This window comes from Leopardus geoffroyi, chromosome E1 (assembly GCF_018350155.1).
Source record: "Leopardus geoffroyi isolate Oge1 chromosome E1, O.geoffroyi_Oge1_pat1.0, whole genome shotgun sequence".
Taxonomy (NCBI): domain Eukaryota; kingdom Metazoa; phylum Chordata; class Mammalia; order Carnivora; family Felidae; genus Leopardus; species Leopardus geoffroyi.
In genome coordinates this window covers 38579596-38638704 of record NC_059330.1, presented here as the reverse complement: position 1 = coordinate 38638704, position 59109 = coordinate 38579596, and the positions used below count along the sequence as shown (strand labels likewise).

The window sequence follows — 59109 nt, the reverse complement described above, 5'->3', positions numbered from 1 at the left end:
CTGGTGTTAAGAGGGTTTGTCCAGCCAAGAAAGCTGCTGTGCAACCGTCCTTTACTGGGCGCTTCCTCCATGTCCCTGTCTGTCCTAGAGCCACATCCCTCATCTCGCAGAGTCCTGGGTTGTCAGAAGGCAGATGTTATCTTTCCCCATTTTGCAGAAGAGGAACACTGAAACTCCAAGGGAACGAAGGGAAACAGCCAGGAGTCTTTGGCTTCATGTGCTCTGCTCCAGGACCGGGAATCAAGGGTACCATGAACTCTCCCTCCCCCAGGGTGTAGTGGAGCCAGAATGGCTCTCCAAGATATCTGAGTAACTACCAGTCATTCTCCTACAAAGATCCCATGTCCCCCCACTGCCTCACTCCCACCCAGTCAACAAGTGCACCCTCTCGGCATCCCAGATTCCAGGGGGAAAAAAACCCAGACTGGAGACAATGCTCAGTCCCAGTGGGCTGCCCAGAGAAGGCGGGGCCAGAGGGAGTGGACCGGGAGTAGGGTTGGGGGAGGAGCGGGGTCAGAACTCACGCCTGGGGAGGAGGCTCGAGAGGGGCCAGTCTTCCAAAGAGAATGAGCCCATTCAGAGCTGGGAAGGAAGGGGAAAAAACCTTGTCTGGTGTTTGACAAGAGGAGAGGAAGGGGGGCAGGGGTGGGCGCTGCTGATTCGCTTCTCCCCTCAATTGCCTCTCCAGCAGGGCCTGGCAGGAGAGCCAAGGAAAGAGGATGTCTAAGGGACAGAGGTTGAAGGGGGGCCTGGGGTTGGTGGGGGGGGAGGGGGGGGTGCTGCTGGAGGAGCCTGAGAGTTTGCCAGCAGGATCCAGTGAGGGGCCTGGGGAGAGGGAGACAGCTTCAGGGGAGAGGGGTGACTGCAGGGCAGAGGAGAGCCAAGAGAAGGGCAGAGGGCAGATATATGAGATCTGCCAGAGGAGGTGCTGGCCTGCGGGCAGTGGAGGTATCCACTGGCACTGAGGTGGCACGATGGGGCTCTGGCTTAGAGAGGTGGCCTCTAAGGATCAACAGGCTGGGGTCTGGACCCAGCAGCCTGTGAAATGCCAGTCAATCATTGACCAGCCACTGAGACTGGGGAACACAGGAGGCCATGTGTGTGTGTGTGTGTGTGTGTGTGTGTGTGTGTGTGTGTCTGTTTGTTGGCACCAGAGTCTCCTCCCTTCTGCCTACCTCACCAGCCAGCCTGGGGTCAGAGGACTGAAAATAAACAGAAAAAGGGAGGAGACGGTCCACAGTCCGAGGTTCAGGCCACAAACTGGTGCCTACCCCATAGGGCCTTGAGTCTGGGGCATGAGTTGCTGGGGAAGTGTCTGTGAATTAGTTATTTGGAAGGAGTCCCCCAAGAGTGGGCACAAAGCCTCCCTGGGGCCATAGGAAAGTAATTTGAAAGCTTCTGATGAGAAAATCTTCCCTTCTAAAGTGGCCCTTTAAGAACACTTGCTACCTAGCCACTGGGAGCCCAGGGTTAGGCCTAGGCCCTAGGTAGCAAAGAGCAGAGCCTAAATTGACATACCAGACACGCTACCCCTGGGCCTGCTGATCACCTCCCTCAACCCTTGTCACCCCATGTCAGGAATGCAGGCCCAAGGCCCGAGGAATCTGCCTTTCTCTCTAGGTTGCTTTGCTAAGACAGAATGCATTCTTGCGCCCTCAGCCTTCCCTGGCTTTAATGCCTATAGGAGAAGTACACGTGGTTTCCATCTTGGCCCATGGATTGTGCTCCCGTATGCTGTGCTGTGTGTTTGTGCTGGCCATCTAACGTGCGTCTCGGTTTATCTAGGGATCCTTTCTCAGATAGTAGCTGGGCTGTGTGGGCTTGAATAAGGCTTTCATTTTGCTGTGTGAAATATGAGAGTTGGACTGAAGAGTTCCTGGTTGCAGTGTTTTAGACCTCGTGTGGGGGCAGCGACTCCTTCAACCCCATGCTTATTCCCTGAAAGCCCCACTGAGCCGCCCCTCTGCCAGATTCCAGGTTCCAGATTCTTTGTTTCGCAAACACTGAGTTTTCCTGCTCTACTCAACCCTTCAGAACTCAGAACTCACCTGGCTTGCTGCTAGAGATCCAGACTACTGGCATGTGAATGAGGACATTTTTGCCTCTGGCTTTTGGTTTGGGGAAGAGTCGGCTAGGAAGCTTCCAGAAGCACAAAACTGTGGCAATCATGAAGTCCTGATTTGGTGAGGCAGTTTCAGTTTCAGATGATTTCATTCACTGGACCCACGTTGTTGATTCTTCTTTTGTTGTTATTTTTCTGTTTTTGTTTTCATTTTGTTTTGGGGTTTTTTTGCCCTTTACGTCCAGTAGCTCTTTGAGATCTATCGATTCCTCTGTGCTTTTCCCACCTAGACTAAACCTCTATCAGGTGAAAGCACTAGCCTTTGATCTCCCCGAATGCTGCTCTTGCCCTCTTTTAATCCTACCCTCTGCCCTTTTCACAGAATAAATGTTTTACTTTTTAACTTAATTTTTTTTTATTTTAAGTAACCTCTACACCCAACATGGGGCTCAAACTCACAACCCCAAGATCAAGAGCTGCATGCTCTACCAACTGAGCCCTCCAGGCACCCCTAAAGTAAATGTTTTCAACATAAATTTCATTTGTTCCAGCGCTAAAACATCTCCCAATGGCTTTCCATTGCCTAAGCTCTTCACTGTGACCCAAGACCTGACAGAATCTGGTCTCTGGCCTTCCAGCCACATCGGCTTCCTTTCTGTTTTTCAAAGATGCCAAAATTAGTTCCTGCCTTAGGGCCTTTGCACTGACTATTCCCTCAGCCTAGAACAATCTGCCCCCAGGTGTTAACAGGGCTGGCTCCTTCTGGTCACCTAGGTTTCAGCTCAAACGTCACATTTTCAAAAAGGCCTTCTCTGATCACCCAATCCAAAGTAGCTTTCTCCTCCCTCCCCATTCCCTTACAACTTTTCCCGATTTATATTATCCAATTCTATAACTCCACACATGTCACTACATGAAGCTGTTTGTTTTGTTTTGTTTTGTTAACATTTTCCCTTTGTTTTTAACGGTTCATGTAATATAGGATGAGGCCTCCAAAATCGGAAGTGTAAAGGTTTTAAAAGAGCCCTATCTCTAGCTCGGATTACTCTCAAAGGGAGAATCCTGCTTTGTTAGGATTTCATCCTCTTTTCTAAATTTCCTATCTTATTTTTTTTAAGACTTTATTTTTAAGTAATCGCTACACCCAACAGGGGCTCAAACTTACAACTCCGATATCAAGAGTTGCGGGGCGCCTGGTTGGCTCAGTCGTTACAGTGTACCACTCTTGATCTAGGAGTTGTGAGTTCGAACCCTAGCCCAACGTTGGGTGTAGAGATTACTTAAAAATAAAATCTTAGGGGCACCTGGGTGGCTCAGTCAGTTAAGCGTCCGACTTGGTTTCAGCTCAGGTTATGATCTCACGGTTTTGTGAGTTTGAGTCCCTTGTCAGGCTCCGTGCTGATTGTGCAGCGCCTGCTAGGGATTCTATGTCTGTCTCTCTCTGCCCCTCCCCTGCTCTCTCTCTCTCTCTCAAAAATAAATAAACATTAAAAAAAATTAAGACTTAAAAAAATAAAATAAAATCTTAAAAAAAAAAAAGAGAGTCGCGTGCGCCACCAACTGAGCCAGCCACGCAACTTAAAATTTCCTCGTCTTTAAATGGACGTGCTCATTAAGAGATTCATCCCAGAATCATATTAAGGACAAAATGAAATAATGTAGTAGGAAAGGACTGGTCTATCAGACGCAAAGTAGTATTAGTACTAGATTGTTTCCCTGTCAGCTCCTGGAGGGCTGAGTAGTTGTTTTGTTCTTTTCAGCTTCCCAATCCGTATCAATTGGGTGCTCAACTCCAGGGGGCACTATTCATGTTGTACTTAACTTGAAGAGGCACTAATCACAGAAAATACAATGTGAATGGTGCACCCCTGAGCGCCATTCACAGTAAATACAATGTGAATGGTGCCTCCTGGAGTTGTGCCTTGCCTAGCCTGGTGCTAGAGCTAAGAACTCAGGAAATGTTTACTAAATGAATAAGTGAATGGAATACAATTTTACTTCATGTTCATCTCACTTCTCAATCAATATAAAAAGGAAAAGTTGACCCGGGGTGGAGAGTGGGAGAGGAGGAAAGGCTGTCATTAATCTACACACACTAATTACGCATCTAGGCTACAAGGCTTCCATGCTTCAATGAGATGGGCATATTTGTGTGTGCTGTGGTGGTGTAGGCAGGAGGAGTGGATGTTAAAGCAAGTATCCTATTCCCAAAAGTCCTTCTCTTGATTTTCCTTGAAATGTTACACCTCTTGGATCTCAGCCTCATCTAAATCACGCTGATGGATTTAGCACCCAATTTTTTAACGTTGAATTATATTGTTCATTCATTTAAAAAGGAAGGAAGGAAGGAAGGAAGGAAGGAAGGAAGGGAAGAAAGAAGAGATGCGTTCTTAGCGCCTAACATGATACAAACTGTGTACTAGTGCTGGAAGTAGAGTGGTAAACAAGACAGCAGAGGTCCCCACCCTGCCTAGGGAAAACATACCACTGTATTTTATATCATCCTCCAGGTGTTACCGCCCTCGGAAGTGGTGTTTAAACTGAGCCTAGAAGGGGTGTCTGGGTGGCTCAGTCGGTTAAGCGTCCGATTTCGGATCAGGTCATGATCTCGTGGCCCGTGAGTTCGAGCCCGGCGTTGGGCTCTGTGCTGACAGCTCAGAGCCTGGAGCCTGTTTCAGATTCTGTGTCCCCCTCTCTCTGACCCTCCCCTGTTCATGCTCTGTCTCTCCCTGTCTCAAAAATAAATAAAACGTTAAAAAAAAAAAATTTTTTTTTTAACTGAGCCTAGAAGAATAAGCACGCCTGAGACTACAAATGATACAGATAAGGCAAGGCCAGGACGGTTGAGAAACATGGCCCCTTGGCTCTGGAGCAGGGGCCAGATCGTACAGGGTTTGTGGAGTCATGATTTTATCCTGAGGTACTTGGGAGCCAGTAAAGAATTTTAAGAACAAAAGTGACAGGGTCAAATTTGAATTTGGAAACGGAACGCGGACTGGAGAGGACAAAGGTAGGAGGAGACAAAAGTCTCCCTTCCGGGAGACTCGGAAAGGGACTACTGCGGCAGTCTCGGCGACAGATGATGGTGATGTCTTTAACCAGGATGGTGCCAGGGGAGATGGGGAAAGACATGGGCAGTTCCAGGTGCACTAGGAAGCGAAACCCGACGGGGGGGGCTGGTGAAAGAATAACCGTACTTCAAATACAGAGACCATGGAGAAGAAACAAGACGTATATTGATAGAAAAAAGAAAAAAAAACCCAACAATTTATTTTGCTCCTTAAGCCACCTGGCGTCCCCCTTCTCTTATCCCTGCCGCCTCGATATATGCAGATGACAGTAAGACGAGGGGCGGGGCAGGCGGCCACAGCAATCCGGGAACTTTTATTTAAAGTGCGTGGACGTCACCGGAGAGCAGAATAAAGAACACAAGGCACTTCCTGTTACTCCGGAAGTGAAGGCTCTTAAGCTGCTCCGCCGGCGGAGGGCCAGATTGAAGGGATGGCCGGGCGGACCGCGCGACTGGTGCTGCTGGCTGGGGCAGCCGCACTAGCAAGCGGCTCCCAGGGCGACCGCGAGCCGGTGTACCGCGACTGCGTGCACCGGTGCGAGGAGCGGAACTGCTCAGGGGGCGCACTGAGGCACTTCCGCTCCCGCCAGCCAATCTACATGAGTCTAGCAGGTAAGCCCCTCCCCGCATCAAGCCCCGCCCCTCGCCTTGGCTCCGCCCCTTGCGCCCCCAAACAACCTTTGAGCCTTACCTTCTTCCCCCGGGGTCCGTTGTTGTGTGTGTGAATGGAGCCCCAGGGTGGTTAGAGCATCATCAGACGGTCTTACTTTCCCAGAAGCTTTCATGTTTCACTTTATTTATTCAGTCAAATGGGAAGTTACTTAATACTCCTGGGTACAGGCCCTAGAATGACACTGAAATCAGACCAGCATCCTGCCGTTCGGGGTCACAGTCTGCACAGGGACATTAGCCTTCTCCAGTGCAAGGTAAAGGATGATTTGAGCACTAGAGGACCCTAGGGCAAGCAGTAGGAGCATATGGCAGGAAGGAATCGTTTCTTGCTTTGGGAGGGTAGGGACCGTGATCATCTTGGAATGTTCTGTGATAGAAGGGCTTCAAGATGGATACATTAAATTTGGACCTGTGGCCATAGTGGTCACCTGTCGTGTGACAGGTGTCACAATAGGTCAGTTAATTTTCACAGCCCTATAAGGTAGTTTCTCTTAACCCAGTTTTACAATGGGGAAATTCGGAGAGGTTAAGTGCCCTGCCCAAAGTCACACAGCCAGTAAGTGGTAAAGTGGAATTTCCAGTTGCGGCCTGTCCGACTACAAGTTTGTTCTCTTTACTATCCCTTTGCGTTCCAGAGCGAACGGAGAGAGTGGAGGCCCTGGGCAGATGTGGGCATATCCAGTAGCTTGGTTTACTCAGGGAGCAGGGTGCGGGGTGCCTGAAAAGGAGTATAGAAAATAAAGCTGGGAAAGGAATTTTCTGACTCAAAAGTCAGAGTGAAGAATTTGGGCTTCATTTTCATAGGACGGGGGTAAGATGGCAAGAGTTCTTCCCTGGCAAGTGAGAGCAAAGCCTGAATTCAGGAAGAGCAAACATAAACCCACCTATCCACTAATGAGTCCACCAGATGCCGAAGTTCCCATCTTGGTGAGAGGAGAAGAGAAAAACATCTCTGTTTGCTCATTGCACATCCCCATCCCCTAAAACACATGCACACAAACACATACTTTTCCCTCATGTGTATGTTCTACTATCTCTCGTACATCCTAGCGGGAAGCCAGCATTTTGAGATTTCTTCTGGTCCTCTCCACCCTGCAGGCCCTCTTAGCCTGCATTTGAGCTTGAGTCCCATCTGCACTCTCTGTGCCTCCCATGATAAGGAGTTCACCAGGTCACATTTCTCTGTTTCAGGCTGGACCTGTCAGGACGACTGTAAGTATGAGTGTATGTGGGTCACTGTTGGCCTCTACCTCAAGGAAGGTCACAAAGTGCCTCAGTTCCATGGCAAGGTGAGTTGGAGGGTCAGGATAAGTGTATGGTGGCAGTGTGGTAGGAGTAAGACACCCCCCAGTTAGACCACACCATCCAAGCAGTCTGAGCTGTGGGGTGATGGGCGTGTGTTTGGGGCGGGTACCTGTTCTCAAAATCTGCTGGTTTTCATATAATCAGATGGAACCAATGTATCCTGCCTCTAGATTTGGAATAACAAGATCTGGGAAGCTTTGTGGTCTCAGCCATGCTGGAGTTCTTAGGGTGGTTGAATGTCCTTGCTACGAGGACAAATTTTCTGACCCTCCACAGCATGCTTTCTTTTGCTTTTTCAGTAGAAGTTCAGATTAAAACAGTAATACCCCCTCAGATTGCCCAGTGAGTCATGGTTTGCTAGTGCTTTTTCATCCACTATGATTTTGTTCTGGACTATTGAGGTTGGCAAGAATTATTTTCCCCAATTTGTCAGAGTAAGCGGAGGCTCAGAGGCCTGTGGTCAGTGGTAGAGAAGGAGGATATTAGGATCTCTGTCTTCCTGATGGCAAGTCTAAGCTGTTTCTACCAGACCATACTGAGCCGTCTACACTGGCCCATCTGTTCTTCCCAGAGACCAGGCTTATAGTGCTGTGAGTGCTGGCCAAGATAGAGGGATGACCTTCAGCTAAGGACTGGAGGAGAGCTCATTGACCCAAAGAGGGACTATATGTGAGGCTTTGGCCGAGGACCAGAGCTAAGGAGCCAACTGAGGACCTGTTGATGTGGCATGTCAAGGAAAAGCATGTTGGGCTAGCTGGGGGTTGCTTGCTGCTCAGGCCCCCTCCATGTGCTCCCTTTTCAGTGGCCCTTCTCCCGGTTCCTGTTCTTCCAAGAGCCAGCTTCTGCCATGGCCTCTTTCCTCAACGGCTTAGCCAGCCTGGTGATGCTCTGCCGCTACCATACCTCCGTGCCAGCCTCCTCCCCCATGTATCCCACCTGCGTGGCCTTCGCCTGGGTAGGTAACTTGGCAGTATTCCTGCTGTACGCCATCATCTAGGAAGGAGGAACTCTTAGATCCCCATTCTCATGCAACAGGAGCTTCCCTTCACCTACCTTCCCCTCTGATTTCCAGGTCTAAAATTGCAGCTGTGGGGTGGTCAGGCCTAGGGAGAACACAGGGAAGGTGCTGAATCAGACTTTACCTTTCTAGCAGAGTCCTAGGCCAGGATATTCAGAAGGGAGGGAGGAGGCCACTAAGAGACCCCATAGGGCAATTTACAAGCCCAGAAGGGAGATGGGTGCTAGGGAGCATGCTGGGACCACAGGTCTTTCCGGGGCCCCCCCACCCCCCCCCTCCCCCGCCCCGAAGACTCAAAGCAATCTCAATCCTAGTCCAGGTCTGGAGGTACGGCAGTCACAGTACTCTATGTAGAGCTCAGCCTGGTCTTAGACCATCCCTGAGAAGTCGAAATATGTTCCATGTGAGTATCCAGAGAGGGCTCTGAGCTTTACAGGTGACTGGTCAGAGAAGCCTGGAATTGTGTGAGAAACATGGGCTAGGGTACACATATGAACTGTGACAACCTTGGGGGGGGGGGTATGAGAGTAAGAGGTTGCAATCAGAGACCCCACTGTAAGCCTTAGGGAAACAGTCTGCTCATTCACCTTCCTGCCACCAAAGCAGCCATTAATTCATGTATTGAGCCTACTATGTGCCCGGCACTTTGCTGGGTGCTGGAGATCCAAAAGTATATAAAAACAGACAGGGGGCACCTGGCTGGCTCAGTCATAGAGTGTGTAACTTTTTTTTTTTTTTTTAAGTTTATTTATTTTGAGAGACACAGAGAGCAGAGGAGGGGCAGAGAGAGAGGGAGAGACAGAATCCCAGGCAGGCTCCGTACTGTCAGCACAGAGCCCGGTGTGGGGCTTGAACTCATGAACCATGAGATCATGACCTGAGCCGAAACCAAGAGTCGGATGCTTAACCAACTGAGCCACCCAGGTGCCCCTTTTTTTTTTAAATAGGCTTCACACCCAGCATGGAACCCAGTGAGGGGCTTGAACTCACAACCCTGAGATCAAGACCTGAGCTGAAATCAAGAGTCAGATGCTTAACCGACTGAGCTACCCAGGCGCCCTATAGAACATGCAACTCTTGATATCAGGGTCGTGAGTTCAAGTTCCACATTGGAGGTGGAGCTTACTTGAACAAAACAAAACAAAACAAAGACAAAAACAAAAAAAGTCAGGTTCCTCCGGTAGTAACCACACAAGCACACAATTGAACGTAAAAGTACAGTTCTGGGGAAAGTGCAGTGGAGATGTGTTGTAGGGTTGTGTGATGGGGGACCAGTACAGGGCAATCAGGGAAGGCTTCCCTGAGGAAGGGGCCTCTGAGGTAAGATTGGAATGATGAATGAATGTTAGCTAGGTGAATTCAGGGAGAGTAGGAGGAGTCATCTACATAGAAGACATAGAATGTGGACAGGCAGAAGAGAGTGAGAACCTGAAAGGCTAGGGGGTCGGCCATACAGGAAGCCAGGGAGTAGGTACGACAGGTAAGCAGGTAGGCAGTGAATGGGGCTAGCCCATGGAGAGCCTGGGGGGCACATTAACACTTTAGATCTGGACTTTCAAAGCATCAGGAAGCAATGAGGGTCAGAGAGAAGAGGTTTCATGAATAGATTTGCTTGGAAAACTCATTCTGGCTACTGTGTAGCAAACAGATTAGAGGGGTAAGAGTGGATGCAGGCAGCTAGTTAGTTTTAGCATAGGGCACAAGTAGCTAGACTGGTGGGGAGGAAGGGGGGTTATTGAAGAGAACTATGTTTGAGCTATGTTTTGAGTTGACTTTAAAATTTTTCATTTATTTTATTGATTTAACAAACCCATGCATAGCTCTTACTGTATGTCAGGCACCATTCTAAGCATTTTATAAATATTAACCTTGTTAATCGCATAAATAGCTTATGAGATAGGTAGTATTATTATCCCGAGTTTACAGATGGAAACCAAGGGCTGAAAAGGTTAAATAACCTGCCCTAGGAGCCAGAGTTTGAACCCAGGCATCTGGTTCCAGAGTCTGCACTTTTTTTTTTTTTTTTTTTAAGTAGACACCATGCCCAGCGTGGGGCTTGGACTCACTCATATCCCTGAGATCAAGGGTCACATGCTCTACTGACTGAGCCAGCCAGGTGACCCCAGAGTCTGCACTCTTACTATCTTAGCTGTGTTGACAAGCCTCAGTCGTAGGTTAGATGAGGAAAGAGGAATCAGGAATAACCCGGTGTTCCCACTTATGAGAGAGTGATAGAAGCCATGAGTGTGCATGAGATCACCAAGGGGAGCTTAGCAAGAAGAGAAGGGATCTAGGATGGAACCCTGAGGAGCCCCAAACATAATGATTAGATCAAGAAGGATGGGCCAGCGACAGAGTCAGGAGTGGCTGGAGGGGTAGGTGGGAAACTAGGATACCGTGTGGTTGGGAAGCCCTGGGACAAGAACAGGGAGGAGAGGGTAGGCCGTCCTCTTGAATTCTGCTGGACAATCAAGAGAACTTTAGGACGCCCTGGATCTGGCCACCCTGAGGTCTCTGAGGACCTTAGGAAAACTGGTAGTGTGGGAGTGCTAAGAAGTCCAGGCCAAGCCTCAGACTTAGGAGCTGGGGATTGGAAGGAGGGCAGGGGCGGGGAGGCTGTTAAGCCTCTGGGAAATGTTGATCCTTCGTAATCTTTTCTATTTAACAAATATTAATAATAAGTGTTATATGAATTGCATAACAGGCATTGTCCTAAGTACTTTACATATATTTTTCTCATTCAGTCCTCATAATACCACCGTGAGCTCTGAGTAAGGCTCAGAGAGGGAAAACCTTGTCAAAGTCACCAGCTCACAAGTTGGTGACTGGTGGAGACAGGACTGACTCCAGGGCTGTCAGAGCACTTAGCCCCTCTCCTGGGCTGTCTCCATGATAAATGTCTGTTGAGCATTTGCTGTGGGTAGAGGCAGGAGTTAGCACTTGTGGGAACTGAGGCACCTGCCTCAAGAAGCTAAGCCTGGTGGGAAGCGCTGGTCCAGCTGGCCCAGGAGGCATAAGGCAGGCAGAGCTGAGGAGGGCTCTGGTAGAGAGCCCTCGAAATAGTAAGGTGGGGAGACGTGTCCTCTAAGTGGAGAAGTCTTCCGGGGAAGCCCAGAGAGGGAGAGAGCCTCCATCGGGGACCCACAGGCCTGATAAGGCCTAGACACATACAGATGAGGGGAGAAGAGGTTGGATCTCTGCATTCCAGGCTGGTGGCCCAGCAGCAGCAATGGGATGGAAGCTGGAGGATGTGGGACCGGGATAGGCAGCCTTGGAAAGGTCAGCCTGGCTGCGGTGTGGCTGAGTGCAAGGCGGTGGAGGGAGGTGAGGTGGCACAGAGAGGGCCCTGAGTGCTGAGGGGCAGGAGCTCTCGCATAGGCAGGGGGCTGGCATCCGCATGCCCTGTCACCGGCCCGGGAGGGATAGAACCACCACTTCCTGTTTAGGCCTCTCTCAGAGGAAAGAATTTGGTCCTGGCCAAGAAAGCAGGAAGGGCAGAGAAGCTGAGGAGAGTACACCTGTCCCTTGGGGTTCTTCCAGGGGTCGCTGCTTTCTGGGCCCACAGCCTGTACCGCCCGCCCCCAGCCCTGCCTGAGAGCACTGGACAGCCCTGCCTGCCTGAACTCCCTGAACAAAGCTTAGAGCCTCCTTGGAGAGATGCACAGGTCTGAGGGACCTCAGAGGGTCCCAGCCCTTGCCAGTGGTCACGTCACAACGCTCGTCTTGATCTCCCTGATTCGTGGGTCTTTCATTTCACTGGCATGTGCCACTCAGCTTCCTTCTTGGTGAGGGTCACGCCTCCCAGTACCCTTGTAGTCCAGTGTGACCGAGGACCCTGAGGGACAGAGCAGGAGATGTTAGATTGAGAGAGGGCAGATACCTGGGGCCCGTGTCTTAGGACATCCTACGGAATATGGGGCTCTGGGACATAGAGCCTCCTCATGCTATCACTAGGTCCTTGAGGGACAGAGTCTCAGTGTCCACACTCCCTCTGATGACCCAGTCTGGATTGTACACTTGGTCTTTAGTCCTGTGCGCCTGTGTTTATAGGAGGGAGGGATCCTGAGCTGAATGGAGGGTGTGGCAGTGGACTTTGTCTTGGGCTGGGTCTTCTGGAGCGAGTGGGGCTCCTGATTTCTGTTGGGATAGGACGGGAAGGCCTTTTCCAGGTTCAGTCTTGGGCAGTGGGGTGGGCAGGGGGTTCTCTCAGTCTGTTTTCCTGGGAAACGAGGAGACCCTGCCCCAGCAGGGCTGATGAAGCTGGCACCAGAAGGGAGCCTCTGCCTTGACATTTGGCTCTGGGCTTGGGCTGGGAAGCTGCCAAAGCTCTGCACATCACAGACCTTTGACTTCAGGGAGCTGGGGGCCCCTGCTGTCTGTAGAGCCAGGAGGCCAAACCAGTTCCCCTCCCCTTTGCCCAGTGCAGAAAGGTCCTGAGAAGTAGAGGTGAGAGGATGAGAGTGCCAGCAAAGCCCAAACCGTCTCTGCAGGATGCTTGATGGAGGTGGGGACTGACTGTGCTCTACCTCTGCTGAGGAAACTACAAGAAGAGACAGGTTGAGTCTGCAGCAGAAGGATGGTTAGACTTCAGGAAGGACTTCCCATTGGTCAGAGAACGGCAGGAAATCAAGGAATCTTTTTTGATGGTGGAAGAAGCCATCTTTCCCCCAGCTCCATCTGCCTCTTCCCCTCTTCTCTCTCAGGAGTGAAGCGGAGCAGGGTTGCCCTGACTGAGGCAGGGGATGAGACACTGTGGCCTCTGGGAGGGGGGCAGGGTGGCAGCAGGCGTCATATTTAACATTCTGCCTCCCCCACTTCTGAGACACTGAGCTATTTAAAGACCCACATGTCCCCACCACCACGGTGTCAATGACAGCCCCGAGCACTGGGGCTTAGCACTGGGGTCGAATTCCTGACAGATCTGGCTCATTTGGCATCCAACCAGTTTCACGGCTGTGATATTTTTGTCTCAATTTTCTTATTTTCCAACAGACTGAAACAGCCTCCCGCTCTCCCTCACCCAGCCTTCCCTGTCCCCTTCCATTTCCACCCTGTTGGCACCCTGCCCCTGGCCTCCCCCTTTCCTCAGTGTTTACACAAAGCTCCTGGGGCCCTGCTGGGCAGCCCAGCACCCTCCTGGCCTGTCTGATTGGCCAGCTACCATCTACCTCCCCCCATTCTGCTCAAGCTTGGCTGAGGAGTCTGGGAGCAGCCATACACTTGAGGCTTGGAACCTTTCCCTTCCTTCCCCGTCTGTCTGTCCCCTTTGCTTGAGTCTTGATTACAAACTCTGAGTGAAGAGAAACAGTATCTCTTCTGTGACTCCTGGGGGGAGACTGACATTTATGGGAATACCTACTATGTGCCAGGCAGCCGTAACAGCAGCTGTTTATTGAGTGGCTTCTTTGTGCCAGACATTCTACAGACATCATCTTCAGGACCCTCTTATGCAGTGGGTATTATTATTAACCCCATTTGCTAGATGAGACAACTGAGACTCAGAGATGTTATTGGTTCAAGATCATACAGCTATTTAGGGGCTGAGGCAGAACTTGAATCCAGGGTCCGTCTTATTATGGAGGCTCTGGAAATTCTGCCTCTAGCACGAACAGTGGGGTGGGCCGAGGCAGCCGTGGGGAGACCACCTCTTCTCCCCCTGGACTCCTTTGGCCTTCAGGGAGAGTGGGAGGCAGACTTGGCCTCTTTAGCTTCAGGTCTGTGGAGAGATGCGAGAGTCCCATTCTGCTCAACAAACTGGGAACAAATAACACCTAATGGTTTACCCTGTCCTGGGCACTGTGCTATACATTGTGTTTGTATTGCTCATTAAATCCTTGTCAATACGATGATTATTCCCATTTTACAGAGGAGAATACCAAGGCACAGCAAGGCTAAATAACTTGCCCAAGGACACACGGGAAATGCAGAGCTAGGATTTGAACCCTGGTAGTCTGACCCTTGGCCTTGCATTCTTAATGACACTATCTCCCAAGTCTGAGGAGAGGGCCAGAAGAGGAGTCCCTCATAATGGGACACTTCCCAGGGGAGAGGGGACATTTCAGGGGTGCAGAGTCCAGGCTTCAGGTGGGTCTCTATAAGTGGGAGGCACCCTGGGGAGGCAGTTGGACAGGGGACCAAGCAGTTCCCATTCCATCCTGTAGAGCTAAGCCCTGACCCTGTGCTCCCTCTCCCCCGCTTCCAGTGTTCCAGCCACCACTTAGCTCAGTCCTCTTGTCACCTCTCCCTTCCTGGTGTGGGTGACAAGGAGGCCTGGTTGGCTGCCAGTCCCTGCTGCCTTCCCCTCCACCTCCCTCTCATACTGGTTCTGGGGCCATTCTCCTCCCCAAGAGTGTCCCTGTTCCTGGCCTTCTCTGGGGACCTGGCCCATGTGATCTCCTGGGCTCTGTCTCCAGCCCCAAGTCTGCTCCTCTCTCCATGCTGACCCTGAGTGTCACAGACCTCGTGGGAGCAGTGTCTGAGAAGCCACCCTGTTCTGTCCCATTTTCCAGCCTCCAGACCATACCTCATATACCATCTCTGGGGAAGAGGCAGACCCAGGGATGGGACTGGATGGCCATCTTCAAAAGAGCAAGCAACCAGACTTAGAATAATCACCTGATGTCAGGGCTGGAAAGGGACAAAGGATCACTTAGGCTAGCTCCTGACTAGTCACAGGGGAAAGCTCAGGCCCAGAGGGCAGGGCCTTTGTCCAGGTCATGAGGAACATAAGCCGAGAGATTCAGCCCAGGACCCAGGCCAGACAGGCTTGCATGGGGCTACCTGAGCTTCCAGAGACCTCTAGTGCTGACTGGCTTTGCACAGAGTCTTGCCTGCCTCCACCCCTTTGCTCTTCCCATTCTCTCATAAGCCCCTTCAGGCCTGCGATAGGGAACCCATCCCACTGTCTGACCCTGCTGCAGGACTGGATAGAGAGGCCTCTTCCCTGCTTCTTCTGTCCTGTGCCTGGCCAGTCTTCCTGCTGTCCTGGACCCAAGTGAGCAGCTCCTGGCCTTTACCTGTCTTTGGCAGGCCTGTCCCACCCTAGGGCATCCCTCTCTATCTCTAGGGCATTCTAGGGCGGACCTCAGGCTGCCGGTTTTTTTCCTCTGACCAGTTGTCACTAGTTTTCCAGCCCAACGTAGGAAACCTCCACCTTAGCCCGCCCTTCTTTCAGTGATTTGGGCCTCTACCATGGATACAGCGCTGACTCCCACAAGGTCTAGGACTCATTTGCAAGATGTTTTGTACTGTCTCCTTGCAGTTAATTTCCAGGGAAAAGGCCTCAAATGGTCTCCTGGGCCCTTGCCCACCACAGCCCCTTGAACCTTCTGTTCCTCCCAGAGCCTCAGAGCAGCAGCCACTGGTCTGGCAGGTTGGGCTGGGCCACCCAGGAGGAAGCTGGGCTCAGTTGGCCAGCCTCCTCCATAGAGACTTGGCCCCAGTGGGATCTGCTTGATCTCCCTCCCTTGCTTGCTTTCCTCGGGACACACCCCAAGCTGGCTCGGGCCCCTCCACCCCACCCACTTCATTCCCGCCCCCAGAGGCTGAGGTCACTGGCTCCCCTGGCCAGGGTGGGGCTGTCATCACCTGCCAGTTGGGGGAGGAGGCAAGGTCCCCCCAGGGGCTGTTGTCTTAGCGATTGAGTAAGCAGGGAACTTGGATGTGCCGGAACTGGGAACTGGTTCCCAGGCCAGGCCGGAACCTGTGGAGGCTGCAGCCCCCATGGCCCAGGGGGTTCAGGGTTCTGGGAAGCCGAGGGCACGGGTTTGTTCTGTGGGCTTCAGGGGCAAGGGAAAGCATGCTTCTCTGCTCCAAAGAGCCCCTTCCCCAAAGAGAGACTCCTGTGAATGCTCTAGGGGTCCTCCCTACGTCGAGACACCATGCTTACCAGCCCCTCCCTACAGGTCTCACTCAATGCTTGGTTCTGGTCCACAGTCTTCCACACCAAGGACACCGACCTCACAGAGGTGAGCACCCCTTCGGCCCCTCTCCTGCTTGGGACAGTCCCACAGGAGCCCAGAAGAGGTGGGGGTCAGCTCTTCGGTTTCATAGGGACTCCATTTACAGAGCACTCGCTATGTGTTAGGCATTTTTAACCTATTCGTGCCCTTGAGCGTCACTTGACCCTGGTGAGGTAGGTGTGATTATTGGCTCTTCTTAACTGATGAGGCAGCTGAACCTTGGAAAGGCAGAACTACTCACCCCCCCAAGGGTGCAGCCGGTTCTTGGGCGCAGGGCTGTGGGACTCAAGGCTGCGCTCCAGATTCTGTGGTGTGCTCATGTATTTTGGAGTCTTGGCAGGCACCTCCACCGATGCCTCCAAAGCCTCGCTGCTGAATGCATTTTAAAAAGTTGTAGAATATGAATACAAGGGTCCGACTGTTAAATTCAGGAGTGAACCAGCAACAGGCAGAAGGGGCACGAGACATGGACCCCCATGTTAGAGTACGGCTGCGCCTCTGCCCCCCCCCTTTGCCCCCACCCCTGGTGGATCCTCTGGGGGCCCTGCCCATACAAAACCTTTTCCGCCTCCCCTTCCCTCACACTGGCCCCTCACCCAGCTCTCCCCATCCTCAGAAAATGGATTACTTCTGTGCGTCCACCGTCATCCTACACTCTGTCTATCTGTGCTGCGTCAGGTGAGCCCATCTTGGCCTCTGTGGGGGCAAAATCAGGCACTGGGGGCAGAAAGGGGTCACCTTACCCACCCTTGGGGGTGCTGTCCCCCGGGTCTTGCACCCCAACACACACACACACCCTCCAGGCTGTTCTGAATGGGGACTCGGGGGGTAGAATTGGCTCTTTCCAAGGAGCAGAGGCACTTGATCAGAGGCACTTGAGGAGCAGGGGCAGACCCCTGGAGGTGGATTGGAGGCCTGCCCAGCTGGCTTGTTTTGGTGGGGGGAGGAGGGCAGTGGCTTCCACATACTGATGTCGGGGTGAAGGGATGTTTAGGAAATGCTGCCCTGGGCATGGGCCGCCCTCCACCTGAGCAGCTCTGGATGGTGGGGCAGGACCGTGGGGCTGCAGCACCCGGCTGTGGCCAGTGCCTTTCGGGCCCTCCTGCTGCTAATGCTGACCGCGCATGTCTCCTACCTGAGCCTCGTCCATTTCGACTATGGCTACAACCTGGCGGCCAATGTGGCTATTGGTGAGGCACGGGGAGGGACCTGAGGCTCCTGGGGTTATGGGGGAGTGGGGGACCCAGCCCATCTGTAGAACTGCTGGCCTGGGGTGGAGGTACGGATTTGGTGCTGTTCCTGAAGAAGGTTCTAGAGAGCCCCTTAGGGTGGGGGAAGGGGAAAGAATTTGGGGTGGGAGAGAGGGGAGGCTGGCAGGAGAGTCTGAAGGTGGTCCTGGGGTCAAAGTGCATGAGGATGGTGGAGGTTTTGTTGGGGGGAGAAGGAGGTCCAGGGAGTGAGCCTCTCCCCACCCCCCGCCCGCACCCAGGCCTGGTGAACGTGGTGTGGTGGCTGGCCTGGTGCCTGCGGAACCAGCGGCGGCTGCCTCACGTGCGCAAGTGCATGGTGGTGGTCCTGCTGCTACAGGGGCTGTCCCTGCTTGAGCTGCTCGACTTCCCACCTTTCTTCTGGGTCCTGGACGCCCACGCCATCTGGCACATCAGCACCATCCCGGTCCATGTCCTGTTCTTCAGGTGGGTGCTGCCCCCTGCCCAGTGTGCACCTTCTTTGTGCCCATCCTCACCCGCTCCTTTGAGGAGACTGAGGCCTCTGTGCACACTGGCCCCCCTGCCTATACTCACCCCCACGGGGTGCTCTCAAAGCCATACCTCAGTGGGCTCCTCCCTCTGCCCACAGCTTTTTGGAAGATGACAGCCTGTATCTGCTGAAGGAATCAGAAGCCAAGTTCAAGCTGGACTGAAGGCCCTGGGAGCGTGTCTGCCCCACTGGGGGTCCTGCCCTCTCCCCGCTGCTCCCTTTCTCCTCATAATCCTTGAGATGATTAATTTTTTTTTTTTTTCCTTTTAGCATCTTGAACTTGGACATGAAGGGTGTGGGCCCAGAATCATGTAACTGCCCATCCCCTTGCTTGCCCCCACATGGCCCTCCTAGGCCTTGGAGTCTGTTCAGGCTTGGCCTCTCAGCATCTGGGGTTAGAGAATGGGCAGCCTCTCTGGTTCCTGGAGCAGAACTGGAGTAGAACTGTGTTCTTAGCTCCACCAAGAGGAGAGCTGCCTCTGCCTCCCCATCAGCCTCTTCCCCACATCCCCTCAGTGCCTGGTTGGTTCCCACAGCTGTTTGTCTATCTGGGAAACCAGGTACCACAGGCCTTTGGGGACAGTGGGGTCCCCTCCTGTTACCCCCCTGCCCTCCTCCAGGGCACCACTAGGTGGCACTAGACTCTTGCTCTTTGGCTACCCAAGTTCCAAGGTTGGTCCCATTCTCCCCATGGGATCTTGAGGGACTAAGCCCCTGGGACTGGGGAGTGGTCTTACCCTGACTGTTGCTTCAGCCAGACCCCCCAGAGGCCTCACTATGTTCCTTCCCCCTTCAAGGCCAGAACCCCACAGAGCCCAGGACGGGAATCCCTCTGGCTCCTCTGCTGCTGTTCTGGTTGAGAGCCTGCACATGAATGTGTACGGGAGTGTGAACCAGACTGAGTGCATAGGTGACAGAGTGGTGGGCACTCTGAGGTGTGTGGGATGCTGGGTGGGACAGTGTGTATGAGCGTGGGTGGAGAGTGGGGTGGGGTGTGAGTGGTTTTAAAGTGTGTGCTGCAGGACAGGTGGGTGAATGTGAGTGCCATGAGTGTACCACACAGTGGGGGTAGGTTGGAGAAATGTGGGGTATCGAGTTACCACCAACAAGTACCTATTGAGTGCTAGCTCTGCACAAGGCCCCAGGCCAGGCAGAGAGCCAGGATATCCTCAAAGTCTGGCTGGGGGTACGAGTGTCCAGGCTGCATGTGTGTGTTTCTGTCCATTGCCCCCACTTTACAGCCCTCCAAATCTCGGAGGGCCCACACACAACTCAAGATCACCCTCCAGAACCAGCCTCTTGGGAGTCAGAGGGAGGTGGGGAAATGGAGATCCTCTGCGCCTCTCCAGCCTTCTGTCTCCTTGCCTAGGCTTGGTTGGCCTTCCCTTCCCGGAGTAACCTACCTGCTAAGCCCCTTTGTCACAGCCTGGACCTTGGGAAGGGGGGCAATCTGAGGGAGTAGGGGAGGAGGATTGTGGCTGGGTCTGGTTTCTGGCCTTCCCAGAGACAGGCAGGGGCCACGCTCTACCTGCACCCCAGTAAAGGTGACCCCTGCTAGTTGCCAGCAGCCCTGGCACATTCGTGCTCCGCAAGGATAGAACGTGAAGCTCCAGAAACTTTCCATCCAAAGGCAGTCTGTGTGATTGGAGCAGGGAGTCTGGATTCTTGTTCTTTCCCTGCCCTCTTGCCCTCCCTGGAGTCAGGGCACTGTACTAGGACTCCAACCTTAGACTTGGGTGACCTGTGGTTTTTTGTTTTTGTTTTTTGTTTTTTTTATATTGAGAACTATTTTAGGGTGAGAGAGAGGGTAGCAAGGAACATTCTTAATAAACGAATTCTCAGCCTCACCTACCCTTGTTCAGCTCATTTGTGTGAGTAGTGTGGGCTTGGAGGGAAGGAGAAGACACCTGGCTGGAGGCAATAGGCAGGTGGGGGTCTCTACCTAGGCACTGGGGGTGGGGATGGCAGGGACCAGATGCAGAGCGGCAGCAGAGCTGGGCGGAGCTCCAGTCCAGGGGGAGTGGGCTCTGGGAGAGGGAACTGGTGCCTGCATTGTAACTCCTTCCCCCTGCACTATCCACTTCAGTCTCCTGATTATCTCCCCACTCCTCCCCTTCTGGCCTGAACTAGGCTCTACTACTGTTTGTTACTTAACCTTCCTGAGTTTCACCTGCAAACAGGACAACCGGACCTGCTGAATGTGAGGACTGAACGGACCTAATAGGTGCCTGGCACATAGCAGATGCTGAATGAATACCCGCTGACCTTGGCTTTCCTTAGTTTGGGAAGAATGAGTGGTAAAGAAACCTACCTTCATGGAAGCTTCTGGAAAAAAAAAAAAAAAAAGGGCTAGGGTTGGTGGCTTTCACACCCCCACAACCCTAGAGAGAGCTCTGGGCCCTTGTTTCCCAGAAGAGCCACACACAGCTGACACTGAGCAGGAGGAACTGATTTCTTTATTAGGTGCCACCACAGATGACAGGGAATCTGGGTATATGAGAGCCATCAGCACAGGGTGCACTGGGCCATCACACCCCCACCTTCTTCTGGGCCCAGGCGAAGAAGATGCCCTTGACATCGTCTACACCTGTCTGAAGGTAGGCAGGCATGACATAAGTGCGCAGGTCCCGTACCTCATAGCCGCTACGAACCAAGGCCTCCACCACCTTCTCCTTACACATGGGTACCACCACCAGCCGGGCCTCCCCAGCCAGGTACCATGACTCCTCTAGGGCCCCGATGAGGAGGAGGTGCCCCCCAGGCCTCAGCAGAGTGGTGATGTGGTCCAGGGCCCTCTGGAAGCTGGCAAGGTCTGGGCTTACAGCCTCCAGGCAGAAGGCAGAGACCAGGGCATCGGCAGGCAGGGGCGCCAGGCTCCCAGCACCCAGGGGCTGGGGCTGGTGCACATCGATGTGCAAGACCCGCTTCACCCTGGCTCGCAGCTGGCGCTCCTTTTCCTGCCAGGGCTCGCTGTGCAGGGGCAGAAGGCAGGGTCAGGACCAGGGCTCAGGGCCGCCCCACGTTCAGTCCTCTGTTGCCCCCCTGCCAGCCACTCCATGGGAAGCTCCCTTACCCCTTGCCCTCAATGAGGCAGACGTGCTGGCTGTACATGCTCCAGTCGAAGGCCCCGGGCTCCTCCCGAAGCCAGAGCCCCAGCTCCCGGCGGTTCACCTCCAGAAAATCTGTCATGGTGATGTCCTCAAAGTGGGTGCAGGCGCTGAGCAGCTGGTATATGGTGGGGCCTGAACCAATGTCGATGAGGGTGTGTCCAGACACCTCACCTGGGAGGGCGCAGGGGAAGAGGGTCCTGGTGCCAGCCCTGTCCAAGCATCCCCCGCCTCGGTCACTCTCTCCCTTACCTGCTTCTCCCTCCCTCATTCCCTTCCTCCTCTGTAAAGTGTATCTCCATCTGGCAGACACATTAGCTAACCTTGATCTGAGTCCCCCCACCCCGTCCAACACAGACTGACTTACCTTGGGAAAGGAACTTAGACAATCTGAGATTCAAGTCCCACATCTGCGGAACTGTCCTTACAGTGAGACTTAAGCGGAGAAATCCTACAGTGACGGGCAGTCACCCGCCAGTTGCCTCTTCCCTCCCCAATCTCTGCTTCCATCTCTTTTCTTGGCGTCTCTCTTCATCTGGGGCCCTTTCCTGCACCCCCCCACTTCACCTCTCAATTGTGAACGATCTGCTCCCCCCCCATGCCCTCCTCACAGGTCTCTCTATGCGCCCCCCCCCCCGCCCCCGCAAAGGGATATTGCTTCTCTTCCTCTTCTATTTTCACTCCTAACTACCTATCTGTGCTCCTTGGCCCCCCTCGGGCTCTGGCGTATGCCCCTTTAGCTCCCTGATGACTTCTTGTCCTCTCGGCCTCAGTTTCCCCCGCGCTCACCGGTGGCGAAGGTCTGTGCCAAGCAGCTCAGCTTCCAAGGCCCGACGCCGTCCGGGCTGCTCAGGTCGCCCCGAGGGGGCGCGTAGTTGTTGCGGAGGTAGGCCCGGGGCTCGAAGCGCTGGTAGGCGGAGGCGACCGCCGCCCGGCCCGGGTCCGGGTCCGAGTCGGGGACTGCGCCCGCAGCGGGATTCGGGTCTGCCGTGCTCATGCTGCCGCCGCCGCCCGCCCGGTCTTCGCGCTTCGCGGCCGCTTTATGTGCCGCCCAAGTCCCGGCCCGACCTTCCGCTGCGGGGGCGGCGGCTGCGCCAGGAACCGCCCGGGGCCCCGCGTTGCAATTTCCCCCACCCCATCCATCTCCCTTAGTGTCCGAGCGGCAGACACTCGGGGCGCGTGTGGGGCGGCCCGGGCACGTGTGACCCCCACCCCCACCCCGCTCCTCCGCTGCGCCCGCGCCCCGCCACTCTGCCTCACCGGGCCTGGCCCCAGGCAGCCAGCTTCGTGCCCCCAAGACCCTTAGATCCCCGCCCCGCCAGCCCCCAGCTCTTCCCCTCGCTCTCCTCCAGCTCCCTGGCCATTCACCCCCTTCGCCCGGCACCCCATTCCTTCTCTTTGGCCCAGGGTCCAGTCGGCGCTGTCCCACTGCCCACCTCCCAGCGCTCTCGTCCCAACCCCGGGCCCGGCCCCCTGCGGGCTCTCCTTCCTCCGAGACACCCCGTCCCACATCCACCCCTTTCCTTGGTTTGGTCACCCCAGCTCCCCCCTCCCTCCAGCCCTCTTTCGTCCTTTCCTCCCAACCCTCGTTCCCCAGCGCCCCCCACACCCACTCCGGAAAGGACAGTCCGTTCTGGCCTCCGCCACCGTCGCGGTCGCCCCGGGGCCCTAGAGCGGAGCTCCGGCCCCGCCCGTCCGATGGCAGCAGCGATAGGGGATGTGAGCGGGGCTAATGCACTTAGCCTTCCGAACAGCGGGGCCTCCCTGCGGGCCCTGCAGGCTCTGAGCCGCTTATCTGGGGGCTTCTGAAGGCAGAAGGTCGGAACATCCTAGCCATGTCGGGCACGCGGGTCCCTGGTGAGGGCGGAAGGACGCAGGTGTTCCCCGGACTGCCGCGGTCGCCAGGGGGCGCGGGCTGGGCCTTCGGTGCCAAGGGATTTGGGGTTGCACCAGTCTGGGGTCTCTGACCCCTCTCCTTCCCCAGCCCACACTGCATTCCCCTTTCTTGGGGAGGGGGTCAGGCCAGGCCTGTAGGTCCTGCTTGGCACTCCAGGTCAAGATGCCAGGGTCTCCCCTCCTATCTCCCCAAAATGGGAAGTGGATTCCATGGAGCTATCTCCATGGTCTTCCTGGAGTGGACCCCTTTGGGCCAGTCCAGTGCACCTCTGCCCTAGGTAGGCTACGAGCCCCTGTCCAGATGGGCCCCTAGCTTCCTCTGTGCCCTCACCTCTGTGCCCTCACCGGTCCCCACCTTGTCCCAAGAGGAACATGTCTCCTTGTTGGGCCAGGCAATCAGGTTGGGACATGAGTCACAACAGCTGCAGGGGTCACAGACAAGAACCCGACCCTCCACTCCCCACAACCCACCCTGGGCTCCCTGGGCAGGGTGGGTAGAGCGGCTGACCAGAGCCAAGGACTGATCCTGTCTGGATTCAGAACTGAGAGGTAGGTCAGCCTCGGGGTCAGTGACCCCATCCACACCCTTAGGTACAGCCAAGGACAATCCTGGTGCCAGCCCCCTCCCTATTCTCCATGAGATCATTTAAACACACCCTGGATGCCAGCTGGCCTGCTGGGCACTGCTCAGTGCCAGGGGACTGGACACAGTCCAGGAACTGCACAGCAGAGCCAGGGCATGGAAGGGGGCCTGGACAGACAGCCACCCTGTTTACAGCTCTGTTCCTGTCTCCTCTGCCCCCACCACCAAGCATGGAGTGTACCAACTAGCTCTGCCATATTTAGCTCAGATGCAAGGCCTATTACCAGAAGTGAGCATAGGGGGACACCAATGGGCTGGCCCCCCACAAGGAAAGAGACGAAAACTCTGGAACACAATTGAGCATTTATTGCAGCACTAACAGAGGATGCTGGGGGCCCCACTCTGCCTCTGCCTTCTTCACGTCCCCCTCACGCCAGTCTTCTCCAAGCCTCTTCTCAGAGCATTCCAGATCCCCTTAACACTTTTCCTCATCTTTCTCTGAAGCTGAAGCCTGGACCAGGGTCATTCCTCTCAGGGACCTCTTGTCCTCACCAGCATCTTTTGTCCCTTCTCCTGGGGCTGGGGGTACTCGGCTGTGCTGGCCCCCAGCTCTCTACCCTTAGTGTCCACTGTCTTTGCCCCCCCTCCCTTTGGGAACTCAGGGGACCCAGGCATCCTGGCCTCTGTCTCCCTCCTCCCCTAGCCCCCAACTCTGGGCAAACTACAAAGCATCCATGGCCAGCAGCTGCCCTCCATGGTCCTAGCCAGGAAGGGCCCAGCCCACAGTGGGCACAGTGGAGCCTGAGTCACCGTCCCTCTCAGCCTCTCTGTGCTTCCTGGGACATGGAGCGGGACAGGGAGCGACGAAGGGCACCGGGCTTGCTGACAGGCACCACAGGGGGCAGCTGCTTGGTGATCTCGGCCACGTCCTGGCGCTCCACACACTGGCCCCCCAGGGCTGTCTCCAGTGCCAGCAGCTCCCGCAGCTGGAGGGGGGTGTCCTCGCGCTCCTCCTTGGCGGCACCCATCTTGGCGGGGGTGAAGATGGGCAGTGGCAGCACCCGCTGGTAGGGCAGCTGGTACTCCTGCAGCCCGCGGCCGAGGATGCCCATACGCATCACCAACCAGGGGGAACGCTGCACCAGCGCCTGGCACTGTCCCTGCCGGTGGTAGGTCTCATGCCGCTGGGTGTCCTCCTCGTGCAGAGAGCAACTGGGGAGGAGAGGGGAGGGGGGTACCCAGCTCCTGAAATCTGCTACCCTCCAGTCACGAGCTGGGTAGGGGGCTCCCTGGGGCTGCCAGGACTTGGGGTGCAGAAGGGGTGACTCCACTCTCCCCAGTGGGCCCTCTCCTTGTCCCTACCCCCAGAAACTTCTGCAGGGCTTTGTGCTCTGGCCTCCTGAGCCTCAGGAGGGGTGTTGTAGGGGAGAGGAGGAACTCCCAGCTGGCTGGCACTCACCCCTCCTCAGGCCGTGTGGACAGCGTCAGATCCTTCCATTCAGCCCAGAAGGCTTCTCGCCGCTCACAGTCCTCCTCGGACACCTGGCAGCTCAGCTCTGCAGTCGCCATGATCAGTGCTCACTCCCTCTCAGCTCTGCTCCTCCCAGGCCCTTTAAATAGCCCCCTCCTCCACCTCCTCCAGGGGCTATTTTCAGCCCCTCTGGCGTCAGATGCTATAAGCAGAGCCAAGGCTCACTGATGGGGGACTCTGGGCCCAGGGTGGGGGTTGGGGTACCTGGATTCCAGCTGCCCCCGCCGGGTCAGCAGTCAGCTTCCAAAGAGATCAAGATGCTCCAGAGGAGGGCAGAAGTCCTCAGAGTGACACCTCCAGGTGTCTGACACTCCTTTGACACTGTCTGAGACCAGGCACGTGCCCAGCCTCGTGCCACCTTGGCACTTGCCCTCTGCCCCACCCCTTTCCTCTTGCCCAGGGAAGACAGCAGCCTGTCTGTAAACAGAGCAGGAAATGGCAGGAATCGAGGCCCATTCTGGGCTCTGTACCAGGCCATCAGGTCCTACCCCCACTCCTCTCCTCTGCCTGGGATCAAGGGCATAGCCCCTGGCCATGCCCCTTGACAGGGACAGTGCAACCACATCCTCAGGTGTCTGCACCCAGAGCCCTGGTCCCCAACTGCCACCACCACACTGGCAGGAAATTACTTGGTTAATTCCATACCTGGGACCCTGGGCATGAACCTTTGCCAGAGGTTTTCCTTTCTCGTGGCCAGTGGTCAGAGAAGTGGTTTCCCAAGTCAGGCCAGTCAGGTCGTAAAGAGCAGATGTGGGTGGCCGCCCCTATCACCAACACCCCCAAGCAGGTGAGATGGGAATTCAGGGGCTCTGATGAGTGGTACAATCAGATCTGGCTCTAACTCCAACTCGGCCATAAACAGGCTGAGCATGGGGCAGTCCCTGCCCCTCTCTGGGCCTCGTTCTCTGGTCTCAACAGCCTGACCAGTTCTATGCCATCTGGGAGGGGCCTGGCTCTCCTTCAAGGGGAGCTGGATGGCTGCTGGGGAAGCCGAGCACCCAAGGGGAGCAACTCACGGTGCAGGAATACACGTTGCACGGAGTGGGAGCGAGGAATGAGGGCATCACTGAGTGGACACAGCAAAGGGCACGGGAAGAGGCCACACAGGAGCAGAGGGCCTTGCCGGAACAGCACAGCGCCCAGCAGCTGGAGAGGCCCATGGGCACCCACCTGGGGCAGAACTGCGCACTCCTGATTACCAAAGCAGCAGGCCTGATTCTCGTTTTCTTCTGATGACAGCCCCATGATCTAACGAGTCTCATTTTTACAAAGCAGGAAATGGAGGCTCAGAGAGGTAGGTTTACCCAGGGTCACACACCTAACAAGGCCCAAGATAGTACCCTTCTGGCCGTATGCTAGTTGCCCCATGGGAAGCCTGCGGGCAGGGAGGGAAGAAGGAGGGCAGGTGTGGCAGTGGCCCCTGTTAGCCACCCCCCCCCCCCCCACCTCGCCCGCCCCGGGAGCTGACTCTATGCTGCCCCTAGTGAGTGTGCTGGGGGCGGAGAGGGTAGGTGAGTGCAGCAAGAGAGACCCAGGGAGACCTGAGATGCCTCGGTGACCCAGGAGCCCGGGCCCCACCCCAGGCCGGCTGTGGGACCCCAAGGACAGTCAAGGCCTGCCATGCTTGCTGCTGGGGTCTCTCCTACCTCCCCCCAGATCCTGGGCAGGAGATTTTCCCCTGACTTTCCCTCAGAGGAGGCCTGGCTGGGGTGGGGGGGGGGGTGCATTTTTCTCTGACCAATCATCTGTCCAGCTGGACCGGTCAGGAAAGTGGGGTTGTTCAGGAACTGAGTCCCCGCTGGCTCCACACTCCCTCTGGCTCTGCAAGGGTGTGAGAGGGTGTTGTCCACAGTGCCGCACTTCTCTTCCTTCAAGAGGCCAGGCAGGAGGGGCTGCTTTTTTTCTTTTTTTTTTTTTTTTTGAGTTTGTTTTTAATAATTGGCTCAAATTACAAAGGTCCCCAAGGAACCCGGGGGGAGGGAGAGAAACTGGGAGTGGCAGAAGTTCACTGCCAGCACCCACCCCCCTACCTGCCACCCGCTCCCCAACAAGTGCATATGGAAAAAGGTCCCAGACCCTTTAAATAATCCTAAAAAACCGTGGTGAGAAAGCAGGCAGATGAAGGGGCTCCTGCACCTAACACTGGCGCCAAGGCCCGCCCTGACCTCTGTCCTGCTCAGGGCCGTGGCCCTCCCCCATCAAGTCTGAGGCTCCCATTCCAGATCCTGCCCCTGGCTAGGTAGGGGACAGCAGGTATCTTCCTCCAGGAGGCAGGGACAGTCACTGTGTAAACATCAGCGGGACAGACCCCACTCGCCTCAGCAGCAGGGCCCTGGAGTCCAGATGCTTGACCTCACAACCTGCTCACAGCCATGGCTCCCAGGTCCAGTGAAGCACGGTGGAGGGTGGTAGCTTGGGGCCAAGGTGCTGCCACAGGAGGAAACCTCTTCCCGCTGCTTGAGGCCAGGTCTTCCGTGGGCAGCGGGAAGCTCCACTGGCCCCTTCTCTGGCTCTGAAGGCTGTGGTGACAGGACCCTGGCCTGCAGGGTGGCGAGGGGCATGGTTACGCCCGGGTGCCCAGCTCTCCGATGCGCTGCCGCAGGTGAAAGGCAAACTCAAACATGGTGGCTGCGAGGCTCTGGTGGATGAGGTACCGGGGCAGGCGGCCCTGCGGGGAGGTGGGAAGAAGTTCCAGGACGGCCTGTCCGCAGCAGGGGCTCCCCTCTCAACAACATGCGCCAGTGCGGGGGGGGGGGGGGTGGTGCTGGGGGGGTACCCCGGGCCAGAGCAGCAGGTGCAGGTGCAGCTCTGGAACACAGCCTAAGCCACCCTCTACCCCTCACCCCCGGCAGGAAGAACACGCTGTGCCGGGTCCTGGCACCAACCACACAAACAGACCTAGGAGGGGCTGGCTTGGCAGGCAGCCACTGCTCCTTGGGGCCTCCGGAGTCAGAGGTAAGGGGAGGTACAGGCCCTCCAGCGACTCAGGACGAGACCATCTTGATCCTGCCCCAAATTTTAGCTTAAGGAGGCAGTGTAGGTGAGGCCTTGAGCAGGATGGGAGACCCCAACGTCCCCCACCAAAGTCCCCGCTACTGTACCCTAGCCAGCCTTGCGGCCTCAGCAACCCCACCTTGAGATCTGTATTAAGGATCCAGATGAAGGTGCAGACTCGGGGGTTACTGGCCGACTTGAGCACGATGAAGCCCCCAGGACCATTCTCTCCCCTAAGAGAAAAGCACCATTGGGGGGGAACCTTGGAGCCAGGCAAGGCCTCTGACCCCACTCCACACTCCATTCCTGGCCCATCCTGGACTGGGGTGAAAGAGGGAAGGAGGCTACTGGTCTAGCAACTGCCACTCTGCCTGAGCAGGGCCCAGAACGGGTGTCCCAGAGGCTACAGAATACAGCCCTCTACCCCACCAGGTGACACTCGACTCCTCCTGCAGCGCGCCGATGTTGTGCACCCCCAGTGGCAGTGGTCATTTTCTCTGTCCAGGGATTCTCGGTCAGCTCCGGCTGTGAGGGGTGGGCTGTGCTCGCATTTCTCACCCCTGCCCAACTCAGGGAGCAATGCGGTGGTGTCAGGAGGGGGCGCTCTGGGAGGGGGTGCCCTCCTTGGCAGTGGGCAGGGCATGTCCTGTCACCAGTCACTTCCCTCACAGCTCCACTGAGAACTCCCAAGCTCACTCCGCGTACAAGGAAGTCAGCACCCAGAGAGGAAATAAGCCTGTTCATCACCCAGGAGTCTGGTGTGCCAAACCTCATACTCCACCAACAGTGCTCTCTGTGGAAGCCCAGGAAGGATGGGGAGAGTGGAGAATCAGGGAGGAGGCCACCTGCAGCACTGGGGTCTAAGGATAGACAGCAGGAGAACTGGAGGATGCCTTGGAACAGGCAGCAGGAAGACTGAAACTCCTCTTCCTCTGGGGGCACTTCCGAGCACTCTGGGGACCGGCAAGGCAGCGGGGACCAACTCTACTCAGGTAGGAAGGTCAAGCTCCAGAACACAGAACCTTCTGCTCAGGTCACCTGGACGGGCGCGACCTCATGGCTCCCAGCTCCCTTCCCCCGGACTGGTCCCTATCCCTGGAGCTGCCCTCCGGCCTGGGTGGTGTACTTCCAGCCATTAATCCCCCACACCCCTCCCCACCCCCGTCTCCAGGAGGCAGAGCAGATTAGCAGGACTCGGGGCTGAGTGGGGCAAAGCCCAGCAGGACAGGGGACAGGAAGGCGGCCTCAGCAGGAGAAAGCACCCAGCTGTACACACTGTACCTTCCCCTGTCCTCACAGTCACCAGGGGAGGGGCCAGCTGGGGTGACCCTGGCCAAGGCAAGGCTCACCTGACATATTTGTGTGTAGGGGGCTTGGCGCAGTGGGTAGTGGCGATGCCCGACGACAGGTATCGGTCTCTGCGCCGCTCGATGCGCCGCACGTTCACGAAGTCCCTGGGGAGCAGGAGTGTTAGACTGGAAGCAGGGAGCCAAGCCCAAGATCCAAGGGCAAGAGGTCTGCCTTAGAGGAGGGACTTGGTGGTGCTCACCTCGGGGAGACCACCCCGCCCGCGGCCCCCGAAGAGACATCGTAGGAGATGAGGGTGTTGTCCTCTACTCGCTGCAGGATCTAAAGGCCGTGAGGGGAGATGTGAAGTATGGCCCAGCCCAGGAAAATCCCAGTACCTCAGGGAACCCCCACACCAGCCTCCTCTCTGCCCAGGCCCTTTACGGAGAGCCACTTCCAGGCCTTGGGCTGGGCTTTCTCTGCATGCCCCCTCTCCATCTTCCTGACCCTCACCAGGAGGCACCGTTACCATCACACCCATTTTAAAGACCGGGAAGCTGAGGCACAGAGCAGTTCATGACATGACCCAGGTCCCCTGGGGTAACTGGTCGTGCTGGGGTATGACTGCACCCTAATCTGCCGTGTTGCTCTGCCTCTGCCCTGAGAGGTAGCCAGGCCAGGCCCCCCGGTTCTTCGGCTCACCTGGCAGGCAGTCACCGTCTTGTTCCACAGCACCATCCTCTCGGGCTGCAGGATCACCTCCTGGTACACCAGCTCCGCCGGGCAGGGCAGGAAGGTCTGGGGCAGGGCGGGCAGAGGGCTGGGTGGCGCCAGATGTGCTTGGACACATCAGCCCCTCCCTCTTGGTGGAGAGAAACCTGCCAGAAGGCAGGAAGCCCCTTCCTGAAGTCTTAGAGCAGGAGGCTCCAGGACACTCCAGCACACCTGCTTCCCTCACTCACCTTCAGGATGAATGTCTTCCCATGAAAGGGAACCTCAATGGTATACACAGTGTCCCCATACTCCTGTGGGAGTGACAGAAGCGTGACAGGGAGGTGGGTGGAGGGCATGGGGGAGGGCATGGGGGGGTGGGCTACCGGCAAAAGAATGGGCGACAGGGCAGGTTTTTAACAGCTTAGGGTAGAAAACTCCGGGAGTTTGGGAAAAAACAGTGGTTCTGACAAATGTCCAGCAATGAGCAGAGTAAGGCTTTTGATATCAAGTTAAAGGACAGAAGCACAGCTACAGCCATGTCTCCAGGCTGGCCAGGGCTGTTGAGAGGGACTGGCCAGAGAGAGGGACGGGGACGTGTCCCCCTTTTTCCAAGCTCCCTGCCATCTCTTTAGATAATGTTGTTTTGATCATGAAACAAAACACCAGACATAGGGCAGAAGCCTGGCTTCCCCTTCAAAGCCAGAGCTGAGTGAGGAGAGCTGCAGGGAGCTGAGGATGGGCGTGGGGCCACGAACAGGGGGAGGGGGCAGTGGAAACATCCAACCCAGCCCAACCTCCTGCCAGGTGGTGACCCCAGGGCCCAGCCCCCACTCCTGATGCAGGAATACGGTTCCAAACTGTGCAATTCTGAGGGCTTCTCAGGCCTCAGAAAAGCAAGCAAAACTCTCAACACACATGAGCAGGTTAGGTGGGAGAGAAGTTTCTTACATTGTTCTTCTCAAACTTCCAGTTCTCCTCCTGGGCCAAGATCTGGTCCACCACCGCCATGGCCTCCTTGCCCTGATGGATGTACTCCCGTTCCTGGCCAGGGATGAAAGGCATGGAGGGGTCAGCCTGAGGCCCATACCCTACCTTGTTCGTGGCCAGTTCTTTCTCTAGATACTCCACACACATGGAGTCTGGGTGGTCTCTCGGGCCCTGTGGGGTCCCCCAGGTGCTGTGGCTGCTCGCCTCCGGGCCCCAGGTATGAGGCAGACCGGTGGGCCTGACTGACGGTGAGCCAGACACACAGGTGCACGACGACTGGCATTCGGGCTGCCTGAGGTCCATGCTCTGCTGGGAAGGCCCTGCCCACCCTGGCTGAGCCCAGCACTGGCCCTTCTCTGAGGTGCCCACTCCAAAGGTCAGGCGAGGTGGGCAGCCAAATACCTGGGCAGAGAAGATTTTCTTCCCAAGGTCTTCATCTGATTCATTGTCAGACCCTGCAGAAAACAAGCACAGAGACATTAAGAAGGTGTGGGGACAGACTGTGGGGACATAGTGGGGTTCGGGCATAAGTGCAACGTTGAGGGGAGGACAGAAGTATGTGTAGAAGAAGGTTGCTCACTTTCCCCAGAGAGCCAACAGAAGGAACAGAAGGAACCCAGCCAACCCACTCCTCATAAAGACCCTCCCTGAAAGCAGTTCCCCATCCACCAGCCCTCACCTGCAAAGGATTCTGGGGGTGAATAGAACTGGCCCTCGGATAGAGCGCCAGAGAAGAGCAGGGGTCCTCGGGCGACAGCAGCCTGGGCAGCAAGATACCCTGGGGGAGCAGACATGGGCAGCCATTGTCCCAAAACAAGGGCAGTCATGCCTTAGCAGCCTGGGGTCCCCCCAACTCCAAGCTCATCTTTAGGCTCTTGGAGGCTGCTCAGAGCTGGCAAGATAGCTCAGAACTGGCTCTCATGCCTGAAAGTCTCCTCTCTTAGGGCTATGATGACCCTCACTGCACCCCTTCCCCCAGCACTCACATCGCTCCTCCTCAGCCTCCTGTGGTAGGACTTTGAAGTCAAGGAACCAGGTCTCCAACCAGGCAAGGACAAAGGAGACGATAGGGAGCAGGTAGCCGAATGCCCCTTTGCTGAGCAGCTGTGGAAGGACGGGGCTGAGCTCCACTGTAGGGGGGTCGCCCAAAGCCCAGAGTCCCCTCTTGGGGCTAGTAACTCTGGCATACACCCCATTCCTGGACCAGCTGCTTGGGGACCTCTGCGGCACACACCTCTGAGACAGATTAATGAATTCTGCAGCAGGATAAACTGAGGTTAGGCTAGCAGAAGGACTTTTTGTTCTTGGGGTTGTGGAGGGGCAGGTGGAAGAAGCCAGTGATGAGGATTCCTTGGAACTATCCAAGGACAGGATTCCCCCTCACCCCACCCTGACAACAGAGACAGACACCCAAAATCAGAGAAAGGGTCCCTTCTTAGGAGAAGCCCATCCCCCAGGCTAGAAACCCACCAGACCAGCCAGACCCTGAACCACTAACCTCAGAGAGGATGACCTTGACAATGAGGAATGCACTGGACACCAGTGTGGTGACCTGCCCAGGGGAGGAAGGAGGGAGAGAGGGCAAACAGGCTGGGGGGTGAGTCCTCCTCCATACCATCCCTTGCACCAGCCCCACCAGAGCCTGAAAGCTGTGGGGAAAGTGGCGTCTTACCGCAATCACCCACCAGTGCCGGAGCCTCAGCACAGCATAGCCCAGGAGCAGTCCCGAGAAGCGGAAGAAGGCCAGAACCTGGTTGGGGGGGGGGGGGGGGAGGGGAGCAGGACACAAGCCATCACAGGCAAGCCACGGCCCTTCCCCCTGCCCAAGGCTGACCTCCCCCAGGTTCCCTCTGCATGGGCATGCATGCCGTGGCAGCGAATGGTTGAGTCAGTGTTTCTCTGGGGACGACTTGGATGTGACCTTCTTAGACAGGGGTCTACTCTTCCCCTTTACGCTTGGGGCTCTCTGAAGGGAGAGCCTTGTTTAGGAAATTTCTGAATATTGAGAGCTCCCTGAGGATGGGAGCCAAGTCTCCTTGCTCAGATTAGGGTGTGTGTTGCAGAGAGAAGAGAAGCCAGCCAGGGAGTCCTGTCCCTGTGTCATCTCTGCCCCCAGGACCCCCTAAGTCCACTCACAAAGATGTCAAAGAAGGAAGTTTTAAAGTTGTAGTGGATGATCTCCTGCTCCAGGTTCTTCTGGATGCCTGTGTTGGTCTGGAAGAGGGAGATATGAACAGCTCTACAGGCAGAAACAAGTCCCCAGGGGTGCCCTCACCTCTGAGGATGGGGAGGAGACAGGGGGAGTGTGGAACCTGGAGATGCTGAGCCACTGCCCAAGGAGGGCCCCGAAACACCAAGGGAGCTCAGCCAAACTAACATCATTCATTCCTCCAAGCACCAGGCAACCTAGACAGGCAGGGCCTGGCTCCAGCAATGACATTCGAGGGCACAGTGCGCAGGGAGGGGGAGTCTTGGAGGCCCCAGGGCTGTGTAGGGGAGGCTACAGGCCCTGTGCAGGCAGGTAGGGCTGGCAGACTGGGCGCTGGGAGCCTGCCTCTCACAGAATCTCATCTCCCTCTCACCACTATGGGGCTCCATCTTCCCAGGCAACCATCCATCTGGGGCGGTGGGGGACCGGGGGTGAGCAGCGGTGTCAGACGGAGCCCCAGGTGGCAAATCAACTGATCAGGTTTGTGCTTAATGGGCAAAATCCATCATGGTGCTGGAGAGGATGCCCAGCAACGGAGACGGGAGTGAGCAGACTTGTCCTCACCCCTGTCCCTGCCCTAGTCACCCACACATTTTCAAGGGGAATCCTGATACTTTGGCTGGGCGGGGAGAGGATGTGGATGGACACTGAGAGCCAGACCACAGCCCGACTTCTCAGGAGGAATGGGGTGCCAGCCCCCTGGAGGACGGAGGACAGAAGGGGACTCCGGGGAGTGGAACCCAAGAGCCTGGAAGGTGAAGAGCCTTCATGACCACCTAGACTGGAGTTCCTAATCCCTGGCAGATGATCCAAATTGAAGTAGGGAGGCTTATTAAAGATACACATGTTCAGGCCACCGAATCTTAGATTTAGCTGAGCATCTGGAATTTTCATACAGTTCCCAGGTGACTCTGATGCTTAGAGCAGGAGCCAGTAGTCTGGGCAGCCGCCTCAATAACACGTGAAGGCCCCTACACGTCTCCACCATGTGCCTCTACCTCAAGACCACCCTGAGCCTCATGGAGTCTCACACACCACCCCTCACACCTGACACCCCACCCAACCCCACCCCAGCTTGGTCTTCCTCTTCCTCTTCCTCCTCAGACTGCTCCCTCTTGGGCCCCATAGCCCCCCCTGACCCCTAACAGTCGCCGTCCCTCACAGCTCTCCCTCTGCCTGGGCACGCGCAGAAGCTGAGGGCATCCTGACTCGAGGGACCTGAGTTCCAGCCCCTGCCAGTCTCTGGCTACGAGACCTCGCATGGGTGTTGCAACCCTCCTGGGGTCCTTACATCCAACACGCAACACCCAGTCTGTTAGAAAACTAAAAATATATATGCTCTAAACCAGGAAAATACAACTACAAAACCGAAAATTATCCCATTTTTAAATAAGTGTCTACCAAGTGAAACATTATGGCTAACTCCACTAATGCTTACAGTCCAGCATTCTGAACTTTTCATTATGTTTGAAAACAATTTTGAGATTAGATTTTTTTCTTGTTCTGCAAGAATTCCCAAGTATGTATAATGACTGCTGAGCTATTATAGCCAGTACATCTAGGTGATTTCAGAAGTAAAATTACAAAAGATTTTTTGGCTGTTTTCCGGAAAAAAAAAATATTTTGAATGAAGGCTGTGGGTGAATTTTAGTGCTTGCTTTGATGCTGGATGGGACCTTCAAAAAGAAGAATGCCTAAGACCTCAGAAGCTCTTCAAATGGCTCTGGACCTTGCTGGCCTCTGCTTTTTCATTGGCAGGATGGTCCTTATGGTCCCCCAGGGCTCAATCTTGTTGAAGGTGCCAGTTCATCTCTGTGCACAAAGGACAGTCACCCTCAGAGCCCTCCACCTCCACACGCCCAGAATCAAATTTGTCCTCTCCACCCCTAAACCAGCCCCTTCCCCAAACTCCTCACTTCTATCAACAGTCATCCTTTTTCTGTCACTGAGCCTGAGACCTGGAGAAAGGGCACCTGCCATCCTGAACTCTGACCCATTCTGCAGAAGGAAAACAAGGGAAGGCTCAGAGAGGCGGAGTCCCCTGCTGAGGTCCCACAGTGAATACAGAGGAGGAGCCAGGACTGACTGAGCCTGGGATGCTTTGCTCCCACAGCTCCTGCCTCTGTGGTTGGGGCCTGCTCTACCCTGTTGGTGCCTGGAGATCAGGTCCCACAAAGCTGGCCAAGCACTGCCCAGGGGGAGGAGGGTAAGGACCCGGCACTGAGAGGCAGCTCCATCTCCAGGCTGCTAAGTGGCATCTCACCAGCCGGGAGAGGCCAAACTGGGGGGCACCGGAGGAGTGTCCAAAATGGAGAAAGAGAGAGCTAGGAACCATTGAGAACTGGGAGTTTTCACTGGTTTGCTCCCCCACCGCACCCCCTGCCTTCAGCACAGTGCCTAGGATACAACAGGGCTTTGAAAAATGTTTGTTGAATGAATGAATGAATGGAGCCAGAGAGCAACATAGCGCAAAAAAAGACAAAAGTTTCAATAGTCCAACCAGAGTCCACTGGGCTGTCTCCTCCTTTCTCAAGAGTGTCCACTAGAGGGCAGGTTGGCACGGAGGTCGAGAGTGTGAACTCTGCAGCCTGAGGGTCTGGGTTCAAACGCTGCCCTCCTTCGCACACTTGCCGAGAGAGCCTAGACAAATGACTCAAGCCCTCTGAGCTCCCAGCTATTCTGATCTTCCTGTTCTTCATCTTACCTGGAAATCTGTCCTGCTAGAGAGGCAACCCTCCCAGACAGCTGGTGCAGCAGCTAAGGCCCGGATGACCCCCGCCCCAGCCTTGGCCCCACTCACGTTCAGTTCAATGATCCAGAGCAGGGAGATGAAGAGCAGGTCGAAGGTGACAAAGAGACAGAAGGTGCGGCGGACATCAGAGATGGCTCGGCGCTTCTCTGGAGGTGGGGGGAGAAAGTGGGAGGAGAGGCCCTGGGAGTGGGACAGTGATGAGCTGAGGGAGGCCACGGCCGGCAGGCTGCGCTCCAAGTCATGGGCCAGCTCCCCAGACAGTCTGTTCATCCTGGTGGGCCCCCACCTCAAGGTGGGGAAGGCGGGGCCTCAGCTGCAAGGCTGGGGAGAAGCAGGGCAGCTGGGTCAGGTCACGCGTGTCTTGTGTCAGGGGCGTGGAGGTCCCATTAACCTCCTTCATCCCTTCACACACAGCCCCAGGGACCCCATTTGCTCCCAAACACATCTGCCCCCTCTCACATCTCAACCCCCTAGCAGCCCAAGGCCCTCCCAGCCCAAATTCTCTCCTGCAGCCCCACTTCTGGGCTGGAGGGGTTTGAGCATCCCTCTCTCTCGGCCCTCCTCACCAACCCCCGGTAAAGCCCAGCGGCCCCACGGTTCACCCTTGGAGGGCTCTGGGGTCCTCCCCACTGCTTGAGGGCACAGCCTGCTCCTGCCAAGCCCAGCCCTGTGGTTCAGCCTCCGGTCCTGTCAACAGCCTCTCGGCCTGCCCCCACCCCCAGGAGAAGAGGGCCCCAAGCTCTGTTCTTTGTTTGCCAAGCACAAAGCCACATTCCCTCCCAGCAGCCAGCCCTACCCTCCCACCCCCTAATCCATGGCAACTGGGAGGGACTTCCTAGAGCAGTGTCTCCGTCTCCGTCTCCGTCTCCGAGTGCTCTGCACTGGGACAGCGGCTATGGAGAAAGGACATCTTGGTCCCTTCTCTCTAGCTCCACCCCACCACCCCCATGTCAGGCCCAACACCATCCTCTAGCCTGGCCATTACAACTAGCCTAGCGGGCCAGTCTCCAGGCTGCCTCTCTCACCCTGTAACAACACTTCTTGCACAGCCAGAGAAAGGCTTTCCAAACACTGATCACACCCTGCCATTCCCCGAGCCCTCCAGTCCAGGCCCTGCCAGCTCTTCCAATGGCTCCTCGCACAAGGCAGGCAGGGCTCGCCCCCAGCGCCACCCTGGCCTTCTTTTAGGTCCCTCAATGTGGCAGCCTGGTCCTGCCTGGGGCTTTGGACCTAGCTCTCCCTTCCCCAGTCCTTCCAAGAAGCAGCTCAAAAGACCTCTCCTCAGAGCCCGCACCCTCCTGCCCCCAGTCACAGTGTCTTGTCCTGTTACGGGGCTTCACATTCTTCCCTCCGTGAACTCGTCACTACCCAAAATGGTCTTATTGTTTTACAAACCCTACAGGTACGGGGCTTTCACCTGACTGGTAATTGCTGTCTCCTGGCGCCTAGCACGATGCCTGGCACCTAGTGGATGCTGGACTGGCTGCTGAACAAATGGGGGCTCCAGGGGGTCTCCTGGTCCTCAGCTCCCTGCTACGCAGCAGAGAAATGGGGCAAATCCTGAAGAGGGGAAGAACCAGCCACTGCCCGAGGCTAGGCCAGAGCTCCACTGCCTACAGAACACTGTGCCCTCGGTTGTGTTTCATGCCCACACGGGGCAGGATGGGTCCTTCCACATTACAGGTAAGGCAGCCAAGACTGAAGGGTGAATGGACCCACCCCTTACCTGTCTGTGAGACCATGGAGCTGAAATTCTTATGAATGCTAGAGGCAGAGGGCCTCGGAGCACTCCCTCCCTGCCACACGGCCCCCAGACCCAAGGTCTCTACTCCACCAACGTGCTGGCAAGGAGCCTGAAGAGGTCCTGTTGCCTGGGTAGGGCGCACAGCATGGTCGGTGCCTTACACTTCTGCTGCTCCATCACAGTCTCCCTGAATCTTCTCTCATGCCAGCACCAGGGGGCAGGTTTGGGGGCCAGCGAGAGGGGAACCCTAGATAATTGGTCTCTGATCCTGGGACGGCAAGATCTAACCAGTCTCCCCCCTTATCTGTTATCATTTCATACCTTTGTTATGTCTACTACTGGCCGGGGCCCTCAATCTATCAGGTCCCAAACAAGCTCCCCATTTGCGACAGGGAGGAGACTCTGACCAAGCCAGTTTGTCCATCCCTCTGCCTCTGCGCAAGCCCCAATGGACAGGAGCTGACTGTTCTCAACAGAGGCACCCGGCCCAAGGCCACCCCTAATACCACACTACTGGGGTTGCCGTGCCCAGCTCATCTGGTACTGAAGGAAAGCTGAGCGTAGCTCTGGCAGGATGCAGTAAGAGAGGGATGTGACAGGCCACCGGCAATGACACCTATCCCCAACATCCATCCACCGGACCTGGTGCCAGACTGAATGCTCAGCGCATCTCTCACCATGACAGGGCCGCAGCTCCAGGGCAAGTGACATTTCCTGGTGTCTAATAGCCCTCTTGTCTGCTGCCAGACCTGTCTCCATCTCTCTTCCTCCTTCCTTCCTGTCTCTCTCATAAACTACTTTTCTGTCTTTGTGTCTCTGTGCCAGCCCCCATCTCCCCACTTCATGTCTATCTTTCTGGGTCTTCCTAAGTCTCTCCCCTCTGTCTCTCTCCACCACCATCACCTCAGTCTCCCTTGAAAGTCTCCCTTTCCGCCTGTGTGTGTGTGTGTGTGTGTGTGTCTCGTCTTCCCTATCTGCTCCTCTCCCTCTTCTTGAGTCACTGCAGGGTGCTGTGGCTTCCCTATTCCCAGCTGCTCCCGAGTCTGTCTGGCATCCCCCCGGCTTTCTCCCTCCCTCCCTGGGGACAGGACTCGGGTGGTGGCAGCGTGGTGTGAGATGCCACTGGAGCGGCAACAGCACCGACACTCACACATGCAGACATCCTTGTTGAAGCAAGAGACACAGATGGGGGAGAGCACAGGTGTTGGGGGAGGCCGGAAGAGCTGCAGACACAGGGGAGTGTGGGAGCCACGCACGAGGCCTCTGAAGCAGGGCTGGGGGCAGCCGGCCAAGAGGCAGAGACAGGGGGCTTCTACATCACCCTCCCCTACGAAAGCTGCTCAGAGTCCAAAGTAGAGTAGAAGGAGCACCAGTTGGGAATGAAGACCTGAGCCCCACTCTTGGGACAGCCGTTGACCCCGAGTAACTGAGCCAGTCCTCACAAGCCCCTGCTGCGTTACCTGGGGGAAAAAGTCAGTGATTTTTTTAAACCCCCTTCTTCAAGCAAGAGAAACTTAAGAAAAAAAGAAAAAAGAAAAGAAAACCCTACTTGGAACCTTAATAAACAAGAAAGATAAAAACAGACTGTTACAGGTCCTGCCACAGAAGGTGCCACAGAGAGCCTCACTTGGCAGCCTTTCCTGGGTCACCCTGGAGGCACCTCCTTGGGCGCAGTTTGAAAACCGCCCACTCAGATGACTTCAAAAGATCTTTGAGCTCCGTCAGACTGCCTGCCAGTCCAAGAGGTGAAAACCATCTTGGCCTGGAACTGCCCTTAACGGTCCCCAAAGCACTGTTCTCTGCCCCCCTGGCCCTGCGGGTGGAAGGTGGCAGCTGCGAGCGGAACAGTGAGGCCTGGCCTCCCCCACACCGCCGTGCCCACCGTCCTGATGAGGGGGAGGCAGGAATGAGTGCTGTGGGCCAGAGACTGCACGGCTGCCGCCCAGGCCCATGGGAGCAGCAGCCCCTGCTGAGCCCAGCCTCTGCAGTCACCTCTGCTGTCCTTGCTCCCTGCCCCGCCCACGTGCCTGCACAGGTGTCTGGAGTGGAGCGGCACGTTATGGCGTGAAGAAGTCCGTCCGGGACGGACAGAGCAGACTTGACACTCACCCACTGTGTGTTTTAGGGGAAGCGGAGCTGCTAAGGCTTGGGCACGGGGGCAAGGAAATGGGAGGCTTTATCATCCCCGGTAAGGGAAGGAGGGGTGAGGGGAAGAGGCAGGCCACTGGGCACAGTGGATTCCTCCAGCTCTTGCAGCTCCTGAGGCAAAGGGGAGGGGCAGGCACAGCCCCCAGGGCCTGCCAGGCCTTCTCTTACCCTAGGAAATGCCAGTATTGGCCAGACTGAACGAGGAGCTTTTGGGTAGGGTCCCAGACTCAGGACAGACAACGGCAGGCAGCTGACATCATGGAAAGGAAGCTGGACCCTGAGGTCAGGGTTCAAATCTCAGTCTGCCTTTAGAAGCTGTGCAACCTGGAGCAAACGTAACCGTCCTGACACTCCGTTTCTTCAGCTGCATTAAATAAAGCCAATGTTAATATATTTAATGCCTTAGAACTATATCCTAAAATGATTGAAATGGTAGATTTTATGTTATGTATATTTTACCACAATAAAAAAAAGCAACGATTATTACTACCTAGTCCTAGGGCTGGCATTTCTAGAAGTGTCAGAAGTATGGTAGGTGCTTGGTCAGTGGTGGCTGAGATGGAACAAGTAACTGGCAAGGTCATTCAGGTAAGAGGAAAAGTGTGTGGGGGGGGGGGAGGGTGCTTATACACTACAGCGACATGTAATGAAATCACCCAAAAGGCCTGGTTCAAATGTGAGCTCTACAAGTCCTCTCAAAGGTGACCCAGAGCAAGCTTTCTTAAGCCTAAAGTCTGGGTCCCCTACCTGTGCACAGAATGGGCCAAGTCATTCCAGCTCCAGGCAAAGGTGAACTCCCAGGCTGGGGGCGGGGGCAGGAAGCGGGGGACTGTCCTTGCTCCCTGCACAGGCTCTCTGAGGAAGTGCCAGTGGTGCCCAGTACCCCCTGCAGTTCCAAGCTCCGTCCCTTCAGTCACCCCCAGATCCCCATTTCCACAGCTCTTAGGGGACAGAGGCACAGATGAGGTCCTTGCCAGCTCTCAGTCACAGCCCAGACCACAAGCTCCAGTCACCTCTCTGCAGCTCGAAACCCAGACTGCCTGCAGTTCCTGGCTGGCGTTTCCTGGCCAAGACAAGTCTTCAATTTGAGCAATGCCACTTATTCACTGTACAAGCCTCAGAGGCTACATCTGGAAACTGGGGACAATGGTCTTGACCCTGGGCTATCGGGGGCATCAAAGGACACAGTGATGCACACGAAGTGCCTAGAACGGTGTCTGGCTCCACAGAGTAAATGCTCACTAGACGTTAGCCACTGCCACCACTGCCATCTGAGTTTCCTTGCCCTTTCCCAAGCCCTGACCTCCAACAGTGGCCTGGCCAAGCTGTACCAGGCCCAGTGAGAGCTTATTCCACAAAGCTATGCTCTGTGGCCCCAGGGAAGGAAGACCAAGTCTCATCTCTATCCAGAAATGACCCACATTTCTGGGCAGTGTGGCTTCTCCAAACCTTCTCTTGAGGCCGATGGGACAGTGGACACAGGCTCTCAACACCTCCCTCACCCCATATTCCTCAGGAAATATGAGCACTAGCCCCCACTGGCCATGGAGGCTTCCCAGTGGAGTCCCTTTCTCCATACAAATCAGGAGGAATCAGTAAGGCTGAGAAAGGACTGGACTCCAAGCTTAGAGAAGTTTCGAACCCTGGATTCCTGCTTTACTATCCCCGGACTTCTCTGCGCCTTAGTTTTCTCCCATGTGAAGTGGGGATAACAACAGCACCTACTTCTTACAGGTATTAAAAGGATTACATGACTTGTTCAATGCAATGGCCTAGGACAGTGCCTGACACAGAAAGATCACTGCATAAGGATTAACTAGTATGACATCCCTGCCTCTTCTTTAGAGGAAGACACAGTCTTGAGCTCTGACGGCCTCCATGAGATGGCTTTAAGCCGGAACTGGGGCTGTTCTGGGTCAAGTTCCCCATGTAATGCCCAGGTTAGTGGAGAATCCAGAGACAGGCAGGAGGCCAAGGCTCTGGGTGTGGAAGAGAGTTGCCCTAGCCTGTGTCCTGCCACTGGCCAGCCTGGGAGGGAGCTGGTTCAGGGAGGCCAGGATAGCAGATCAAACAGGACTGCAGACCATCCTGATGAGCCAACACATAAGAAATACATCTGGCCTAGCACTGGCCTGTGATGGCACCCTGCAGCCACCCCTCCTTTACTCGTCACACTCCCCACCAGGAGCTGTAAAGATGAGGAGTTGGAGGAGGCAGAAGGTTGCAGAGGCCTGCCCACAGTCCCCCAGCCAGGATGGGGTAGAGCTGACCCCGGGGGTTTCTGCTGGCCAGGAAGCCAGGTGTCAAAAGACCCCGAAGAACTTTATGGCCAACCAGTGAGGGCTTGTGGAGAACCCGGCACCCTCCCCTCCATTTCCAAACCATCAGCAAATCCTATTGGCTCTTCCTTCAAAATCCATCCAGTATCTGCCCACTGTTCACCACTACCACTACTGTCACCCTGTCCTAACCATCACCCCTCATCTGCCACAGCTTCCTGACCACTTCCTTGTCCTCATCCCAAGTCTGTTCTCAACACAGCAGCCAGAGGGATTGTGGTAAAAGTCAGACCAGACCTCCCCAATGCCCCAAACCTTCGATGGCTTCCAGTTCACCCTGAGTAAAGGCCAAAGTCTCCATCCTGGCCTACAAGTTCCCTCTTCCCCTGGTCTATTCCCCTGAACCCTCTGGTCCAGCCACACTGGCCCCTCTCTGTTCCTTGGATACCTCAAGCATGCTCGCACCCCAGAATCCTTGCACCTGCTGTCCTGTCTGAAGCTCCTCCCCTATAGCCCCCACCCTTCATCCTCTTACCCTAATTTACTCTTCTTCACAGCGCTTATCACCCTAGACATATTCTAGGTTTACTGGTCTGGGTTCACTGCCTGTCTCCTCCCACCAGAATACAAACTGCACAAGGGTAGAAACTCTCCATACTTTGCTCAGTGCTGTGTGCCCAGCACCCAGAATGGCACCAGGCTCACAGAAGATATTCAGGAAATGTGCTGAACAGCTATTTACACCTTTCCCTACAGGGGTGTGAGCACAGGTACACAGGTACACAGTCACACCCAGCCCTGAAGGAGCAGCCCCTTCTGGTCGAGACTGTTTCTCCTGGAGCTGGACTCCACCCTCTGCTGGTGTCTCACCCCACTTAAGAGTCCAGGCACCTTCTCCACCAGCAGGCAAGGGGAACTGGCACCCTGGACACCAACTTTCAGGGAAAAGGCTGGAGGTGAACTAAGTTCCTTGGATAGCAAAGGTCAAGAAGAAAGGATGTGCTCCCTTAGAAAGACTCCAGTCCTCCTCTCTTGCTATGGGGGTTGATCCCTGTCCCGTTCCCCTGACACTTTCCTGACCACTGGCTGCTCCCAGGACACACCATTGCCGGCAGGTCTCCCTTCCGTGTTTTCTCATTCTGGAATGACCTCACCCCTGGGCTTTCCCACCCCAGCTCTCCCTCACCCTCCAGGCTTCCCCAACCCCAGCTCTCAGGACTCTGGCTCAGTACTTTCCTTATCAAACAGCTAGACTTGAGCCTCAAAGTCATTTTTCTTGAATGCTTTAGGCCTGGGTCACAGTGTTTTGCCATGGTACATGTCTAAGAAGTTAACTGATCTCCACCCTGGAACAGGTGAAAGGGCATGAGTCTGGGGACTGAGCATCAGACCTGGAGTCAAAAGCCCAAGGCCATTCCTGGGGCACCTGAGTGGCTCAGTCAGTTGAGCGTCTGACCCTTGATTTCAGCTCAGGTCATGATCCCAGGGTCATTAGATCAAGTCCTGCCTCAGGCTCTGTGCTGTGCATGGAGCCTGCTTAAGATTCTCTCTCCCTCTCCCTCCCTCTCTCTCTCTCTCGCTCTCGCTCTTTTTCTCTCTCTCGGGGAGCCTGAGTGGCTCAGTCAGTTGAGCGTCTGGCTTCGGCTCAAGATCTTACGGTTGACAGGTTCGAGTCCCGCATTGGGCTCTGTGCTGACAGCTGGGAGCCTAGAGCCTGCTTCTGATTCTGCGTCTCCCTCTTTCTCTGCCCCTCCCCCACTCATGCTCTGTCTCTCTCTGTCTCAAAAATAAATAAACATTAAATTTTTAAAAATGAAAAAAAAAAAAAAAAAGATTCTCTCTCACCTCCTCTGCGCCTCTCCCCTGCTTGCTCATGCTCTCAAGGAAAAAAAAAAAAAAAAAAAAAAGCCCAAAGCCATTCTTCATTAGGCTGTGAGCCCTTGAGTAAATCACTCAGTCTCTCTAAACCTCAGTTTCCTCATCTATAAAACGGGGATAGTACAGAGACCACTTCACAGAGGTACTGAAAGGATTAGAAATAACACACGCAAAGTGTCTATGCTTAATTAACAGCAGCTATTACTACTATTAGGAGCCATGAGACAGTGTTAGAGGCAGGGTCCTGGGCCAGGCATGTACACACGGCACTCTGCCCAGACTGAGCGTCCCATCTGTGCTGCTGGATGGAAGGATGAGCCTGGCCGCAGAGAGCTGACCCAGGATGGCACATATTAGGCTCTACTGTACTTCAGGGCTCAGTGGCCTGTGCCATCAGCCCTGGCACAGTTGGCTTATTGGCCCCCACTCTGTCCCACCACTAGAGAGTTTGCGAAGTTTTCTAGAGAAGGAAGAGTTTAAGGAGAGGAGAACACAAACCAGGCTCCATTTCTCCTTTCCTTCTGGGGAAGTGGAAAGGGGAAGAGTCGAGCCAAAACAGAAACTACATTCATCACTTTACAGTGCCCCCTCCAGCCCGGACATTCTGATGGTACACTTTACTGGAAAACCTTAGCAGGCTAAGATCTACTCAGCTGTCCTGCCCCGTCCACATGCCAGGCCCTGTTGAATGTCGGGGATGCCCTGGCCTACTCAGGGGCTGGTGAGTCAGGCCCCACCACACCCTTAGTGCTACTGGATAAAACTTGGGAGCTAATGAGGTCAAGTTCTCAAGGTCAGCCTGGAAAGGGCCAGTCATCTTCCGGGAGAGATCTCAGTCCTATCAGCCCACTCAAGGGAAGGTCCCACAGGCAGAAAGGAGTTCAGCACAGACCCCTCCCAGCACCAGCTCTGACCAGACAAAAGCCAGGGTCAGCCTTTCCCTCTCCAGAAAAGGTTCACAGGGATACACAACTGGTCAGATGGGATGCCTTGCTTGTCCCCTGTCCTATAGACACGGCAGCTGCCCCTTTGGGGGCTGGGACCTGGAGGCAGCTTCTCAGAGACAGCTGTAGACCTGGAGTCAAGAGACAGTTCTTGAAGTTCCTGCTGAGTGACTTCCCCTGAGTCTCAGCTTCCTCATCTGTTAAATGGAGCCAACAATCTCTACCACTCAATGGAACAAGTATGAGCTGCCAAATACACAGGACTTTTGGTCTCACCCACACCTCCTCCCCAGTTTGGTGTGCAAGAGCTCAGTCTAATGCAGCATATGAACTGAGAACCTATAACATGCCAGATACTGTGCTAGTCCCTGGAGATGTTTAGGGGTTCTGGGTCTGGTGAGAGAGGCTAACATAAATAAAACACGGTGCCATACTGTAATCAGCACTTTCAGTGAGGAACAAACAATGGACTGTGGGCTCTCAGAGAAGCATCTGACCCAGGTTGGAGTGGGTGAGGTTGGGAAAGCCACAAAGAGAGGAGCCATCTGACCCAGGCCTTGAAGAATCCGCATCTACCAACCACAGGCAAGGAAGATGAGCATTCCAGGTAGGCAAAGGCCCAGACTCAGGTCTAAAGCATAGGCCCAGCCCACAGGCTTTTAAGCTGACTACCCCAGGGGGCCTGCCCCAAACACCAGGCACCAGGCCTTCACACCTCTCCTGGGCGTGGTCCCCACAGGCTCCTAAATCCAGGAGACACTTCTTCGTGGTCAAGCAAGAAAAGGAATCCCCAACCTCAGCAGAGGAGGCTGCCTCTGCCCTCTTGCCCACCTTAGCCCTCCCCCTGAAAGGGAGCCAGGTGCCCATTCTCTGAGTCCACCCTGGTCTCTACCTCCCTTTGGTAATTTCATCCTCTTGCTCTAAGGTCCCTCACTAATTGTCTGCTCCTCTGGGAAGCCATTCTTGGCCCTCCTCCCCATGGGTTCCCAGAGCTCTGTGTACATTTCTCTAGAATTAATGCTTGCCATGTAACAGTCATTCACTTCCCGAGTCATTTCCTGAGCAGACTAACATCAAGTCTGGGTTTTTTCCATTCTTGAATCCTCACTCAATAAATCCAGAGCCTGCCCCCAATGCCCTCCACCCCAGCATTTTATTTATTGACAAAAAGCCAGGCTTTGGAGTTCTGGAACAGAATGAGAAGTAAGCCACATCAACTGTTCTCAAGCAATTTAAGAAATTAAAAATGATAACCACCGCTCTAGAATGTTCTTATATAAGCAGTAACGGTTAAGGTTTATTTATTGAGCATTCACATGCTATTTTAAGCTCTACACATAATTTCATTTAATCCTCACGGTAACTCTATGAGGTAGGCACACTGCTATCTCCATTTTACAAATTAGGAAACTGGGGCGCTTTCTTCATCTAAGTCATAAAATAGTGTCAGAACCCACAAAGTCTGATTCGAGAGTCTGTTTGCTCAACCACTGTTCTACTACGGACAGGGTGTTGTAGGGACACAGGGGGTTGGTGTTAAGTCTTGGACACAAGGGTAGATGGAAGGAAGTCTACCCAGAGGTGGTACTGTCTGAGCTGAGCACTGAGAAGGACAAGTAGAAGGTAGCCTGGCAGAGAAGAGAAGGGGCTTCCCAGACAGAGGGGCTGGTATGCAAAGGCAAGGAGACACAAAATTGCAAGGTGTGGGCAGGCAGCTGCATGTTATTGGACTTTAGGGTGCACATAGGAGACCGGCAGGAAAGAGGTCAGAACCCAGAGAGCTCTGTAAATAGTGCTAGGGAATCAGCCTTTTCCTCACAGCAATGAGAAGCCAACAAAGGGTTTTAAGCAAGGAAGTAACACTATGAGACTTGTGTTTTAAAAGGATCACAAGAGTTAGTTTGGAGTCTGGGTTGCAGGCAGCCACGACTGGAGGTTGCTAGCAAGCCACTGCGGTTATCCTGGTGACAAACACATCAAGGTGGTCACAGAAGAGATGGAGGCCCAGGATCACGTTTGAAGCATGTTCAGGAAGTTGGCCGGACTGGGTCACCCCACTGATGTGGGAATTGAGGGAGAAGAGGAACTGTAAGATAATTTCCCGTTTCTCGCTGGGATGGGATGGCAGAGGAAGAACGCGCTTGCAGGGAAGGAGACCAGTTGAAGTGAGCTCCCGCCGAAGTGGAGCTGTCCAACTGGTAGCTGGATGGCCAAGTCTGGGGCGCCAAGGAGGGGCTGCGCTGAAGAAAGAAGTCGATCTGAGCGCCTATTGGGCCTTTAGGTGGTGTAAAGCTGAAGCCATGAGAGTGGATGAGACCATCAAAATTCAGTGTATAGTGGGGGCTGGGCAGGAGAAGAGAATGTGAAACGGTACTTCTACTGTCAGAACAGTAGGAAGAAAATAAGGAGATGCTGACGCGGAGGACGCCAAAGGGGGCGGGGTGTCAATTATATCAATTAGGAACGAGTGTCACTGGTGTTATGCACCTCTAAGAACTCAAGAAAGATTCTTTAAAGGGCCCTTTTGATGTCAGTTAGGAAGTCATACACTGCCGTTTTCAAAGGAAGTTGGGGTAGACCGGATGACAGCGAGACGCATACCTGCTGGAATGTATATTTTCTTCCTCTTTCAAAGACCCTGACCCCTGCCCACATCCAACTCCTGCCCCCTAAAACCCAGATTTCGTCCCTCGCCCCTCCCTTCACAGTGGAGAACGAGGCTCGGGAGGACAATCGCGGACGCCCTCCCCGGGCGCTCTCGGGTGGGCGGGGCCGAGGAGGGTCGGCGTCGGAGCCCCCAGAACCCCGCGTGGGGCGGAGCGAGGCCGAGCAGAGGAAGGGGGCGGAACCTGGGACGCCGAGGGTGTGGGAAGGGTCGGACGGAACCAACAACGGACACTAGGCAGAGAGGTGGAATCCGCTGGCAAGACACAGCCCTCGTACCACCCGACCCCAGTGACCTCCCCCGGACCCACCTGCTCCATGTCAGCCACCGACCGTGCTCCTCCAGCCCCAGCCGCAGCCAACCCCGCAGCCCGGGCCGGGCCTCCGAGCGGAACTGGATCTCCCGGCGGCGGCGCCGCTTCCGCCGCTGAGCCCGCCCCACAGAGCGAACAGGGACGTGCGTAGACGTGCAGCCCCGCCCCTTCGCCTCAGTCTCCGCCCCCAAGCCCTGGGGCCCCGTCCCGAGAGCCGGAAGCGGGGACTGCTTAAGAGGTCTTAACGGTTGGGGAAATGGGAAAGAAGCCCAGGGGCATCATCATTGTTGGGCCCCAGAGGCCTGGTACTGTGGGGAAAAAAGGGGAACTTCCTGAAGGGAGGTCTTTGGGGCTAGGGGACAGGTCCTTTGGAGGAATCCACTTACTCTTGAAAGTTCTTTCTCTCCCTGCCTCTTTCAGCGATCCCTAGCAGGATCTAGTACTTCTGTGGTCCTTCGTAAGAATGCTCCTAGCTTGTCTGCAGGAAAGACTTCCAGACTAGAGGACTGGACACTAGGATCGAGATGGCCACCAACCAGGTCTTCCACATACGGGAACCCGTTATCCCCTCCTCCCTCTCCTTTCCCCTGAAAGAGGAGTCTCAACACAGTTATTTACAAAGATTTATTACGGCACAGGAGTGGTTCAGGCCTGGAGTCAGGGAAGAGGGGAAGGGGGCAGAGCAGCTGGAGGACAAGGAGAACCTGGCTTCCCCACCGTGTGCCCCCCTAAGGACGTATACTAGGCGGCATTCCTGGCATCAAAGCATAAACAAAACGCAACAAAGCAGCCTCTGCTAGTCCATCTTCCAGGCACCCAGGCTGGGGAGCAGGAGTGATAAGGGGAAGATTTCCAAAATGTTGAAGCTGAGGAGAAGGATGCCTGAATCCTGGGCCCTGGGAGAAGCCAGAGAGAGGGGTGGTAACTTGAAATCCCCCATAGGAGAGGGGATGGAGAAGGATCTAAGGGTACCTACAATTTCTCAGTACCCTCTTTCCCCAGATCTTAGGGTCCTGCCCTGTGGGTTTCCTGTGCCCAGGGGAGAGGGTCTGGGGAGTGGAATTGTGAAGGATAAACCTTTGCCCCCACACACACACCCTTACTGGATTATCTGATGCAAAGTCTCTCACATCCCGCCTCCCTCTGGGTAAATGGGGGAATGACTGGCAGGGGTAGGCATCAGGCAGCAAGTACCCAGGAACTCTGGGCATCAGCCAAAGGTGGGCAAACAAGCAAACACAGACCAGCCTTAAGTCTTCTAGAAGTCAGAAGCCACAGCCCTAGCGAGTGAGGGGGAAGGGTACAAAATAGGGTGGGGACAGAGTGGGTTTCTGGGGAACAGCAATGCCCCCTCCACTTCCTTCTGAGAGATGCAAGGCTGGATGCCTATGTGCCAGGCTCAGGGTGGGCAGGGCGCTGTGGCTCGTCCCCAGACTCTGCAAGGCAAGCAGAGGGACTCAGGGCTTGGCCACGCTCATGAGAAATCCCAACCCACCTCCCCACCTCCCCATTCCCTACCACCAAGCCTCACCATTTAGTGCCAGATCTTCCACTTGGTTCTTGGAGCTTCCATCTCTCTGGGGCTCATCCAGAGGGGGTGGGCGCTCCCAGGGTCCCTCCAGACCCTGGCCACAAGTTATCTTCTCCCCAGCTGGGGATGGGGTAGAAGGGATAAAAACACAGGCTCTTAGGTATCCATTCAGTGGTCCTGGAGCATGAGCTGAGTTTCTGTAATAGCTAAGGCTAAGCTTTCTGAGGGCATCCTGGTATAATAGAACACTGGCCCAAGACAGCTCTTCCGGTGAATAGTTATGTGACTTAGATGAGTCAGTTATTACCTCTCTGAAGGGGATAGTAAGAGGGAAATTGTGTAGATTGCCTTAAATAAGACAACAGTTACTACCCTGACCAGCCCAGCACCAGCACTCCAGGAGCGGTGGCAACTGATATTGGTCCTTGGTAGTCTTGTCATTTGCCCCTCTGCCCTACTGCTTCTCCTGAGAAAACATTCTCCTCTCACCTCCTCTTTACCTGTCCTAAGGGTCTCAGTGAGAGTGGACTCAATTTCCAACAGGAGCTTTTGCTCCAGAGATGCAGAGAAGAGGTCCAAGCCATTTTGTTTGGATCTAAGGGATGGACGCTACAAGCAGGGGTGGTCAACTGTTTTTCATCCCCATAAAATGAAGGACCAGAAAGTTTAATGTGCACTGGGAGGGATAGATATGGCACAATCTACTATAGCTAAGCATGGAAAAAACAGCCATGGGAGGGACAGAGATCTTTCTGCCTAGGAATTCTCTGGGCCTTGGGTCCTTTTGTGGAGATTTCTAGATCTGGGGTCTCTAGCTCTGAGGCCTTCTGTGTCGGTCTTAGGCCCCTCCTTGGCAGGTCTCTTCCCGGGCAGTTGGGGTTGGAGGTGCAGAGGACCAGGTTGGTTCTTGAATCCTAGATTCTCCATTTAGACACTAGAGGGCACCCTCTCACCTCCAGCCCAGGAAACAAAAAAAGGAGAGACACAGCCACAGGGTCCTGGGGAGGACTTAGAAACCAGCTCTCAGCCTCCTAGCTGAAGACCACATCCTACGTTCAGAAATGCAGGTAAAGGGGGCATTGGGCCCTCCTAGTTGTCTATCCCTGCGTTTCCTTGTACCCCCTCACTGCCATGGCGAGGAAGTCTTTTCTTGTGTCTAGCCTCAAACCTCAAGTGGAAGAGAGGAATTATCAGGGACAACCTGATTGGGAGAGGGACAGGGTCAGGATGAGAGCAGCCCCAGTAAGCCCAGCAAGGCACATATGGGTGGGAGGATGGGCAGGCCCTCACTGTATGACCGCAGCTTACGTGTGTCAAAAAAACTCCCAGGCCTCTCAAGGAGGAACCCACCTAACCCATACTCGTGGAACCCAGGCATCTTGGCCCCGTCAGCTTACCAGGCCCCCTCCTGCCCTTCAGAACTTCAGCCTGGCTGTCCTCCTCCTCCTCTTCCTCTTCCTCTTCCTCCTCGTCTTCCTCGTCTTCCTCTCTAGGGTAGCCCAGCTCCCGCAGTTCCCCCAGCTCATCCTCCTCCTCTGAGGCCTGGTTCTCGCTCAGGTTGCTGATGGACTGGAGATGCGACTCGGCAATGCGCTGCACAGCTGGCATGGGGGAGGCAGGAAGGCAAGGGTCAGCCAGACCAAGAAGCAGCCCAAGAAGCTGGAGAGGCATGTGGCCCAGCCTCCAGTCTCCTTCCCATGGCTAACCCCCTGGAAGCATGGAGCATGGCTAACCCCCTCAGGGGTATAGTTCAAAAACTAAAGGTCCCAGGTCAGTTTGCTGGGGGGCCAGACAAGGGCAAAAGCAGCAGGCGTTAGATCCTTGATCATGTGTGACTCCTAAGCTGTCCAAAGATGCAGCCCCCCCACCAAGGCTGGCACTGGGCAGCTCCCCCAAACTATAGGGTGTCAAGCTAGACAAGACCAGGCAGGTACAGCAGCAGCTTAACATTCCATGGCTAGGGAACTTGTTTCTCCAAGGACCCAGTACTGGAGACAGTGTCCACCAGTTATAGCCCTGGACAGAAGGCATAGGACCCATGGGCCAGGGCCTGGGGGATCTGTCCCTTTTAGTTTCTCTCAGAGTGCCCAGACTGCCTAGGGCCCATTGCTTACCCCAATCCTGCACACACCCCCTCCAATTCTGGGCTTGGTCCCCACTCCCTGGCACTGCCCACGTCATAAATGCCACTCCACACATCTCTGCCCCGGGTCCTGGGGTAGGAACAGTTTGGAGACTGAGGATATAATAGTCTACAGCCAGTGAAGCCTGTGCCTGGGGATGTGGAGTGCTCAGACGCAGCCCCCACAATCTTGACCCACATCCCCAAGCTTCCAGCTCCCTCTGTGGTGACCTAGAAAGCAGCAAACACCACCCACCCCCCCAACACCACCAAGGCCTGCTGGGATAGGGCCTAGGAAAGGAACAGTGTGGGCAGCTGAGGAGAAGTTTCCAAAAGATGGAAAGGACTGGGGGTTAGGAGAAAGGGGCCAGGGCTGGGGGATTCTGGGGCAGAGGCAGGGGTTGAGGGGAGGCTGTGAGGTGTGGCTGGGGCAGAGGCAGCAGGGAGACCAGGAGCTGGTGGGAGTTTAGAGCACTGGAGTCACTGAACTCACAGCTCACAGAGAAGATGCTGACAAGCTAGGTGCTGGGGTTCTCCAGCTCCTTCTCCGTGGCAGGCAGCCCCTCCCCTTAGAAAGCCCAGAGGGGTAGATCCAGGCTGGAAACCTCCGGTGCAGTGAACAGGGCACCACGCTCCTGCCAACTCGGGACTGGCACAGAGGGTGCATTGTGTGTGCCCACTACCCCACCCTGCCCCGAGTTCCCAGCCCGGTGCCTCCTGCTGGCTCTGTGCAAGCTACTCAGACAATAAAAATGCAATAAATCGCCCTGCCCTGGCCTTGGGGACGCAGCAGCACTTCACCTTGAGCCAAGTGTGAGAGCTTGGCCTTGGAGAGTCCCCTTCAAGCCAAAACTCAGTGTTGTCCACCCTCCCCCGGAGGTCCCTGGCTTCTCCCCCTACAACCCCCCCCCCCCCCCGACCCCACCAGGTGCACTCCCTTGGCCAGAAAGGGGCTGAAGCCTGCAACACAGTGCCCTCCAGGTACAGAAGGGTCCTCTGAGGGTTAGGGGGAAGGGAGGAGAGGAAGGAGGTGGCTGCTTGAGCAACCACCCTCTCCCCTAGTCGGGGGAGTACAGTTCAGCTCCTGAGCTGCAGTGCCGATAGGTGTGCAGTGCCTGTGCCGGCGCCCCGGGAGCCTCCCGCGCACGCGCCTCCCCTTGTGCCTCTCGGGGCTCCCTGAGGGTCCCCCCCCCAGCCCTCTCAGCTGTCTTCTTCTCTATCTGTCCTCATGTCTGGGACCCTGGACCACCCCCCTCCCAACCCAAGTCTCCCTTTTGAAAGGTCCCCAGCGCAGCCCCCAGACTGCCCTGCCTCTCCCAACTTAGACCCTCCTAAGGTGCAGCCCGAAGGGGCAGTGGCAGTGGGACCACATTTCTAGCCATTGCAGGATGCCCAGAAGCACTTGGGCCCTATTCTCCTCACCCCTGCCTTCTTCCCCATGCTCATAACCAAGAATCCAAGGGACGGTTCTTGTCCCTCACGTCCATTCAGCCCTCCCCAGCCCAGAGTAGGAAGGAGAGAGTTCCTGTGTTCTCTCTTGAGAAGATCCCACCACCCCCCCCCCCCCCATTTCTACTGCACGGGCTTGGCCTTCCTCCATATCCCTACAGGTGGGAAGTTCTTCCAGGTGCTGAACCCACTGCCCACATGCTATCCCTTCCTCTTTCTATCCTGGGGGGGAGAAAATGCCCTTGCCCTTCTCTCCTCTCTTCCCAGCCTCTCCTCTCTGCTCCCAACCCTGGCAGGCAGGCTGACAGGTAGGTGCCAGGTGTGCCTGTTGACCTTGGCCAGTGCCGGGAACTCATTAAACCCGCCCCAGAGGGAGCTCTCAGCACACCCATCCAGCCATCCGGTCCTCCCTCCACGGGCGGGAGGAGGGGGCTGGCCAGGCAGGAAGAGCCTCAGGCCTGGAGCTGCAGTGGGGGTGGGAAGGCATTCTTTAGCTCAGTTAGGAAGAGTCCCTCCCCATCTCCACACCTTCTCCTCCAGGTGTATCTCCCCCAGCTTCCCTGCAGATAGCCAAGTCTTCAGGCTGACTCTAGAGGCTCTCTCTGATTTCACACCTCCTCCCCCATGTACGTTTCCTTTCCTCATCCTGGAATGCCCTTCCATGCCTTGCCTGCCTGTTGAATTCCTACTTATCCTTCAAATCCAGGCTTAACCATCCTCTCCTCGGTAGCTCGCCCATGACCCTTTGAGGCCAAAGGCCCCAAGAGGGCAGGAGCCAAATCTTACTCCCCTGATTTTGCCCAATGCCACCAGTGAGGCCTGGCATACACTAGGTGCTCTATAAGTGTGTACTATAAGAATGACTTGTGTTTGGAGCACTTGGGTGGCTCTGTAGGTTAAGCATTCGACTTTGGCTCCGGTCTTGATCTCACTGTTCATGAGTTCAAGCCCCGTGTCAGGCTCTGTGCTGACAGCTCAGAGCCTGGAGCCTGCTTCAGATTTCGTGTCTCCCTCTCTCTGTCCCTCCCGTGCTCTCTCTGTCTCTCTGTCTCTCTGTCTCTCTCTCTCTCAAAAATAAATAATAAAACATTTTTAAAAATTAAAAAAATAGACATTAAAAGTTTTTAATAAACAAATTAAAAAAAACAGTGATTTGTGTTTTAATACAGAAAGGAGAAGCAGGACCAACAAGCATCCAGTTTGCTGACCTCTGCAAATGTTATGCCACTGGGAGAGGGGAGTAAAGGCTGCACCTGAAGAGGGTGCTCGTTGGAGAGCAGGGGACCAAAAGGTGGCCTGGGACACACTTGCAAAGAGGTGGTACAGTACTAATCACTTTATGTTGATGATACTTGTCATTTTAGGCCAGCTATCTCTTTTCTTTCAATCCCACCACCTTATTTTAAGGCCCACAGCCACCTCTTTCAGCCCCTGGGCCCCTTCATTACAAGGCCAAATTAAGAAAGATCCGGTCCCTAAAAGTAGTGGTTGGGGTACACAAGACAATCCCTCCCCTTTGACAAAAGCTCAACATTTCACCTCCCTCCCCCAGTGTCAGCCCTGCTCCAGGGGCCGAGGGGACAGCCAGACTAACACGCGGCGGGGGGGGGGGGGGGGGGGGGGGGTGAGGTAGAACAGTACCTTTCAGCGAGGGGGGTGTGTAGGCACATGGGTTGGGTCTCTTCGATTTGAGGTGATGCCCCTCTCCTGAGGCTCTCTGCCAGGGTAAGCACCAGGTTAAATAGACTCACTGAGGCCCCTTCCCTCCACCCTTCCCCCATTCCACCCCACCCTTGGCAACCCAGGCCAACTGCCCTAGCCTCTGCGGATGGGTCCAGGTGCCGCTGCCCCTCTGGTCCTGCTAGGACTTAGGCTTTGGAAGGGTCTCCATACGCCATAGCCTGGCTCAAGGTAGAACCCCAGCCCAAGTCTGAGCAGAGGAAAGACAAGGGCAGAGGAGTATGTGCTGGTAGAACCCTGGCACCGGGCACTCTTACCTAGGTGCCAGTTGATACGCTCATGTGTCCTTCAAGTGGCATCCTGTATTAGTCAGGAATGATCCTGTCCAGCCCACTGCAAAGGGGCCCCCCGCATTCCTCCTTCCAGCTGCCCCTAGAAACTCACCTGGTGAGGGGAGGCCTCCTCCTCTGAGGGTGTCCACCAATGAACCAAGGGAAACGGAGGGAAGGAGAGAGAAGAGGGGGAGAAAAGAGAAGAGAGAAAGAGAGAATTACTTTCCCCAAAGGCTCAATCTCTGGGGAAAGGGAATGTGTGCCCTTTCCTTCTGGGTATTCGGAAGTGCCTGGTCAACAGATAAACCCAAAAGAGTTTGACTCCCAGACCTTACCCACTCTGCCCCATTTTCTGCTCAGTTTCCTACTCATGGGACTTAAGGAAGGGCCCCAAGAAGGCATCAGAGTTAGGGTGGGGCCAGGGCTGGGGCAGCAGGGAAGGGGCCCACCTGGCGAGGAGTGCTCTGAGAGCCGGAACAGCATGGCAGGGGTTGGTCTCCTGCGCCGGATCTAAGGAGATGGAGAAAGAAGTGGGGGGGGGGGGGGGTGCAGGATAGACACCTGCACCCCCCCCCCAAGGCAGCAGAGAACAAACAGTGCTTTGAAATCCCCAGGGAACCTTTGAATCAAAGACTGTCAGAGCTGAAAGGAACTCTATAGCTCATCCAACCCCCTCATTTTACTGAGGTGAAAACCCAGGGCTCAAGGAAGTTCAGCACAGAGCTCAAGGCCACACAGCTCACCATGGCAGAGAAAGGAGGAGAAAAGCCCATCACTGACTTCTAGCCCACGCCCACCCCACTCCATGGCTCCTCCAGAATGGGCATCTCCCTTTCCACCTTTCCTTATCCAGGAAGCCCATCTTCTCCAGCTTTTGCAGATACCAGACCTCCAGAGCCGAAGCTGGCTCTGGAAGATGCCCCATGGGCCACGGCACCCACGTGGCCCTGCCCACTTGAGGTCAGCTCAAGGGCTTCAAAGAAACTGGATCTAGCTGCAGAGGGAGGCTGAGCCAGGACACTGCAGACACCTGCAACCCCACACTGAGACTCAGGGGTGGGCCTGAGCCCCAGACCCACAGGGTCCTGGAGGTGTCCCTGGAGGCCTGTGTCTGGGTCCCTCTAGCAGTCTCTCTCAGGCTGTAACTCTTGGCCCAGTGCTCATAAAAAAACAAAAAGTTGTCCTCCTTGGTATGTGAGCCAAGCTAAACAGTGGGGGGGGGGGGGGCGGGCACTGGGCACTCCCAGTCACTGCTCCCCACCCCCTCCCCCCCCAGCTCTCAATCAGACCAACTGTCAGTTAATTAGGTCCCCTCTGAGCTCCAGGGAAATGCACAAAGAGAACCAGGTGAATTAAGCTGAAACTGCCACCTCCCCCTGCCAAGCTCTCCAAACTGCCCTCCAGACCCAAAGCTGCTTTGGCCCTGGACCTCCCCCTCCCCCCATGCCTCCCCTACCTCCCCGCAAAAAGACTTGGCCCACTCTCACTGCTCTGCTGGGTGCCAGCTGCAGCTCAGCAACAAGTGAACACGCTACTTTGTGGGGGGCGGAGCCCTCTTCTCCTCTCCCTCCGTCCACCTCTACCACCTTTGGAGACCTCTGGACCCCCCGCCCCGCCCCCCCCCCACCCCCCGCCAAGGCTTTCCAAAGAACTCAGTACTCTGTGAAGAGGTCTGACTCCTGGGACCACCGGTCGCCCCCACCCCCATGTTGTGGCTCTGTGTAGGGCCTGGCAGGGAAGGAGGTCAGCACAAGGCTCTGGTGGCCGGGCCCAGGCATACACGGTGGCACCAGAGAGGGGCAGAGCCTGGGGCCGCGAGGCGGAGGCCTGTTCTGTACAATGGGTCAGTGCACCGCGTTTCTCACTTCCGACCGGCTCCGGCTGGGGCCAGGGCGCAGCGGTCCCGGCGGGAGCCTAGAGAAGGAGGACACCGAGCAGGGTCCAGAGCACAGTCTCCCCGCCCGCGGCCGCTCCCAACGGTCCTGCCCCGGACGCTCGCCGCCTGAACGGGAAAAAGTTGCCCGAGTCTGCAGCGAACTTCACGCGCTGCCCCGCGCCCCCGCGTGTCCGAGGCGGCCCGAGACTCTCGGTCGCCCCCCACCCACCCACCCCCGCCCCGGGCCGGTCCGGCCCCGGCAGCGCCCCGCCGCGGGAGGAGCTGCCGGGGGTGGTGCGCGGCCCCCTTACCATCTCCACCTGGCGGGGGTCGAGCTGGCTCGGGGGCGCGGGCACCGAGAACTGGATCTTCTTGCGGTCCTTGGGGTCCATGGCGGGCGGGGTGGCCGGCGGGGCCGGGGTGGGGGGGTGGCGCGCGTCTCGGGGTCCCGGGCTGCGGTCCCGGCTCGGCTTCCCGGCGCTGCTCGGGGCGCGGCGGCGACCGCTGGCTGTGCGCGGCGAGGGGGAGGCGAGCGGCTCACGCTCAGATAAAAATACCGCGCGCGGAGAGGGGAGGGCGCGCAAGCGGGAGGGGGTCGCGCCGGCTCGGAGCGCCCCCGGCTTTCGGCTCCCGGCTCTCGCGCTCGCCCGCCGCGCCCGCTGCGCGGGTCCTCCGGCGCTTGCGGCCTCGGCTTCGGGCTCGCCGGCTCGGGGTCGGTGTCTTTCCCTGAGTCTCGCCTCTCCCTCCTTTCCTCGCTCTCTCCGAGGGTCTCTGTGGGTGTCTCCGCCTCCCTCTCTCTCCCTCCCTTCCTCTCCTCGCGCCTCCGTCTGTCTGTGCCTTTCCCCGTCCCTCCAGGTCTCACCCTCTGGCCCCAGCCTCGGGGTCCCCGGCCCGTCCCCTCGGCCTGGGACTGGCGCCCGGGGGCTTGGTGGGAGGGCTCAGGGGGAAGTGGCCAATGAGCACCGAGAACCGTGTTCTCCCCGGGCCGGGAGGAGGGTGCGGAGTGTGAGCCAGGACCGGGGAGCGGGCTGGGGGCCCCCTGCCGTCTCCCGAGAACTTGAAGCTGCATTATTGATGGAGTCCAGCAGGGAGCATAATGGGGGGAGGCCGGCAGGGCGGGGGGAGCAGGGAGAGGGGCAGCAGGGAGACGGGACTCTGACTTTAACCCCTTCGTGGCCTGGATCCTTGGAGTTTCACGGGGAGGACTGCGAGGTCCTGGAGAAACTACCACCAGCATGTCACGCTGTGAATGGGGGTGTCCTAGAGAGCCAGCGAGTGTGAAAGAGCTGGTGTGCGTGGGAGGACACGTGTCAGTCATCATGGCAGGGAGTGTGTGTGAGTGCCAGGGGCCCTGTGGTGCCTGTAGCTACGGAGTGTGTGTGTGTGTGGGGGGGGGGGGGGTCGGTGTGCATGAGTGTGTGTGAGTCTGTGTGAGTAAGTGTGTCAGAGTGTCAAAGATGCGGGTGTGAGTGGCAGGGTGTGGGAAGACTGTGTGCTGGGGGAGGGTGTGGGTGTGGGGGAGGATGTCAGAGACTGTCAAGGTGATGGGCTGGCGTGTGGCAGCTTGCAGAGGGTGGGGGGACTGTATCCACAGCTCTAGCCGGTGCAGAAGAAGGAGATGAAGTTGTGATGGGGGGCGGGGGGGATGTGTCCCTGCCCTGATGCACCCTGGGTTCACGTGTCTCCTCCTTTCTCCCCAGCTCCGAAGCGGGGGAGACTGAGCCAGCCCAGGGGCCAGAGTTGGGGGGCTGCCTGTACCAGTACACGTGCCATCACGTGTGTGAGCTTGGTGCATTCAGGAACAGAGCTGGGGGGAGAGGTGTGTGTGCTCATTTCTGAGGTGTGAGCCTCTCTCTTTGCAGAGGTGTTTGTGTGCGTCTCTGGAGGGGAAAAGGGAGGGGCCGGCCCACTGGGTTGGAGTGTCCCTGTTTATCTGTCCAGGCCCTGGGTATCTGTACAGGTCTACGGGTGAGGGTCTGAAAGCTTCTCTGTAGCACTGAGAGGGTGCATGTGTAGATGTCTACATAAGAGTGTGTCTTCCTTCGGGCTCTGTTTGTGTTGGCTGTCTTCTCTCCTGGTCACACTCAGACCTGGAACAGTCAGGAGCACTCCCCAACCCCCCACGCCCCGCCTCCTCCAGCAACTTTTCCACTCCCAGCCCCAGCATGCTGGGTCCTTGGCAGAAGGGTGCAAGAGACCAGAGGAGTCTTGTGAAAGGGGGTCTGCACCCCAGAGTCACCCA

The 59109-nt window shown here is 55.9% G+C and overlaps 5 protein-coding genes across 11 annotated transcripts; 1 reads left to right on the top strand and 4 right to left on the bottom strand.

The window, feature by feature from the left end:
• Positions 1 to 4932: 4932 nt before the first annotated feature.
• On the top strand, positions 4933 to 19693 carry PGAP3 (post-GPI attachment to proteins phospholipase 3). 2 transcript variants are annotated; one of them, XR_006714952.1, is made up of 8 exons: positions 4933 to 5744; positions 6996 to 7093; positions 7912 to 8064; positions 16032 to 16094; positions 16689 to 16766; positions 17142 to 17278; positions 17578 to 17782; positions 17946 to 19693. XR_006714952.1 is itself a non-coding variant. In XM_045488687.1 (8 exons), exons 1-8 carry the CDS (start codon positions 5564 to 5566, stop codon positions 18007 to 18009), a joined length of 963 nt encoding a protein of 320 aa, XP_045344643.1. In that variant the 5' UTR covers positions 4946 to 5563; the 3' UTR covers positions 18010 to 19693. The 2 variants fall into 2 exon arrangements, 1 of the variants encoding a protein (XP_045344643.1); XM_045488687.1 differs by having other exon boundaries at positions 4946 to 5744; positions 16705 to 16766.
• A 591-nt stretch (positions 19694 to 20284) lies between these two features.
• PNMT (phenylethanolamine N-methyltransferase) lies at positions 20285 to 23384 on the bottom strand. 2 transcript variants are annotated; one of them, XM_045488688.1, is made up of 3 exons: positions 21743 to 23384; positions 20920 to 21127; positions 20285 to 20816 (listed from the first exon to the last, which is right to left on the bottom strand). In XM_045488688.1, the coding sequence occupies exons 1-3, from the start codon at positions 21948 to 21950 to the stop codon at positions 20375 to 20377; spliced, it is 858 nt and encodes a 285-aa protein (XP_045344644.1). In that variant the 5' UTR covers positions 21951 to 23384; the 3' UTR covers positions 20285 to 20374. The 2 variants fall into 2 exon arrangements, with proteins under 2 accessions (XP_045344644.1, XP_045344645.1); XM_045488689.1 differs by having other exon boundaries at positions 20920 to 21088; positions 21743 to 22159.
• Positions 23385 to 23776: 392 nt separating this feature from the next.
• LOC123603595 (titin-cap) lies at positions 23777 to 25204 on the bottom strand. Its single transcript, XM_045488694.1, has 2 exons — positions 24892 to 25204; positions 23777 to 24644 (listed from the first exon to the last, which is right to left on the bottom strand). Exons 1-2 carry the CDS (start codon positions 24999 to 25001, stop codon positions 24251 to 24253), a joined length of 504 nt encoding a protein of 167 aa, XP_045344650.1. The 5' UTR covers positions 25002 to 25204; the 3' UTR covers positions 23777 to 24250.
• A 1663-nt stretch (positions 25205 to 26867) lies between these two features.
• STARD3 (StAR related lipid transfer domain containing 3) lies at positions 26868 to 48017 on the bottom strand. 3 transcript variants are annotated; one of them, XM_045488682.1, is made up of 15 exons: positions 47875 to 48017; positions 35955 to 36227; positions 33082 to 33159; positions 32618 to 32695; positions 32444 to 32497; positions 31932 to 32049; positions 31625 to 31723; positions 31348 to 31400; positions 30907 to 30999; positions 30207 to 30269; positions 29947 to 30042; positions 29507 to 29586; positions 29307 to 29411; positions 28097 to 28190; positions 26868 to 27631 (listed from the first exon to the last, which is right to left on the bottom strand). In XM_045488682.1, exons 2-15 carry the CDS (start codon positions 36174 to 36176, stop codon positions 27527 to 27529), a joined length of 1338 nt encoding a protein of 445 aa, XP_045344638.1. In that variant the 5' UTR covers positions 36177 to 36227; positions 47875 to 48017; the 3' UTR covers positions 26868 to 27526. The 3 variants fall into 3 exon arrangements, with proteins under 3 accessions (XP_045344638.1, XP_045344639.1, XP_045344641.1); XM_045488683.1 differs by lacking the exon at positions 47875 to 48017 and adding an exon at positions 36509 to 36533; XM_045488685.1 differs by lacking the exon at positions 33082 to 33159 and having other exon boundaries at positions 47875 to 48007.
• A 469-nt stretch (positions 48018 to 48486) lies between these two features.
• PPP1R1B (protein phosphatase 1 regulatory inhibitor subunit 1B) lies at positions 48487 to 57808 on the bottom strand. 3 transcript variants are annotated; one of them, XM_045488690.1, is made up of 7 exons: positions 57179 to 57808; positions 55441 to 55501; positions 55104 to 55126; positions 54621 to 54696; positions 50806 to 51009; positions 49409 to 49528; positions 48487 to 49313 (listed from the first exon to the last, which is right to left on the bottom strand). In XM_045488690.1, the coding sequence occupies exons 1-7, from the start codon at positions 57257 to 57259 to the stop codon at positions 49264 to 49266; spliced, it is 615 nt and encodes a 204-aa protein (XP_045344646.1). In that variant the 5' UTR covers positions 57260 to 57808; the 3' UTR covers positions 48487 to 49263. The 3 variants fall into 3 exon arrangements, with proteins under 3 accessions (XP_045344646.1, XP_045344647.1, XP_045344648.1); XM_045488691.1 differs by lacking the exon at positions 57179 to 57808 and adding an exon at positions 56857 to 57034; XM_045488692.1 differs by lacking the exon at positions 57179 to 57808 and adding an exon at positions 56772 to 56796.
• Positions 57809 to 59109: the final 1301 nt, after the last annotated feature.

Bases quoted from the DNA above. Each gene is read 5' to 3' on its own strand.
- PGAP3 (XM_045488687.1), top strand. From the start codon at position 5,564: ATGGCCGGGCGGACCGCGCGACTGGTGCTGCTGGCTGGGGCAGCCGCA. The intron at 16,095-16,704 runs GTGAGCACCCCT...CCCCATCCTCAG, and splicing joins AGGACACCGACCTCACAGAG to AAAATGGATTACTTCTGTGC. The intron at 17,783-17,945 runs GTGGGTGCTGCC...CTCTGCCCACAG, and splicing joins GTCCATGTCCTGTTCTTCAG to CTTTTTGGAAGATGACAGCC.
- PNMT (XM_045488688.1), bottom strand. From the start codon at position 21,950: ATGAGCACGGCAGACCCGAATCCCGCTGCGGGCGCAGTCCCCGACTCG. The intron at 21,128-21,742 runs GTGAGCGCGGGG...GCGCCCTCCCAG, and splicing joins GGCACAGACCTTCGCCACCG to GTGAGGTGTCTGGACACACC. The intron at 20,817-20,919 runs GTAAGGGAGCTT...GCCCCTGCACAG, and splicing joins TGCCTCATTGAGGGCAAGGG to CGAGCCCTGGCAGGAAAAGG.
- LOC123603595 (XM_045488694.1), bottom strand. From the start codon at position 25,001: ATGGCGACTGCAGAGCTGAGCTGCCAGGTGTCCGAGGAGGACTGTGAG. The intron at 24,645-24,891 runs GTGAGTGCCAGC...TCTCCTCCCCAG, and splicing joins TCCACACGGCCTGAGGAGGG to TTGCTCTCTGCACGAGGAGG.
- STARD3 (XM_045488682.1), bottom strand. From the start codon at position 36,176: ATGAACAGACTGTCTGGGGAGCTGGCCCATGACTTGGAGCGCAGCCTG. The intron at 31,724-31,931 runs GTGAGTGCTGGG...CTGCTCCCCCAG, and splicing joins GGAGGCTGAGGAGGAGCGAT to GGTATCTTGCTGCCCAGGCT. The intron at 27,632-28,096 runs GTGGGGTTGCTG...ACCTCCCCGCAG, and splicing joins TCCTTAATACAGATCTCAAG to GGCCGCCTGCCCCGGTACCT.
- PPP1R1B (XM_045488690.1), bottom strand. From the start codon at position 57,259: ATGGACCCCAAGGACCGCAAGAAGATCCAGTTCTCGGTGCCCGCGCCC. The intron at 55,127-55,440 runs GTGGGCCCCTTC...GGACACCCTCAG, and splicing joins CTCAGAGCACTCCTCGCCAG to AGGAGGAGGCCTCCCCTCAC. The intron at 54,697-55,103 runs GTGAGTTTCTAG...TTACCCTGGCAG, and splicing joins AGGAGGCCTCCCCTCACCAG to AGAGCCTCAGGAGAGGGGCA.